This window comes from Monodelphis domestica, chromosome 6, assembly GCF_027887165.1.
Source record: "Monodelphis domestica isolate mMonDom1 chromosome 6, mMonDom1.pri, whole genome shotgun sequence".
Lineage (NCBI taxonomy): Eukaryota > Metazoa > Chordata > Mammalia > Didelphimorphia > Didelphidae > Monodelphis > Monodelphis domestica.
In genome coordinates this window covers 177,383,898-177,455,986 of record NC_077232.1, presented here as the reverse complement: position 1 = coordinate 177,455,986, position 72,089 = coordinate 177,383,898, and the positions used below count along the sequence as shown (strand labels likewise).

Sequence of the window (72,089 nt, the reverse complement as noted above, 5' to 3'; positions counted from 1 at the left end):
AAGGAGAAAGGGCTGTCAGTCAGATGGGGATATAAAGGCAGCTTATCAAAGAAAGACTAAGTCTTTTTTAAGAGGTTTTCTGGCTACAAGTGGGTTGTTGTTTTGTTTTTTAGAAAAACAGGTAGAAAAATCTTGCATGAAGGGGAGGAATAGAGGATCTGTTGCAAAGTGTAAACTGAATAGATTGGCCACACTGATGAAATCACACTTCTGTTAAATACCTTTTCTCTAAGTTCTGCTCTTCAGAGGGAAAACATAAAAGTCACCTTTTCCTCACTCCACAAGATAAATATTGGCCAAGTAATCCCTGCATTAGACAGGGGCTAGAGATCTGGTTTTGCAATTAATAATGTGTAAAGAGACCTTTTGAGATGTTTTTGCTAGGAGTATTACCCCACTAGCTGTGCTGTTGTATGTCAGAGAAATACTCACAGTTCAGCCACTGTGAGCTTTTGGTATTACTCCCCAGAACAATGGAGACATTGGAAGGGGGCTGAAGTGGGGAAGAAACCAGGTCTCTAACACTCCTCTTAGGATTAATTTTTATGAGATTGAAGGACTGAATAAGCATTGACTGAATGACCTGAGGGTGCTATGATACCCTGCCTGTACAAAATCTTTCCCCATCAGTCTACCATAGCATGATGCTTCCCTCCTAAATGAGTTAAAAGTTATACTTTTTGTAAAGCAACAAAAGCATATCGCCAGGAGAGGTCTAGACCTATGGTTATGATGGTAGAAAGCAAATATGCTTGCCATTGGATGCATTGCTGCCCACAGTCCTGAATGTGGCTAGAACCAAATTAAAATAAATTGAAAAATACTTAATAAATTTTTAAAGTATAGTAGGACATAGATAATGTCAATATGTGGTTTTCTAAGTCATTAGGCTATCACAGAGATTAGGATTTAGGGATCCCTTTTCTATTTTGATTTTATACCATTAGTCTAGAAAACCCCTTCTATCACTATAGGGTAACACATTTTTCTCCTATTTATAGTCTTGGGTTTTCATAGAAAAGCTATGTCACATTCACAATCTAGACTGCATCTATTCTATAGGCTTAAACCAGATTAAAATGTAATTAGGAAAATTATTTTTAAATCATTAAGAATGGGGGTAGCTATTGTACTTTAGACCCAAGCATTATGGGAAATATAATTCATTTCACAGCTTAGCCTTGTATGCTCCAAAAGAAAGCCAATCAGCCAAGTCAACTTAAAAACAACTTGGGAGTTGTGGTATTTTTCTAACTTTCATTTTTCTTAGATATCTTTAAGCAAAATGTTTAAAAATAGATGCTTCAAATCTAACTTTCTACATATGTTAATATTACCCTCTAGATTCACTTAGCTACATAGATTCATAAGATTCAGAGCTAGAAGGGACCTTAGAAATGATTTAAACAAAGTTCCATTAAATGAAAGGCTATTGAGGAGGGGAAGGATAGGAGGGGAAAAGGGAGAATAATAAATTACAGTGCTCAAAAAGTGTGAAGTTGCTAAGGAATATTAGAGTGATGGAATTAAAAGAAAAGTCTACAATTAAAGATCCCAACAAATTGATATCATTGCATTGTTAAGCTTCTCACTGAATTATAATACCAGTCAGCTGATCTGAAACATAATATGAGCTCATTTCAGTGCTCAGAAAACATGGAGGAAAGGAAAAATGAAAAGAAAAAACCCTAAAAATCCATGTTATGTTTAAAATGCTTCCTAATATATTAAGTTGGAATAAAGTCACTGTTTTCTAAATCCAGGTAATAGCAGAATTGACTATTTTCAAATTAGCACTATTTAAAGTTATAATTAAAGTACAGTCAACTGATTCTAGTCCAATGGAGATATGCCTGGGAATTTGAATAATGGAGTCACTTCACAGGATTCCTTATTCACACTAATCAGGACCTAGCTGTATTTCATATTATTCCTCTCCACATACTGGCTATTCTAAACTGGCTTATTGAGTCTCCCTCTGTATATGGCCTCTCTTGCCTCCATGCCTTTTTCCAGGCTGTCCCTCAAATTTAAAATGGTCTCCCTCCTTGTCTCTGCCTCAGGGAATCCCTAGTTTCTTTTTTCAAGTCTACTTCATGAGACAATTTGCTACAAAAGGCTTTCCTACTCATTTCCATTTGTTAAGTCTTCTCTATTCCCCCAGATGGTGTTGCTTTAATTTGTATGAAGCAGCACTTCTTATCTCCACACATTGTATATTCTTCCAGTAAAATGTGAGGTTTTGAAGGAATGGAGTATTTTATCTGTCATCTTTGTACACATACCTAGAGCCTAGAACAAAACCTTACACGCAAAGGGGCAATAAATATTTGTTGGACTGCTGTGTTTCCAATGGCACTCTTTAAGAGAGAAGCTTCTTCTACTACCTTCTTCCTTCAGAGTGACACATCCAAAGGTGCTGATGACTAATTTGGGTAAACAGGAGATCAAATATTAGAATTTCTTGTAATGTATTTTTCCCCAGTTGGTTTTATATTAGAGGAACAAATAGGAAACTAAATATTTGCAAGTGAAAGTAGATCTTTCCTCTGACTCCCTTAAGGTCAGTTTTCCTGTCCAGGAAGCTAGCAATGGTAGTGCCATCTTGATCATCTATTATTGTCCATTCCTTTGGACTATCAGTTATGATTTTGCATGTCATCAACTAAGGAGCATTATCCTTTGAAAATCAATATTACAAAAAAGTATTTTCTCGTTACTTCCATGTGGGAATCTGTTTTAATCATTTGGGTCACTGTTGCCAGGAAACAAAGGGAATCCAATTCGACAATGACCATCTATATGCACATAAATTAAATATGAAAGACATGATGATAGGTATTGGAATACAATGATTAAAGACAAAAAAAGAACATCCACATTAATGGGAAAGTCTTCATAATATGACTTCTCTTAAAATTTCTTCTCATAAAATTTAGTTCTTATTTATGAAGGAATTCTCAAGCAAATCACCAGTTTGGGCTTGCTGCAGCTCTACCTAATCAAAGGTTGGAAACTTTTAAAGTCAATTTAGGTCAATCTTATTAATTATAACCATGCCAACATGAACTTGGGCAAATAATAGCACAAAATTAAAGGAAGTGTTTAATAGGAATGGAAATGGACATGGAAAACAATAGATAGATACATTCTCAAATCTATTCATCAAATGAGGGCCATTACTTTCTCTTCTTTCCCATTACAATCCAGGAAAGACATGTTAGTCTTTTCTCCCTCCAGGTTATCACCTGTGAAGTGAGGAAAACAAAGAATCATTTCTATGGCCTTAGGCACTTCTGAATGGAAGCCAACCGCATGCCTTATAAATCAAGATCTGATTGACAGTTTGCTCTCCTGAGCTAGTTCTCATAGATCACAGTTGTCACTCTGCACCTGGCTTGATTTCTTCATAACCTCTACACAGAAGAGCATTTTTCCCATGATTTGTTGGCTTGCATTCTCTTCAGTTAGCAGGCCAATCTTTTAACCTGTCCCAGGTTCCACTCCTGGTTGGCTCCATTGAAGCCATTGTTATGTCTTTGAGATGATTTGACTTCTATTCTCCCCTTCCCCCATCTCCTCGCCATGATGTCTTCTAGAATTTTCAACCCCTGATAGCAAATCTGACTCTTGGGTCTTGGAGTCTCGTGGGAAATGTAGTCTCTAACTAGAAAAGTTAGTGTTTACTGCATAGAATACAATCATATGCTTATACTTTTCCAATCACTGTTTTGGCACATAGAAAAATAAGTGCAGTATATAACAGAGACTGGCCAATAAGTGACCATTCCTTAGAAGAATACACATCAAAATCTGACTGGAATAATCCCTGACACAGAAGCAGTGTGAGCCTGCTTCTGGACATGTGTGACAGGTTCAGAACACCTTCAGGTATTCTATGTCTCTTTCTAGCTTGTTTATTACATGTTGAAGTAGGACTGGCTGCTAAGCCAAAACTAAGAGTACATATAAAAGGTTCTAATGGAGAAATTCTTTCTTTCCTTCCTAATGACCACGAAGTTTAAGTATGACTTTAATCTCCAAAGAGCTTATACAAAGGTGCCCTTCTCCTGAATGGCTAGCCTAGACTTCTAGACAAGGCCTAGATAAACCTTCTCTTTCAGTCTTCTTTCCTTTGATAAAAAAGGCTCATGAACTGGAGTTCATGTCAGAGTTTGCCAGAATCTTAAACTGTTGTGGGTTCAAATAGGGTACCCTATTTATAGGGTACAGCCTGGAAGCAATCAAAGGCAGCTGAGCCTCCATGCTATGGAAGTAAGGGAATGACTCGATCCATTGGCAATACCACATTTGATGAGTGGATGCTCTGTAGCAACTACTTTAAAGGTAGGCTTTTTCTCCTCTGGAACAGAGACACAAAGGAGTGTACCTCTAGTTCATGGGATAGAGGGACATATGTTTGAATTTCTGTTCTTTCTGTATCTTCTCAGTAAATATTCCTTTGTAAAGCTAATTAATAATAATTGCCTATCAAAATATGATATGTAACTGCCTAAAAATTTTATTGGGGCACTAATCACTGATATAAGAAAGATGCCAAAATGGAATTGAAAATTGATATGGGAAGAACACATTGGATGCAGGATCATTCATCTTCTACGTCAGTGATTGCATTAGGCAGAGCATACTGTGCATGTTCCTGAGGACTCGGTTCTTATTAGCCAGTACCCCATTACAGAAAGACATAAGCTGGAATGTGTAAATGCCAAAGAACAACCTCAATAAAGTGATTTAGAATAAACTGAAAAGGGGTAGATTACTTTCAGTTGAAGAATGGAGGGAGATCAAGAATGTCATTGAGAAGAGGTGTCACCTCAGGTGATCCTTGAAGGAAGAGACTTCACAGGGCAGAGATAATGAGTGTGTTTCAGTCATGGGTCTACACTAAAACATGGAGTAAGGACATGGCAGAAAAAGATCAGAGAACCATTTGGCTGGAACATAGACGTCACAAAGAAAACTAGTGTCAAATTAACCTGAAAAGTTAGGTTGTAATCAAGTCTTGTAGGACATTAAATTTCAAGCTAATAGATTAGCAATGTATCCCATAATATTTGGGTCTGGAATAATTGGAAGCTTCCATAGGTTTATATAAGGTTAAATGGCATGTCCAGGAAGATTATTTTTGCAACACAGAAGCATGGTTTGGAGAGGGGAGGGACAAGGTGCAAGCAGACCATTTAGGAGATTATAAAATAATCTAAGTAAGAGGTATTGAATTATTCTAGAAAAAAAATATAGAAATAGTCTAGAGGAAGAATTAAAATGGTAGTTGATCAAATGGGAGAAGTTAGTGAGGAAGAAGAATCGAGAATGAGTTCAAGAATTTTCACCTAGCAGTGATTCTAGCAGAATTTTACTTTATCAATAAGTTCCTTATTCTTCATGAGAATCAAAACTAGAATACATGCTGGATCCATATTTTGGAGGATCACCTCTAGTTGATATGCATTTAATTCTACTATAACTTATATTTTTTTCCATATCAGACTTGCAATTCCCCCCCCAAAATTTCTACTTGTATAACCTTGAACAAGTTCTTTACTATCAATTTTCTCATCTGGGCAATGAAAATATTTAATTAGATTCTCTCACCAGCTCTAAATCCTCTGACACTCTGTTCCTCACATAATAATGGAAATTCATTTACTTAAGATTATCAGTTGATTTTCTTTGCAATTTGTGGTTTTTTAACTTTATAAAAGTTTATAGTTTCACTCATCACTGGGCAAATGAAGGGTTGTAACTTGCCCAGGGTTACAATCTTCATTGGAAGAAGGAGTTTCTCAAAAAGGAGTTCTTTGTGCCAATGAAATCACAGATCTATTTTTAAAAATGAAATGACAGTTCAGAGGTCAGAGTGGAGGGTGAATTGGAATGGGAAGAGATTTGAGGCAGTGAGACCAGTGAAATACATATTGCAATAGTTCAAGTGAGAGGTGATTAGTGAGTGAAATAGAGTGGTGACCAAATGAGTGAAGAGAAAGAGATATACAAAAGAGATGCTGTGAATGCAAATATAGTCAGATTTACAACAGATTGGAAAAGTAAGGTGACCAAAAGAAAGGCGTAAAAGATGAAACAAGGCTGGGAAGCTGGGTGACTGGGGGATAATGATATACAGCAACAGGGAGATTGGGAGGGAGCAATGGGGAGGAAAGTTAATTAGAGTTCTGTTTTTTTTTTTTAATATTGAGTTTGAGAAAATCAAGGGACATTCAGTTTGAGTTTCCAGAAAGCAGTTGAGATCCAGAACTAGATTTAACTCAGGCAAGAAATAAGGGTTAAATCTATTATTCTTGGAAGCATCTGCACAGAAATGATCATTGAGCCCATAAGAACTAATGAGATCACCAAGTAAGATAGGACAGAGGGAGAAGAGAAAGGTAAACCATAAAGAATATTTTCTATATTACTATTGGAATATTAAATTTTTCCAAATAGTATCATAAGAGGCCAATTAGAAAGTTATAGGAATTTAACAGAATATGAAAAGTAAATTTGTGTTCAATATCTTTAAGGCTTTATTCAATTACCTTAATCAAAAGGCAATCCATAATAAATTAGATTTAAACAAGTATACAGTATTTATGAAAACAAGTCATAATCAAATTACTAGTACATAGTTTTTAAATTTTTAAATTCTTTAATTGAATTATTTTTGTTGCAAGAAAAGACCTTTATCTACATGAACCCAATTGTGATATAATGAGAAACTCCTTGGATCTAAAATCAGAAGAATCTGTATTCAAATAACGAAAAACAAATAACCTCTTAAGACACTTCCATCTTCAAGTCCTATTAAGAAAAAAAAATTCCACTGCCTAAATAAGTGGGAAGAACAGGGAAGCATGGACTTTTTCTTTTTCCTACAAAATTCAAGTAACATAAAAGGATGTTGAAAAACTCCCATGGCCAATGACACTTAGAGAGCATCCATTGTGGTTATGGCCTTATATGGTTCTTGGGAAAGAAACCACAAAGGAAAGAAGATAACATTTATTTGCATCATGATTACTATATGTTATGCATTGCTAAGCATGAGATATACAAATATAAGCCAAAAAGAGAATCCCTATTCTCAAGGAGCTTATATTTTAAAGGTGGAAGACCCAAAAGGAGTCTAAAAGGGTTTGAGGTGGGGAGAATGGAAGTAATTAGTTGGAAGAATGGTTTTGAAGTCCAGAAGTGAAGAACAGATATAATAAGAAGATGAAGACTACCTGATTTGGGTCCTTCCACAAAAAGGAGGTCTCAGGAAACATTCAGCAATGATAAAAAGAAGCTGAACTGGCAAAAGGTTATTATGGGGTAAGGGGGCCACAGGGTTGATTATATGTTAAAGAGCAAGGAAGTCACAGGAACTAAGGGAAGTTTTAGATGATATAGCAGCTAAAACATGGTTTTAACGTCAGAAGCAGAGCCAAGAGGGAGATATAGACTAAACTGAAACTATTAAAATGATGGTCTCTTAAGAATATGTGTGTCATATTTCATTCTTAAAACAACATTACCACCAATCTCTCCATGCTTTGGGACAAGAAAATAGGGCAGAACCTTCCAGAATGGTAGGATGTAAAATGAAAGAAGCCATTGGATTGGGAAATTAAAATGTCCTTGGCTCCTGTCCCTTTAGTGAGTTAAATTATGAACACTACAAGCTCTCCCCAAACCCTCATTTCATAGAAAAGGAAATGAAGCTTGAAGAATTTGAATAATTCATCCAGGGAGACATAGCTAGTAAATATCAAAATCCATTGTACCCAGGCTTTCCTGATCATTGAGTGCAAAGCATTACATTTCTAAATAGAACTGAAGGATTTATAACAGAGGAGAGACAGGAACCAATAACATTTTTTAATTTCCCAATCCAATGGCTTTTCTCAGCCTCCATGCTTCTTGATTTTCCAAAACATTTAACAGTATTGATTATCCCTTTGGATACTCCTTCTTCTGCTAAATTCCAAAGCAATGATCTGTCCTTTACTTGACCTACCACTTCTTCTTGGCCTCCTTCATTGGTTCATTGCCTTCTTTTCATCTTTAGAATGTTGTGTCCCCCAATGCTCTTTCTTGGTGCCTCACGTCAATATACTCTGTCTTTCAGAGACCTCATCCATCCCCATGGTTCAAGTCATCTTTTCTCTGAACAGAACACAGGAAGTTGTATAGTAAGTTCTATATCTCTAGTTGTCTATTGGACTCTCCTACCTTGATATCCTGTTGTAATTTCCAACTCTAATTCCTTTTTTTTTTGCCAAATTCCTTTATTCTATAGTTAGCAATACCATCTTCCCATCCATCAAGACTCAAAACTTTATTCAGTTTTGATTCTTTCCTCTTCTTCAATTACCCATCAAAATTGATATTTAATACTCCTCCCTTTTGTTCACACTACCAAAACCCTAGTTTAGAGCTACATCATTTCCCACCTGAAATATTTTAATAGCATCCTAATTGGTCTCCCTGCCATCAGGCTTTCTGATTCTCGAACACACATATCTAAAATGTTTTTCCTAAAATCTGATCAAGTCACTCTTTTGTTCAAAATCCTTTAATGGCTCCCTATTGCTTCTAAGATAAAATACCAATTTCTTAACTTAGCCTTCCACCAATGGTATCAACCTACCTATCCAGGCTTACTTTAGATTTTCCTCTTAATGTGTTCTATGGTTTGACCCAAGAGAAGGGCAAAATGGCACAATAGGAAAAGAAATAAATTGAATGAAATGAAAGAAATGAAAGAAAATGAATTGAAACCAAGCACAAACAAGTTTTGTGTTTGATTACAGACTCTCAGCTTCTGAGTCGATTTCCTCAACTCAGAATTAAAATGGAATAATAATACATGGATTACTTGTCCCACAAGAATATTGTGGAGAAAGAGATTCAGGAATCTATAAGTGCTGTATGACATTATCATTGAACTTGACTCCTGACTGTTCCCAGACTTATCCTGGACTCATTTTCCTGCCACCATGCATTTCCACTGGCTATTCTCCTAAAATTGGATTTCTCTCCTTGACTTAGCTTGTTTAAATCTTTCTTTCTCCCCAAGGGTCAACTAGGATGCCATTAGCTCTATGAAGCTGGTTCTGATTCCCTGCTCACCCCTCCCAGACAACAGTGTCTTTTCCTTCCTCAAGTGTCCTTACAACACTTTGTCTAAATCTATCCTTTGCCCTTATCTGACTCTACCTTAGATCCTACTTTTCTTGTATGGCATATTCCTCCTTGGTATCTGTAATTTCCCCGAAGACAGGGTTTCTGTGCCATTTTTATCGAGGTATCCTAAAGCTCTAACTTCATCATCCTGCTTATATGAGGTACTTGATAAAGGCGTGCTGAATTGAATCCAATCTCGCATGTAGTTAACTAGGTTAAAGCTGGCCAATATCAATTCCATGTATATGTGTGTGCCTTTGAAGGGAGAAGTTAGATTTACAAATGCCTATACTAACATCTCTTCTCTGCTCCTTACAGCCTATGTGACCCTGGGAAGATCGCTATATCTTGATTTCTTTATATCTAAAATGAGAGATTAACCAGTGGGAGATTAGATAGCTTCTAAGGTCCCTTCCAGATATTAATCTATGATCCGATGACAGGCCCCTCTGAAACTCAAATACCTTGTGAGACTTGTTCAATCCAAGGAATTATCAATGGAAGCATATTTAAAAGAAATACAGAGATTAACTAACATAACTGATAGAAGGCCAAACTTGGAATCAGAAAAATCTGGTTTCAAGTATCACTTGCTAGTTTTGTCACTCTGAGTAATTCACCTAACTTCAAGGTACTTTACATAATTATGGATGAATTATCTACTAAGCAAAAAATAGGTTGCAGTCTATGAACTTTTAAGTACTATGTAAATGCAATTTATTTGTGGCTGTGGGAGTTCTCCCACATTGATGAAATCACAGATGTTTGGAAGCAGAAATATAAATCTTATAACAACATGTTTTAATTCCATATTAGTAACATTTTTCTAACTTAAAATTTTATGTAAATCTTTCTATTTCGTTCATTGCAGGAATAATGATGATGATGATGATAATGATAATGATAATCACCCACAATTTCCCGATGGGATACATGGAAAGTTTTTACATAATAGTAATTGCATGTAACTCTCCTCATGTGCCAAAAGAGGTCTCCATTTTCCCTTTGATGAGAGTTGTTTCTCTCTCTGCGGATTCTGCAAAATTTCCTTCCCTTCTTAAAATTGATGTCAGAGATGTTGGAAAATAACAATAGGTCTTAGCGATGTGTTACATCATAATAGGTCATATGTGGTGATTAAACTTTCTTATCTTGACTCCTTGGTATATTCTGTAAATTGAAGAATTTTCAAGTATAGATAAATATTGGAAATGATTATATGCTTATTCCAGTCAAATTACTAATCTGTGTTAGTAGAAGATTAGAGAATGGGAGTTCTTTACACTGATTACATCATAGATCCAAACCCCATTTTATATCCTTCAAAAAACCTACAGGATTATCTTTGGAACTGATAATAAAAATTGAATGTGTGATCATTCCTGCAGAAGTCACTTTTCTTGTTGAAAACCTCAGTTTTTCCATTTCTAAATGAAGAGAGGGTTGGCATTTAAGATCTCATAGGATCAGCAAGGTTAGAGTTAAAAGGAATTTTATCAATCATCTAGTCATATTCCCTCATTTTACAGATGTAAAAAATAAGTTTTTTTAGGTATTTATTAAGTGTTTGTTGAATGGATGAATGGTTTGGTTGAGTTCAGTTGACTATATTTTTTGCTTCCATGTCCAAGAAACTAACCCCACTAAGCAGTGATACTGGAGAACAAGGACAAACAAAGCTTTTGGCTACATGGATTCTGTTGTTACCAACATTATAAAACTTCATATTCCTCTTGCTATGTGGTAATCAAATGAAAGATCACCCAAACAAACTAGGGAAGAAGTGACAACAGTAATGTGAAATCAATTTAAAATACTTGTCCTCACTTAGCTTGACATTAACAAGATTGTATTTGTCAACTATAAGATTACCTATTTAAGATGAGGAAAAAGAATAGTCCATTGCTATATGAAAATGCTCCACAGATGCAGCCCCTTTGGGAAACTAAATTAATTTCTTGAATAAGCCAAGAGCCATGTTCATTTAAATTGAATATTATCACAAGATTTTTAAAAAAAACAAAAAATGTCAACACACCAAGATAAGAATATACCAGCTAAGAATAGTTATTGAGGCTTGTATAGCATTTTAAGATTTGCAGAAAATCTCAGAGCAATGCTGAGAAGTAGTAGTACCCATTATGATGTCCATCTTAAATGAGAAAATTGAAGGAGGTTCTGCACATGTCTAGTAAGCCTTATAACTGGGATTCAAATCCAGGTCTCCCCTGACCCCAAATCCAGCATTCTTTCCACTATACCATGCTAAAAAAGTCATGGAATATCCACAGAGGATATGTTCCAAGGCTCATTTTATATCTATGAAACCACAGATATAAAGGAACACTTGTAACTTTAGGACATTAAATCAGAGGATCATTAAATCAGCAGATCTGGGGGCACAACTGCACTATCACCACCACTACTATTGCACTTTGAGGCTATTATTGCAGTAAATAAGGGCTTTCTTAGACAGAAACACTGCAATAATGATACAACAAAAGCTATCAGCAAGAACCCTAGAGGCAGACAGGAAAGAAATTTTGCATAAGAGTATGGGTAAAGGGACAAAGAGAGATATGTCAGGTTCTGGATTAGTAGACCACCGTATTATAGCCTGTATTTACTTGGCAGACAGTTTAAAACTTATGAATCATTTGTTTTCTTATTTCTAGACTTTTCCATTTTTTACACTTCTCTTTTGGTGGTTAATCACAAGTAACTGAATGAATGGATATCAAATCAGTGGCTACAGGGGCATGACTGGAATGGGCTTGCAGTAATGGGCTACAAGAAGCAACAAATATGATGAAAACAGAGAAACATGGAAAGAAATAGTTGACTTGATCCAAAGTAAATTTAGTAGATCCAGGAAAACATATACAGAATGTCCTTAATAATGTAAATAGAAAGAATGGAACCCAAAACAATTAAAACTGAATGTCATAAATTATAATGACCGAATTCAGACCCAAAGAATAGATATGAAAAGACACCTCCACCCACTATTTTGCGGAAGTTCCATTGGAGTAAAAGACAATATATAACAAACTTTTTTCACTTATTGGGTAATTTTACTGAACTTTATTTCTTCTTTTTATTTTCTCGATTATAAGGGATGGTCCTATGGGAAGTGAGTAGGGGAGGGGTTAAGAGGAAATGTAAATGATATAAAACCAAAAAATACCAGTAAATTTTTTGTTTTAAAAAATCTTCCTTGTTCTATTTTTAAATTTGTCTTCTACTTCCCTACTCTGAATTTCTCCCCACCCCTAGCCCAACCACTTGTCTTATTTTCAACCACTGCATGCAATAGTGAAAGTCATTAGCAGGAACTATGGTTCAATAGACATATATGTTTCTCTTTTGTCATGAGGGATTTCTTCCTTCAATAACTTCTACCATTCTCAGCATCACACTAAACACTTACAGTTGACTGAAGTTTTTAGCAGTGAGTGAACAACAGAAACACACATGATATAAGTAAATAAGTATCTATATATTTTCTCAGTATTCATTCTCATATGTAGACATTCTCAGAACACCTCCAACTGACTGAAGGGAATGAGAACCCCATTTGGTACTCATGGAGCTGGAAGCTTCCCTCAATCATGGCAGGGCTTTAAGAGATACTGTGATGCTCTAGAAAATATGATGAATTTGGAGTCTAGGGATATAGGTTCAAATCTCAATTCATAGAGCATATAAATCATATATGGCTGAGATTTAGAAGTCTTTCTATGATCAGAATTAGGGCTAGGAAAGCACTATCTAGTCCAATTCTCTAATTTTTCAAAGGAGGAAGATAAGGTTTAGAATGCAAGTGACTTATCAAAGATCAAAAAAAAAAAGTAGAAAGTAGCAAGGACCAGGGTTTGAATGGAAGATATTTGACTCCAAATTTGATACTCTTCCCAATACCCTTTTTTGAGTTCAACTTTCTCAGCAAATTTGTAGTTTTTTATCACAAATGAAATTTCTCAGGATTCCATAAATATTCCTTTTTCATGAACTCCTTCAAGACCAAAGAAGAAAACACTGGTAACTTGGTAACTTTTTTCCCTTTGTTGCTATACCTTTGATTGGTGGCATTTTTAGTTTTATTGCCATGGTTTGGACATGTCACCAGAAGTCACCCTATGACTTTCAGCAAATATACCATGTATACAAGATAAGTAAGGTATTCAGAGTAGGTGGGTACAAATTTTCACCATGAGAAACCTGGGCATCAACCTTGAAGGAGACACCAAGGATGTACAATTCCACTTGCTAATGGAAAAACAAATAGTGTTAGGGCATGTGCACTGAAGGTTGTGATTTTCATCAGCAGGCACTGAATAACAATATACGAACAAATTCTGTGTCTACTTTTTGTGGGGTATTAATTATGTCCTTGCTTATTCTTTTAAATCCTTGGAAGAAAACTAGGGAAAGGAGAATGGAGAGGGGCAAGAAGAAGAGGAGGAAAGGACAAAGAAGAGGAGAAGAAAGAGGATGGCATTAATAATGGCATTAATTTAAAAAATAAAACATGAAATCACTAAATATGGGGGAATTGAGATAACCAAAAAAACTACATTTATTTGAGGTGCAAGCAACTTTTATAGAGTTTTACCTTTTGCAAAGCATTTTATGTACATTATATTCTTTGATCCTGGTATCCACACTATAAGGTAAGTGAAATGCCAATTTCACAGATGCATGAATTGAGGATTGGAGGTATGAAGTGAAACAACTAGTTTCATAGCTAATAAGAATCAGAGATAGGATTTAAACTTACCTCTTCCTGAATTCAGTCAGATACTCTATCCTCTATGCCACAAAAAGATGAATTAAAAAAAAAACTAGTGACACCTGCTAAATTCCACATGAAGCAGATTTTAAGATTTGATTGTTACAGATATAATCAGTGTGTTGTATTTGAAAAAGCATAAGATTTGAAGTCAGAAGACATGGGTTTGAATTCCACTTGACATTATCAATCTGAACCAAAAGGAATTGACTTTACTCTGGGCCTCAATGAAATGAAGGATTATGTTCTTCACAGGAGTAATTCCTATGATCCCAGTCATGGGATAATAGATTTGGAGAAAAAAAAGAACCTCAGAGGTCATCTAGCCCAAACCTCTCATTTTATAACCCAAAAAAGTGAAGCAACTCCCCAAGGGCCAAAGAAATACTTGGGCAGAAGGAAAGTTTTGAATTTAGATCTTCTGACTCCCAACAACTAGGACTCTTTGCACTGTGTAATACTGCTTCATTTAGGAGAGGAAGAAGTCCTAGGAAAAACAACATTTTTTCCCTTTATTCTCTCCAAGCTGAACAGGGTACTTGGGGGAAGGTGGAGTAGGTTTCCCCTTCTCTCATTTCCTTTTCAGTGATGAGGTGGAACACCAAGGATATAATGTTTATTCATTTTCAGCTGTCTGACTCTTGGTGACTCCATTTGGAGTTTTCTTGCAAAAGATACTCGAGCAGTTTGCCATTTCCTTCTCCAGCTCACTTCACATATGAGGAAACTGATGCAAACAGAGTTACATAACTTACCTATGTAAGGACCTCCTCATTCTCTATGAGCCATCTACTAAAAGTTCTCTTTTTGCAGAGAAGACAATTAATGTTCTTTCATTTCATGAAATAATGCAGTAAAGAACAAAAAGAAAGGCAGAATTGCAATCAAAGTATTAGCCATAATTCTGTTTATGTCATTTAAAAAACAGAACTTTGAGAGAGAAAAGTTTATGGGCACAATTCTGCCAACCAAGAGAAAGATGATATTTGTGCCATCTGCTACTTGGCCCTGACCCAACCCATGTAGTTTTCTGATATGAGAGAGGGCAAGTCCCTGGGATCCAGCATCCTTCTGTTTATCTGTTTCTCTTCATGTTCCAGATCCTCAGGCAGAGATGTGAGCCCTTTGTCCTGGCCTCACATTCATTCAACTTTGAATTCGCATGGAATTAGGCTTCAGTGTGGGAGGCATTTTATATGAATGAAATTTAATGACATCTGGTTCAAGTCCTTACCTAGTTTCTCAATACCTATTCCCAAATGAATATGTGCTTATTAGCAATATGTGATTAATGCACTCTGACTTGAGTCTCCTCAAGAGTACTAAGATGCATTTCAGACTTCTTGATTCTTGCCAAGATACTACAAGTAATAATAATAAGCATTATTATTTACTTATAAATATTAATAATAACATAAGCATTTATATAGACTTTAAAGTTTGCAAAGAACTATAAATATTTCATTTGATACACATAGTGACCCTGGGCAATAGGTGCTATAATCAACCCCATGTTACAGATGAGGAACTGAAGCTGAGATAATTAATTAGCCTGGGTTCACACATCAAGAAATGTCTGAGGCAGAATTCAAACTTAGGTCTTACTGATTCCAGGCTCAAACACTCTATCTTCCACACCTGAACCACCATTCTACTCCTGATCAGAATGAATCCTGGCAAGAAAATCACACAAAGAAAATTATTTCTTTGAGAGCACCTTTGGTCCTGTGGAAGCCTTCTGGTTTCTGACTATGTAGACTTATATATACCAGGTATAGAAATAAGTATCTTATCTCCTTTAAGAGATAGGAAAACTATATATAACAATTATGAAAACTCGATGTTGCTTTTGCTCTCCAAAAAAATACCAATGACTGTTGTTTTCCTTTTTATAATCACAGGTTTAATTTATACTTGTTATATAAATATATAAAAATGCTTTCTGGGATAGCCAGTAATATTGGTGCTAGTTCATTTCTCCCTTCTCCGCCACCATCTCTCCTAGCTTATTGGGAGTCTCCAAAACTCTTCAATTCCTAGAACTCAACAATGAGGTCTTGAATGACCCATCCTCGCACCTAACACACCCATATCTAGCTTTCTTCCCAGTCTTATTCTCATAGTCTCTCTGTGACATTATCCTGATGGTCACAGGCATACAGTCTCAAGAGAAACAGAGTTCTAAGAACTTTTGCCAAAGAGCAATTGACTTCTGAGCCCAAGAATTATGGGAAATGTAATCTGTTCCCCACCTCAGCTATCTTTGTTACAAAAGCAAATGGTTCTTTAGTGCCTATTTTTTTTTTTGTAAACCAGACAAATCAATTGAGAAATATCTTTTGAATTATGGTCTCATAAAAATTGCCTGTGTTTCCGAGAGATCTTAAAATAAGTCACCTCAGTTCTGCTAATTTTTCATTTATGTCAGTTTTACTCTCCTGGATTCACTTAGGCTCACAAATTTATAAGATTTAAATGTGGAAGTAGGCTTTATATAATTTAGCCAAATCCTCTCAGTTGATAGATTATTAAGAGTGCCAACAAATTTATTCTCGTGGAGCAAAAAAAAATGAAGGTCTGGAATTTTAGCCTAAATGCATCCATGTTCACCTTAACTTTTTTTTATAAATTGTACTTATATAGTCCACATACATTTCCAGAAGATAATGTGGTAGAGGGTGATCAATTATTATGAATACTCTGAGGAACAAGTTAGGTATTTCACATTTTCATTTGCCATATCCAATTTCTACTTTTATCTACTTAAAAATGAAGAAGAAAGTATGTGGATGTGGCTGGTTGTGTAGATGGCAAAGTCTGGGCAGAATCTAAACTATTTGCCTTCATATAAGTTGTAGATTGCTTCCTGAATTCCTTGTTCCATGCCACATTATTGAATTTCTGTTGCTCTCAGGTTATCTTCTCATGAGTCATTCTTTTCATGATCTGTAGCTTAGTCTGTGTTGATGTGAGCTCCTTTTGACTTTCTGCTGAAATATGAGGGGTATCTCTGCCTAGTGTTGCTATTCTGGAGAAAACTGTCCCATAAGCTCTCTTTTTTCTGTTCAGTTCCATTTCATTTCCTTCAGACTAGCTTTAGGTAAGGAGATATTGGAGGTAAGCTGACTCATTAAGCTTCATATATACATATAGATATATTTTGGAGATATATATGTATATATATGGATTCTCTCCCAATTGAGGATAATCAACAAATAACTAACTTATAGATCTTTACAAATTTCCTGATTTGCATAAATTAAGATAGCCCTCTATTTTTTAATCAAATATTCCAAAGTTTGAAAGGGGAAAAAAAGCAAACCCATTTCTTCATACAAACTTCATTCTCTGGGTCACCTTTTATGTTTGAATTTCATAGAGCTTATTCGGGCTTTGGCTCTACCAGTTCTGCTTTGCAGCCTTGAGTAGGTTGAATACAGTCTCTAATCATTAAGAAATGTTTGTGATCTTTGTGTAATGGGCATTTCTTTTTTTTTTTAATTTTATAATATTTTATTTGATCATTTCCATGCATTTTTCATTAAAGACAAAGATCATTTTCTTTTCCTCCCTCCCACCCCCTGTGGCCGACACGTGATTCCACTGGTATCATATGTGTTCTTGACTCGAACCCATTGCCATGTTGTTAGTATTTGCATCAGAGTGTTCACTCAGAGTCTTTCCTCTGTCATGTCCCCTCAGCCATTGTAGTCAGGCAGTTGCTTTTCCTCGGTGTTTCTACTCCCTCAGTTTGTCCTCTGCTTATGGATAGTGTTTTTTTCTCCTGTATCCCTGCAGATTGTGCAGGGGCATTACACTGCCATGTAATGGGCATTTCTTGCTGATGATAAGACCTCAGGAACTTGGGCAGGACAGATAAAAGTTAGCAGGCTGTTGCTGGAGATGGCCACAGCTAAACTTTCTTGGTAATTGTCTCAGTGGGGAGATTTTGTTTTTCTTGCATTGAATTGTGAAAATAAAGTACCATCTGAGGATGTATAAAGAGATGATTCTCTTATTACTTCTTTCAGGTAAGTGAAGAGTTTTATTGTGGGGTTTTTTCCCCAAGTGAATGCTGTGTTTGGTTTGGTGAGTGTGTTTTGGGGTGGGAGAGGCTGATACGACACTTTTAGACAAGTTCTAACTATTGGTGTTGTTGAATTGCATAAATAAAAAGTAAATAATAAGAAAAACAAAATTGTGTTAAGTGGACTGTCATTTGTTTATGCAAGTCAAAATAATACTTTCCAGTAATCACTAAGTTCACAGCAAACCTGCAAAAATGTATCCACTAGAAATAAATAATAAAAAAGTCACTTACTTGAAAGTTCTGATACCACCAACACCCTTACTTGGAATGACTTTATCCTGCTTGCTTAAAATCATCTAAGAAGTACATTCCTTGAGGATAAAGACTATTTTGTTTTTATATTTATATTTTTAATTATTTTATTCTGAATTTAATAAAAAATAAGAATTTTAAAAGAGAAAAAGGGGCTGTCATATGAATCAACAAGTGTCTATTACATATAGCTTTCTTTCCCTTTTAAGTATACATATAATACATTTAACATGAAGCTTTCACCATTCTACTTGAAGTTGTTTCTTCTGGCTTTCCTTCTATTCCCTTCTGTGCTTTTTTAAAAGTGCTTCAATAATCCTCTTTTTTTAAAAAATAATCCTATTGTTAGTTTTCCTCTGTTCCATAGCATTCCCACACTCCAAATGAAAAATATTGCAACAAATAAACATAGACAAGTACAATGTATTCCCACAGTAGATGTGTCTGAGAACGTGTGTTATTTTTGTATGACAAGGTGAGCAGCATGCTTTATCACTGGTACTCTGAAATTGAGATAATTACATTGTTCAGAAACCTCAAATCTTTTAGTCATTTCTCTTTCTTCAGGGAAGAGTAAAAGGAAAGTAGGAGAGAATTTGAAACTCAATGTTTTTTACTTAAAATTTTTGTTGTTTTTTTTTTAAATATCACATGATTCATTTTCTTTCACTCCCCTCTTTCCTCCCCCTCCCAAAGCCAACAAGCATTTCCACTGGTCAAATTTTTTTTAAGTGAATGTTAAAAATTTTTTTTCATGTAATTAAGAAATATTTAATGAAATAAGAGTATAGTGGGAGAAAAGTTGTTTATCTTTACAAAGTTGTCATTATTGAAATTATTCTTTTAGTTCTATTTACTTCACTCCAGGTCAGTTCATGTAAACCTTCTGAAACTAGTATTTTTAAAAAGCAATCATTAAATTCCTTTACATTTTTATAATATTGCATTTATATAACAAATTTTGTTCATCTGGTCCCCAACTAATAATTACTCTTTTAGTGCCTTATTACAACAAAAAGAGCTCCTATAAATATTTGTGCATAAATGAGGTTTTTTTCCTCCTTATTTTATCTCTTTGAGAAGCAGACCATAGTGGAACCCCTGGGTCTAAGAACACATGATCTAATTATAAATTATGTCAGACAGGAGGGGGTGGGAGGTTCCAGTGGAATATCATAAAGCTTTATTAAGCTTCTACCTCTAAAGGTTTTTTCAATATAATCATGAATGTGATTGTGTTCATGTAAATATAATCATGCTATAAGGAACTCTGAGTCAAGAAAACCAGAGTTTGAATCCTGCCTTAGACACGGTGAGTCACTTAGCTTCTCTGTGGCTCAGATTTCTTAACTGTAAAGTGAGGATAATAAATAAAAGTCCTTACCTCCCAGGGTGGTTGGGAGTATCAAATAAGTTCACATGTGTAAAGTAATTGGCCAACATTATGTCAATGCTAGCTATTATTATTATTATGAATAGATATTAGTAAATAATTTGAGTGATCAAACTGAAATGGATAGAGTGAATTTATTGATCATTTACTTAACAAATATTCACTAGGAAAATGAGGCTCCTAGGAATAGTTCTGAAAAATGTATATAAGAAAAAAAGATCAGCAATTTACCCTGTGTGAATATTGCTGTATGTAGTTCTTTGTATATTCTCTCCTTAATTAGACAGTAGGCTCCTTGAAAGCAGGAACTATTTGTTTTGCTTTTTTCTATGTTCTCCTTATCTGTAACAGGTGCTTAATAAATACCTGATGACTTGACTAAATAGAATTTCTCATTATTTATTTGACGGAAGGACTAACATTAAGGATTTCAAAAGTTGCCTTTTTGGAGAGGGCTGTTTTACTTAAGCCTGGAGGGCAAAAATTAGATAAAATAGGTCAAAGTTATAAAGAAGCAAATTTAGGCTTGATCTAAGAAAAGATTCCTAACCACTAGATTTAACCAAAGGTAGAAGGGACTGCCTCAAGAGTTACTGAATTCCCTTCTCTGGACATCTTTATTTATTTTTTCCCCTTTTAAACATTATTTTATTTGGTCATTTTCAAACATTATTCATTAGAAACAAAGATCATTTTCTTCCCCCCCACACTACCCCTCCCAATGGTGATGCAGGCTTCCTCTGGGTATCACATGTGCCCTCGGTCCGAACTCTTTTCCATGTTGTTGGTATTTTCATTAAGGAGTTCATTTAGAGTCTTTCCTCAATCATATCCCCTCCACTCCTGTAGTCAAGCTATTGCCTTTCCTCCATGTTTTTACTCCCACTATTTATACTCTGCTTGAGGGTAGTGTTTTTCTCCTTGATCCCTGCGGATTGGTCAGGGACAATGCATTGTCCCTAAAGGAGAAGTCCATTATGTTCAATTGTACCATAGTGTATCAGTCTCTCTGTACAATGTTCCCCTGCCTCTGCTCCTTTGACTCTGCATCACTTCCTGGAAGTTATTCCAGTCTTCATGGAATTCCTCCACTTTATTATTCCTTTTTGCACAATAGTATTCCATCACCAACATATACCACAATTTGTTCAGCCATTTCCCAATCAAAGGGCATCCTCTCATTTTCCAATTTTTTTGCCACCACAAAGAGCGCAGCTATGAATATTCTTGTACAAGTCTTTATCCTTATTATTTCTTTGGGGTACAAGCCCAGCAGTGCTATGGCTGGATCAAAGGGCAGACAGTCTTTTATCACCCTTTGGGCATAGTTCCAAATTGCCCTCCAGAATGGTTGGATCAGTTCACAACTCCACCAGCAATGAATTAATGTCCCAACTTTGCCACATCCCCTCCAGCATTCATTACTTTCCTTTGCTGTCATGTTAGCCAATCTGCTAGGTGTGAGGTGAAACCTCAGAGTTGTTTTGATTTGCATCTCTCTGATTATCAGAGATTTAGAACACTTTTTCATGTGCTTATTAATAGTTTTGATTTCTTTGGCTGAAAACTGCCTATTCATGTCCCTTGCCCATTTATCAATTAGAGAATGGCTTGATTTTTTTGTACAATTGACTTAGCTCTTTATAAGTTTGAGTAATTAGACCTTTGTCAGAGGTTTTTGTTATGAAGATTGTTTCCCAAATTGTTGCTTCCCTTCTAATTTTGGTTACATTGGTATTGTTTGTACAAAAACTTTTTAATTTGATGTAATCAAAATTGTTTATTTTACATTTTGTGACTCTCTATGTCTTGTTTGGTTTTAAAGTCTTTCCCTTCCCACAGGTCTGACATGTATACTATTCTGTGTTCACCTAGTTTACTTATAGTTTCCTTCTTTATGTTCAAGTCATTCACCCATTCTGAGTTTATCTTGGTGTAGGGTGTGAGGTGTTGATCCAAACCTAATCTCTCCTATACTGTCTTCCAGTTTTCCCAGCAGTTTTTGTCAAATAGTGGATTTTTGTCCCAAAAGCTGGGGTCTTTGGGTTTGTCATAGACTGTCTTGCTGAGGTCACTTACCCCAAGTCTATTACACTGATCCTCCTTTCTGTGTCTTAGCCAGTACCAAATTGTTTTGATGACCACTGCTTTATAATAGAATTTGAGATCTGGGACTGCAAGGCCACCTTCCTTTGTAATTTTTTCATTATTTCCTTGAATATCCTTGATCCTTTGTTCTTCCAAATGAACTTTGTTACGGTTTTTCTAATTGAATAAAAAAAAAAATTGGAAGTTCAATGGTTATGGCACTAAATAGATAGATAAGTTTGGGTAGGATGTTCATTTTTATTATATTGGCTCGTCCTACCCGTGAGCAGTTAATGTTTTTCCAATTGCTCAAGTCTAGTTTTAGTTGTGTGGAGAGTGTTTTATAGTTGTGTTTATACAGTTCCCTTTGTCTCGGGAGATAGATTCCTAAGTATTTTATTTTGTCGGAGGCAATTTTGAATGGGATTTCTGTTTCTAATTCTTGCCGCTGAGCTGTATTGGAAATATATAGAAATGATGATGACTTAGGCGGGTTTATTTTGTATCCTGCAACTTTGCTAAAGTTGTTGATTATTTTGATTAGCTTTTTGGTTGATTCACTAGGATTCTTTAAGTATACCATCATATCATCCACAAAGAGTGATAACTTGGTCTCCTCATTGCCTATTTTAATGTCTTCAATTTCTTTTCCTTCTCTAATTGCTACTGTTAGTGTTTCTAGTACAATGTTAAATAATAGAGGTGATAATGGGCATGTGTGTTTCACTCCTGATCTTATTCAGAATGCATCTAGTTTATCCCCATTGCAGATGATGTTAATCTTTACATACGTTCATTAGGGAGATTGGTCTGTAGTTTTCTTTCTCCATTTTTGCCCTGCCTGGCTTCGGAATCAGTACCATGTTTGTGTCATAAAACGAATTTGGTAGAACTCCCTCTTTGCTTATTATGTCAAATAGTTTGTATAGTATTGGGATTAGCTGTTCTTTGAATGTTTGATAGAATTCACTTGTGAATCCATCTGGCCCTGGGGATTTTCTCTTAGGGAGTTCTTTGATGACCTGTTGGATTTATTTTTCTGATATGGGATTATTTGAGAATTCTATTTCTTCTTCTGTTAGTCTAGGCAATTTGTATTTTTGTAAGTATTCATCCATATCGCTTAGATTGGCATATTTATTGCCATATAATTGGGCAAAGAAGTTTTTAATGATTGCCTTAATTTCCTCTTCATTGGAGGTATGATTCCCCTTTTCATCTATGATACTGTTAATTTGCTTTTCTTCTCTCCTTTTTTTAATTAGATTGACCAGTACTTTGTCTATTTTGTTTGTTTTTTCAAAGTCCAAGCTTATTGTCTTATTTATGAGTTCAATAGTTCTATCACTTTCAATTTTATTAATTTCTCCCTTAATTTTTAGGATTTCTAATTTGGTTTTCTTCTGGGGGTTCTTAATTTGTTTGCTTTCAAATTTTTGATTTGCATGTCCAATTCTTTGATCTCTGCCCTCCCTAATTTGTTAATACATATACTCAGGGATATGAATTTTCCTCTGAGTACTGCTTTGGCTGCATCCAATAAGTTTGGAAAGGATGTCTCATCATTGTCATTTTCTTCAATGGAATTATTTTTTTTATGATTTGTTCTCTAACCGATTTTGGAGCATCATGTTATTTAATTTCCAATTGATTTTTGATTTTGCTCTCCATGTACCCTTACAAATCATTATTTTTATTACCTTATGATCTGAAAGAGTTGCATTAATTAATTCTGCTTTTCTGCATTTGTATGCCATGTTTTTATGACCTAGTGTATGATCAATCTTTGTGAATATGCCATGTGCTGCTGAAAAGAAGGAGTATTCTTTTTATCCCTATTTATTTTTCTCCATATATCTATCAACTCTAATTTTTCTAAGATTTCATTCACCTCTTTTACCTCTTTTTTATTTATTTTCTTATTTGATTTATCTAAATTTGATAGTGGTTGGTCCAGATATCCCACTAGTATAGTTTTATTATCTATTTCCTCCTTCAATTCTCCTAGTTTCTCCATTAGAAATTTGGATGCTATACCATTTGGTGCATACATTTTTATTAGTGATATTTCCTCATTGTCTATACTCCCTTTTATCAGGATGTATTTACCTTCCCCATCCCTTTTAATCAGGTCAATTTTTGCTTTGGCTTTGTCAGATATCATGATTGCTACTCCTGCCTTCTTTCTGTCAGTTGAGGCCTTACTCCAACCTTTAATTCTGACCTTGTGAGTATCTACCCGCCTCATGTGTGTTTCTTGAAGACAACATATGGTAGGGTTTGGGATTCTAATCCATTCTTCTATTTGTCTACATTTTATGGGTGAGTTCATCCCATTCACGTTCAATGTTATGATTGTCATTTGTGAATTCCCCAGCATTTTGATATCCTCCCCTACTTCTAATCTTTCTTCTTTTACTATAACCTTTTTAAACCAGTGATTTACTTTAATTCAGTCCCCCTAGTCCCCTCCCTTGCTATGCTTCCCTTTCTGGCCCCTCTCTTTTTGCTCCCTTCCCCTCCCCTCCTCCTTCCCTCCCTTTTTGTACTCCCTCCCCCTAGGCCCCCTAAGTTTCCCCTCTCCCTTATCCTGTTGGATAAGATAGAATTCAAGATCCCAATAGATCTAGATGCTCTTCCCTCTCAGAGTTGATTTCACTGAGAGTAAGGTTTAAGTAATACCAATTAGCACTCATTTCCTCTCCTTCTTATAAGAGAATTCTTCCCCTCCCCTTCCCATGTGTATCTTTGTGTGACAAAGATTATTCTATTTAATTTATTTCTACTTCTTCAAGTATATCTTAGTATCCTCATTGATTCCCCCCCTCCCTTTATCTTTCTTTTTTCCCCCTCCTAATCATGTTAATGCCCCCATCTTTCCCTATGAGTGATTCTTCTGGTTACTCTATTATGGTATAAAATTTTTGAAAGTTACACATAACATTTCCCCCATATGTTAATATATATAATTTGATCTAATTGTAGCCCTTATAGAAGAGAGTTTGAATAAAAGAAGAAAAAAAACACTTTCTCCTTTTCCCTTTCTTTCATATTTACCTTTTCATGTTTCTCTTGGATGTCAAACTTTCCACTGAGTTCTGGTCTTTTCTTTGCAAATACTTGAAAATCTTCTATTTTGTTGAATGTCCATACTTTCCCCTGGAAGTATATAGTCAGTTTTGATGGGTAGTTGATTCTTGGTTGAAGACTCAGTTCTCTTACCTTTCTGAATATTATGTTCCAGGCTTTGCGGTCTCTTAGCAGGTTCACTGCTAGGTCTTGTGTAATTCTTATTGGTGCTCCTCTGAATCTGAAGTTCCTCTTTTTAGCTTCTTCTAAGATTTTTTTCCTTAGCTTGGTAGCTCTTGAATTTGGTGATTACATTCTTGGGGGTTGTCTTTGGGAGATTTAGTATGGAGGGTGTTCTATGAATCCTTTATATTTTTATTTTGCCCCCTTGATTGAGAATATCAGGGCAATTCTCTTTGATGATTTCTTGTGGTATAGCATTTATGTTTTTGTTAATCTCTGGTTTTTCAGGTAGACCAATGATTCTCAATTTGTCTCTCCTTACTCTGTTTTCCTGGTCTGTCACCTTGTCAGTCAGATATTTTATGTTTTCCTCTAATTCATTATTTTTTTTTACTTTGCTTTATTAATTCTTGCTGTTTTACAAGATTATTGGTTTTCAGTTGCTCAATTCTGGTCCTTAAGGCCTGGTTTTCTGCTTTAATCTTTTGGCATTCAGCTGTAATTTTTTGGTTCTCTAATATAATTTGTTGGTTTTCTTTTCAAACCATTTCCCACTTCTCTTTCCAGAGGGCTTCCATTTTTCTGATGATAAGCTCCGTTTGAGACTCTTCCAGGGCTTGTGGACAATTTTCATTTTTTTTTCGGTTTTGCCTTTGTTTGAGTTTCATCCAGTATTTCCTCTGTAGCCTGGGTTTTTCCTCCATAAAAATTTTCGAGGGTGACAGCTTTCTTTTTTGATCTCCTGGTGGGATTTTGAGGCTCCTGTGCACAGTTAGCCATTTTTTCTGGATATTTTCAGTTCCCTCTTTAGTCAGAAATCAGAGTCTGCTGCTGAGCAGGTTTTTTGTGTATGGAGTTAATGAGCAGGATCTAGGTTTTCCTCAGTTCTTTGAGGCTTTTCTCAGTACTTTCCTCCAGGGGGTGCTCAGTGTCTGCTCTCTCTTGCCAGGTTTTCCAGTTTAGCTAATTTTGGGGGTGAGTCCCCTGCAGACCTAGTCAGTTCCCAAGGACCAAAAAAAAATGCTCCCTGTTCATTCCAGAGGGACTCCTGTCTCACTCCCTGGCTCCAGTGGGCACACTGGCACTGGGCGCCTGAGTTCTGCACTCTCTCACATCTTGAGTTTTCTGCCTAGCTGCCTTCAGGGGGGGTCCCCCTGTTTTCCTAGTCAGATCCCAAGGGCGCAGAAGTGCCCTCTCCTCATTTTAGAGGCTCCCCTTGCTCGTTCGTTTTGGCATGAGCTGGCCCCGGCTCTGGCCCTATAAGTGGGGGTAGGGGAGGGTGGATGCACTCATTTGTGTGGAAGCCCTTTCCCCCTCTTATAGTCTGGTAAAGCCTTGATCCCACATACCTTCATTATGCCCCACTCTACAGCTACTCCGTTCCTCATATTCCAAGCCTTGTGGTCCTTTAGTGTGGAAGCTAACAGATTTTGTGTAATCCTGATTGGTGCTCCTTGGTATCTGAATTGTCCCTTTTTGGCTTCTTGCAAAATTTTCTCCTTAGCTTGGAAGCTCTTGAATTTGGCAATTAAATTCCTGGGAGTTGTCTTTTGAGGATTTAGTGTAGAGGGTGTTCTATAAAATCTTTCAATTTCTACTTTGTCCCCTTGTTCAAGAACATCAGGGAAGTTTTCTTGGATAATTTATTGCATTATGATGTCAAGATCTCTGTTTATTTCTGGGTTTTCAGGTAGACCAATTATCCCCAAATTGTCTCTTTGTCTGTTTTCCTGATCCATCGTCTTTTCAGTGAGATATTTTGTTTTCTTCTATTTTGTGAGTCTTTTGACTTTGTTTTATTAATTCTTGCTGTTTTGCAAGATCATTGGTTTCCAATTGCCTAATTATGGTCTTTAAGGACTAGTTTTTTTTTTCCTTTTCAGTTTGGTCTACCCTGCTTTTTATGACTTCCAGCTATTTCTCCAATTGGGAGTTCTTGTCCTTTAAACTGTTATTTTCTTTTTGAACTATTTCCCACTTTTCTTGCCAGAAGGCTTCCATATTTTTGATAAGCTCCAATTTAAATTCTTCAAGAGTTTGTGGACAATTTCCATTTTTTGGAAGGTTTTAGTACATTTATTTGTATTTCCTCTGTAGCCTGGGTTTTTCCTCTGTAAAAATCATCCAGGGTCAACCCCTTCTCCTTGTTTTTCTTGGTGTTGGAAAGTTGTTGTTCCTGGGCACTGTTTGCCATTATTGTAGTGGCTTTTCCTTCCCTTTCCAGTTAGAAATCTAAGTGAGATGGGAAGGCTCTCTGTGTATGGAGCTAAGGAGCAAGGATTTTGACTGAGGCCAACTCTCAAGTCTGTGCAGCTTCCACTGTTTGCTGTCCCTCTCTGTGCTATCTCCCTGCTGGTGCCCTCGGTCTGTGCTCTTCATCCTGCTGGGGCCTCAGGTCTAGTTGCTCTCAGGGGTAGGTCCCTGATGGTCTCAGTCAGCTGCCAAGGACCTAGAGGTCCTTACTTGCTTCAGAGTTGCCCTTCACTCACTCACTGATTCTAGCACGTGCTGGCTCTGACTCTGGCTCCTTAGGTAAGGTAGGGGAGGGTGGATCAGCTCGCATTTCAGTGGAAGCTTTTTCACCCCTTTAAGGTGTGGAAATGCCCAAATCCCATGTACCTTCAATGCTGCATCCTACTGTAGAGTCTCTTCTTTCATATGAATTTGGGTTTGTTTGGGTTTGTTTGTTTGTTTGTTTTTGGGTTTTGTTTTTTTTTGCTTTTTGAGGTAGTCTGTATCAGTAGGTAGTGAGGAGAGGAAGAGTCCTGCGTCTAGACTGCCACCATGTTTACCCGGAAGTCCTGCTATCTGGTGAACCTTTTAGAGATAGAGTACTGTGCCCCACTCCTACTCCAAACCCCTCCCCAGAAATTTTTGTGCCATGTTCCCCCTTACCCCACACAGGGGACGGAAAAAGTTCTCCCATTGGACTGCTGGGCAGAGGAGTGGTGAGGTAAAGAATGTCCTCAGTGAGTGTAGAGAATGGGAAGGGATTGGAATGAGCTCTGCTCCCCTCCAGCTCTGTTGCCTATGAGTTACCCACCTTACCCCCTGTGTTCTCCCATTGGGCTGCTAGGCAGGGGGGTAAAGTGATGTGAAAAAATGTTGTCAGGAACAGTGGAGTGGAGAAAGGGAGCAGCTCCTCCCAAGTCCTTTTCCCTTTCTAGTAGCAAACTCTCAGGAAATAGGGAGGGTGGCCACATGCCCACAGAGAGCACTCTGTATGCTATCCTTGTTACCCAGGCCATTGGTTCACCATCACTAGATTAGATGGACTTTGATAGACCCTCCAACACTGAGATTTAATTATTAGTCCAAGTGAGATTAACTTCTCTCTAATTTCCAAACCCAAGAATTTCTTCACTCACATTATGAAATTAGGTTTAGTCAGAAATAGTTGTACTGAAACTAAGACATTATCTAGCAGAGAAGAAGCCTGGAAAAAAGTAGTCGAGAAATGAGGGAATTAGTATAAATAAATTAAGGGAACATAGAATAGCTTACCTGTCAAATCCATGGAGAAGGAAAGAAGTTATTACCAAATAAGATACAGAGAGAATTACAAGATGTAAAATGAATAATTTTGATTATGTTAAACTAAAAAGGGTTTGTACAAACAAAACCAATGCAACCAAGTTTAGAAGGGGAACAACAAACTGAGGGAAATTTTTTATAACAAATTTCTCTAATTTAGGTCTCATTTCTCAAACATATAAAGAACTAAGTCAAATTCATAAGGATCCAAGACATTCACTAATTGATAAATGTTCAAAGGATATAAACAGGTAGTTTTCAGATGAAGAAATCAAAGCTAACAATGGTCATATAAAAATGTTCTAAATCACTTTTAATTAGAGAAACACAAATTAAAACAACTTTGAGGTATCACCTTTTAGATTGGCCAATATGAAAACAAAGGAAAGTAATAAATGTTGGGGGAGATTTGGAAAAATTGGGACACTAATACATCGCTGGTGGAGTTATGAACTGATGCAAGCACTCTGGAGGGCAATTTGGAATAATGCCTAAAAGGCTTTAAAACAATATCCTTTGATCTAGTAATACCACTCTGTCTGTATAAAAAGATTAAAAATGGGAAAGGACCTATTTGTACAAAAATATTTATATCTTTGTGGTGGCAAAGAATTGGTAATCAAAGGGATGTCCCTTGACTAGGGAATGGTTGAACAAATTGTGATATAAGATGGTGATGGGATACTATTGTGCCATAAGGAATGATGAAAAGGATGATTTCAGAAAGAGCTGGAAAGATCTACATGAACTGATGCAGAGTGAAATAAATAGAACCAGGAAAAATTATACACAGTAACAGCAATATTATGGAACAATCAAATGTGATAGACGTTGTTACTAACAACAATATAAAGATCCAGATCAATTCTGAGAGACTTATGAAAAAGAATGCTATCCACTTATAGATAAAAAATTGTTGGAGTAAGAATGCTCATGGAAGCATATGATTTATCACTTGTTAATTTGGGCATATGTTTTAGGGGTTTGGTTTTATTAAATTATTCACTTACAGAAATGAATTATCTGGAAATGTGTTTTGTGTGATAATACATATATAACTCAGATTGAACTCCTTGCCAGCTCCAGGAGGGGGTAGGGAAGAAAGGAGGGAGATGTGGAAATTTGTTATTATAATTTAAAATATTTTTAAAAGAGAAATGAAGGAATGGAGAAGAGTATCCCTGAAATTGATTCATCCTTAAAAACTGGAGAAAATCAAACTGATTGTTCTTGTTTGGATGAATTTCCTGTTATGGTTGACTTTAATAATAGGCAGTTAGGTAGTACAGTGGATAGAGAGCCAGGCAGGAAGCCCTGCGGTCAAATCTGGCCTCAGATATTTCCTACTGTATAACCCTGGGCAAGTCATTTAACCTCAGTTGCTTAGTCCTTACAAACTCTTCTGCCTAGGAATCAATACTTAGTATCAATTCTAAGAAAGAATGTAAGGGTTTAAAAATAAGAATAATGCACTGGCTTTTTCTGGAATATACAAAGTTGCATGTCCTTGATTTCTTCAAACTCTGTATTCCACAGAATATAGCTCGACAGAAGAGCCATCTACCCAGAAAACATCCACTTTCCTAAACATAACTTCACCAAAACTGAAAAGGCAACCAAACAAAACAGAGCTGCCTGTTACAGATGTCCCAGGTACTGTGAGAATAAAAGAAAGTTTGATTCATTTCATAAAATAATTATGTTTTAAAATCATATTAAATAATTATGAGTCAAGAGCAACGAGCTATATTTAGTAAAACGGCAGAAAGGTCTAGGAGAGGATCAAAGTCTCAGTGGGATGGAGAGGACAGAATATCATTTAGAGACAAAAGCAACAGCTATTTAACAGAACCTTAGAGGGACCTATAAAAGAACCACTGGTTTTACTTTCTTGAGCTCATAAAAACCTCTCACCTCACATCCCAAAAAGAAATTTATTCCTGGTCACCAAGTACCATCTCTATCTCTCTCAATCTCTGTCTCTGTCTCAGTCTATCTGTCTGTCTCTCTCAACTAGATACAATGGATAGAAGCTGTGAAGAAGGAAATTAAATTGGATGTGATTGTAGCTTCCTAACCATTAGAGCTAACTATTTGAAGGGCGGGGGGGGGGGGGGGGGGGGGCGGCACCTCTCAATGAGTAGTGGATTCCCCTCACTGAAGATCTTTACTCAAAGATTGGTTGTCTATATATACATCACCTCTATGAAAGAGGGAAGTCATGGTCAGGTGTTGGACTAAATGGTCTTTGAGGTTACTGCTAACTCTAAGATTCAGTATTTCCTCCACTTTTATAGTAACTTATACTTCTCTATAATTCCCAAACCGAAGAACTTCTTGTATATTGTCAAAATGGTTTGTCAGAAAGTGTTATACTGTTCTAAGAACTTTACCAAGCAAAGCAGAATCCTGGGGGAAATGGAGAAAATGGGGAAGTAGAGGAAGGTAGCCTTAGAATCAATGCACTGTCCTTTAAAAGAGTAGGAAATCAAGCTGACTGTTCTCATTGGGGAAAAAATTATTTTTATGTTGGTCTTTATATTAGATTGAATATTTTGTGGATTCAATTGGGTAATATGTCCTTGATTTTCCCAAAACTCTGTATCCCATAGGAAATTTTTCCACACAGGAAATATCTACTCAAAAACTATCTACTTTCCTACCTGTAACTTCACAAAAACCTACAAAGAGGCAGAAAGGAAATGAAATGTCATATTAAGATGACCCAGGTACAATACTGTGAAAACAAGAGAATGTGTATACATAAATGACATCATTGTTATCAATTATATTTTATGAGCAGATGATAATGGGGATGGTTTCATGGAATGATTGAAAGCTTTAAAAAAGAATAAAGTAAGGCTCAAGAGGATGGGGAGAGGTAAAGGAAGCAATTCATTTAAACCACTTCTTTTTAAGTTTATCCAGGAAAGGATAGTAGAACCTATGGTCATAATCTTTTTTTCCATCTTTCTCTATACCTTTAGACTCTTCTTTTGGTTCTTTATCCTCACATGCTATTCATATACTCCATGCTTCATTTCTCTTCCAGACCATCACATCTGCACTATCAACCTCAGTCCCTTAGTGAACCAACTCAACCCTATGCTATCCTCTAATCCCTAGCCCCCTTGTCCTATACCCCACCACAGATCGTCAAACCTGAATCTTCAATTACTCCCACCACCTTCCTCCTATTCTATTTATGTGCTCTTGAATGAATCTAGAAAAAATAATGCAATCACATTGATGGATCAACTATGAATTTATATTATCTAATCTCAATTAAGCCCTCACTATAACAAGGTGAATATTATATTTCTCTCTATTCAGTTTGCTATCCCCACATCCAAAGTGAGAGAATGTTCCAAATATTCTCATTAATCCTAAAGTCTCCCACAACACTGCTTTCTATCATCCTGTGATACCAACACTACCTCCAGCATCCCCCATGATCTCCAACTTCACTCTAATCTTACATGAAAAAATGACCTTTCTCTTCATTAAGGTCAATCGCTCTACATACAACCTTTATTCTATCTTCTCTATTCTTTGGCAGATGCCCCCACTATATCCCCACTCTCTTATTTATCTTATATCTCTGCCTTTACATTGAGTTCTTTTTTGTCTACACATTTTCATCTCTGTCATTCTTACAAAATCCTCACCTACTCCTACTATCTATGCTGGTTAAGATTCTATATCTATCCTCCCCTTCTATTCTCAATGCCTCCACTTGCCCTCTTCTCATTCTCTTTTAACCTCTTTGTAATATGGCTTCCAGTCCAACTCATCATTCATTTCATATTCTTCAGTTAATGATTTCTTAGTTACCAAATCTCACAGCCTTTTCTCAGTCCTCAGTCTTCCTAACTTCTCTGAAAACAATCACCCTCTCTCCTACATACTCTTGCCTCTTTAGGTTTTTGTGACAGTGATCTCTCATGATTCTCCTACTTCTTATCCAATTTTTGCTTTTCAGTTGCCATTGCTATTTGTTCTTCTATGTTACACACAGTAGCCATCAGAATCTCTGAAGACTATCTAGATCCCTCTTCTCTTGTTCCTCCAAACTATTTCCTTTGGAAATCTTAATGAGTCTGCATGGATCAAATGCCTTCTTTATGCAGATGATTCCAATTTTATTTTCTTCTCCTCATCTACAGTTATATATCACCACTTGCTTCTTCGATATGCAGATTGGGTGTCCCATTGGCATTTCAATCTCAATATGTCCAAACCAAAAATGCATTATCTTTCCTGTCTTCCAATTGTCTATTCCTTTTGAAAGCACCACCATCATCCAGTCATTTCCAGGCTCACAATTTTGGTGTCATTTTCAGCTCCTCACTGGCATTCACCTCACATATACAATCTGTTGTCAAATTGTGTCATTTCTAATTTTACAACATCTCATGTATATATCCCTTCTCTCCCTTTATACAAGCATAATCTTAAGTTAGGCCCTTATCACCTCATGCTTACATTATTTTAATAGTCTTCTACTTGGTTTCACAGCCTCAAGTCTCTCTCCTCTAATACAACCTCTACTCAATTTGTAATGATGATTTTTCTTAAGATCTTTCCTATGTCTTAATACATATTTCTCCTACTAAATGACCTCCAGTGGATCTTACTTCCAAGAAAAAAAAAACAGAAACTCCAAATATGGTACTTAAAGTTCACCATAAAAATAAATTGAAAAAAAATTAAGTTTTTCATAACCTGGCACCATTCACACACTACCATTTAGCTATTTGGGGCTGCTTGTCATTCTTGGAATATGGTTCTCTATCTCTATTTCTTTTCCTTTACATTATCTGTTCCCCAGATCTGGAATTCTGTCTTTCTAATGCCAGCCTTTCAACCTTTCATCTACCTGAATTCTACAAGACTCCAAAAAAATCCTACTATAAAATATATAGATATAAACATACATACATACACAAGTGTTGCCTAACTATATAGAAACAGCTTTGTGGGAGTATGGACAGGTATGATATGAAGTCTGGACTATCTCTGGGGAAAAGAGAGCCCAGAAGTGTGCCTACACTATCTCTGACATGCTATTTAATGTTAAAGGATGTGGGGCAGGTAGGTTCCAGGAGTGCTGTGGGATTCTTTTCACCAGTCTTTGAAATAGGTATTATACTAGAATCATATCTATTTTGCTCCTGAAATATTGCTAGTCTGGCAGTATGACTTTGCAGAGGTTAAAGCAAAGGTCTACTTTCAGAGACAATCTGAAGGGAGAGAATACCCTAACTTTATATTCCCTAAATTTGTTCCTTCTCACTAAATACTAAATGCTACATTCACCACAAATAATGAATAACAAGTAACCCATTTCCCCAAGCAAATACCAAACAAAATTCAAAGCAGTTATAGAAATTAGAATAAATAAGAAAATGTACGATAATGAATGAACTTTTTAGCTGGGAGTAAAATGAGATCCCAGTTCAATCAAAATAGGGAACCTGATCTCACCCAAGGGAAAGTTTTTCAAGTCTATAGGGAGGAAATCTGGACATCAGAGCCTACCCCTCCTATACATCTGCATCTTCCAAAGCCCTTCTCCTTGAAGTATCTTCTCCCAAAGAGTGTCTGGAACTATGTTTGCCTCCCTTTCCCAGAAACTTTGACACCAACTCTACTCAGGTCCACAGTGTTAGCTCTTCCTTCTCTCCACCAATTAAGAGTCATGTCTCCTTTCATATGCAGCAAGTAGCATAGGACTACTCCTCCTCACTGGGGTGGAAAATTGGCTCAATACTATACCATATTATATGACTTTCCTAATTCCACAGCTGCTAATACCTTCTTCCTCTCAGACTACTTCCTATTTATTCTTCACTGTAGGTAATTAGTTATTTATGAGTTGTCTCTCATGTTAGAATGTAAGTTCCTTGAGGGTGGGGACTTCTTTACCTTTCTTTAAATCCCCAGTACTCAGTACAGTGCCTGGTGCAAAGTGAGTTCTTAGTAGATACTTGTTGACTGCCTTAAAGGGATGAAGATAAGATCAGTGATGATCTTCCTTCTCCAGTGCTCCTAGGATCAATTCATCCTCTTCAAAACAGTGAGAAATTGATCTTAACATTACTTTTCCATAAATCTCTTTTCCTTCAGTTTCATATAAGCTGCTTTCTGAACCTAAACAAGTAGAATCTTCTTTATTTTCTCAAACTCTCTTCAACATATGACCTATTTCCATATGAAACTATCTGTAATTTAATGTAGCACCAACTCTAGAGCTATTTTACAAAACCTCCATTTACACTATAAATTGAGTCCATAGACTGTAACTTCATCTTTCTTCCAGGTTCCAGGATCTAGGAGACAAATACTGGTGGGGGTTGGGCTATTATTTTTCTAGTATTATAGTTCAAAATCCCCAAAGAGTAGCATTCTTCCTCCATTGATGATTATCAGCTTATATCAATTAACCAGTCACAAATAATTAGATTTTAGTTAGGAGTATTTACAAAGACCGTAAAATAAGAACAGTCAGCACAAAATAGCCTCCTAAATATTTGTAGTGCAGTGTATAGAGTGCCAGGGCTGATGTCAGGAAGACCCAAGTTCAAATCTGGCCTCAGACACTACTGTGTGATCCTGGACAAGTCATATAATACCATCTGCCTCAGGTCCTCATCTATAAAATGAGATGAAGAAGAAAATAGCAAAACGCTCCAGTATCTTTGCCAAGAAAACCTTAAGAGGGGTCATAAAGAGTCAGACACAACTGAAAAATGACAAGCACAATTAAATTTTCTACAGTGATATAGTAAGAATAGTCAAGGCAAAGCACCATCCTAAATCTTTACTGACTCCCCCAAGTGTGTGTGTGTATATATATATAGGTTTCAGAGGAAAGTGGGCTCAAGCTTATAGAGGTCATAAGGTAAATGAGAAAACTCATAGCTTCTAGAAAGATTTTTCTTCCTTTTGGGGGATATTCCAACATTTTCTTTTGTCATGGTGTAGCTCTCTATCAAGTTCCTTATAGAGTCCTGAATCTCTTTCTTCAGTGTGTCTCTTGGATTCAGCTCCCAATGCAGACACTACCTCCAATCACTCCTACACTGTGGACCTTACCTGATGAAAAACCCTCATCTTCCAGAGCTTTGGAAGTTCCCCAGATTTTTAATCAATGTCTAAAAAGAGGGGCAGAGGAGTTCTTCACACACACACACACACACACACACACACACACACACACACACTCACTCACTCACTCACTCACATACATACTGAAACTGCTGGGACCGCTATCTCCTAGTTGTCCACTAGAATTCTTAGGTTGTGAAGTAACCTGTGATTTTGTGCAAAACTCTCATAGTGTGACTGAGTCTCTTCAGCCAGTCTCCATATACCTACTGAGCACCTTTACAAACTTTTAACATACTCTCCTCCTTCCCCATTTAATTAACCAGACTGTTTACACTTATATTAAAACAATTGATCAATTGATCAATTTAATCATCTAGGTATTCTTCAGACCTAATTCCTAACTCAGATGGATTGAATCAATGGAGATGTCTGGGACCTGTGCAATTATGGAGCACCCCACTTATATTTACAATGGTCAAGCCTTTAAGAGGCTTAGGTAATAGTGATAGCTATCAATTATATACTGTTTTAAGGCTTGGAAAGTGTTTTACAAATTTTATCTCTTATTATCCTCACAATAATCTTAGGATGTAGGTGATTTTATTATCCCCACTTTGTAAATGAGGAAACTGAGGCAAATAATAATAGCTAGTATTAATTTAGTGTCTACTATGTGACAAGCACTGTGTTAAGTGCTTTACAAATTTATCGGATTTGGGCCTTATAACAACCCCGGAAGGGGGATGCTATTATCATCCCCATTTTAGACAAACCAAGGTTAAGTGACTTGCTTGGTGTCATTAAGCTAATAAAGTGTCTGAGATCAAATTTGAACTCAAGACCGACTGCAGGTTCAGGGCTCTATCCACTGTCCATCAAGTTGCTTACAAAAATACTGGTTATAGAATGTTCATCTTTTGTGAGGGCAAAAGATCTCTAAAAATATGAAACAATTGACCTTTGAGCATCATTACCATACAGTTTTTTTTTATTTGAGCACTTATGAGTACATGACATTGGTGCCAGCTTCCCGGAACTTGGAACAACCGAGAAAGAAGAGTGATTTTCTTTTTCAGATAATCCCAGAAGAGACCAATTATCCCATTGCTCACTTACATGTTACCTTTCCCTATATTCCGAGTAAGCTGAATTTTCTATTTTCTGTGTCCCCAACCTAGGAATTGCTTTAGGTTTGTCTTGAAATTATAATTGAACAGGAAATGGACTAAAAGCTAGACCTCAGTTGGGAGTAAGAATCATGAGAGATGTAAGAAAAACAATAGGAAGAGAAGTCACCCTCCTTCCAAAAGGAAGAAGATTGTGATACTCTTTTTAAAAGCCCTCACTTTTGTCTTAGAATCAATATTATATTTATATATATATATGTACTAAAGCAGAGGACTGACAAGAGCTAGGCAATAGAAGTTACATGGCTTGCCCAGAGTCACACAATGAAGAAGTATCTGAAGCTGTATTTGAATCCAAAACAGCCCATGTCTGAGCCTGGCTTGCTCTCCACTGATCCACCTAGCTGCTCTCATTTGATGCTCTTTTAATCCATCTCTTTTCATTTCAATCCTGAGAAGCCTTGGAACTCTTCCTGGGTCCAATCAGGAGGCATGTCCTAATACATTCTCGCCTTCTCTTTTGTGCTGTTGATGTTTCCACATAGGGACCAGAGGAGGCTACCAATAGTTTTCCCTGTATATACCACTCTCATAGTCACCAAAGGGAAGCCTCAAGTAATCTACAAAATTTTTTTTTAAATCTTCAACTATGATGTTTCTGGAAACTCAATGAAGAAAAGAGAAATTTTGGTTTCTGATTTATTGAAAATTATTCTTGGACTTGCATGAAAATGAAGTTGCAGCAGTTCTCTACCCACCATGTAAACCTGCCTTTCAGGTAGAATGTCACCTCTGTCAAAGAAGGGAGTTAGATTACTTGGCATATACACTCAGTATAGTTCAAAGAGCACAAGACTAGGAGTGAGGGTTCCTGGGTTTTAATTCTAGCTCTGCTCCTACCAATCTATGTGACTTCGGATAATTCAGTTATCATTTCTGACCTTTAGGTTTTCCAAACTATAAAAGGAAGGATTCAATTACATGAGGTCTAAAATCCTGGGATTTAAAACCTGAAGGATCTTAAAGAACATCTAATACAACCCCTCATTTAAAAGATGAGCAAAATGAGAACACTAAGTCCCCCAGCTATTAAGTGGCTGGCCAGAGATTCAATCCCACACCTGCTACACTAAATCCAGCTGTTTCCTATTACACCTTAAAAGAGACAATCAGCTTACAACAGTACCTGAAAACTGATGCTCTCTTTCTCATAAGTGAAATCTCCATCTTTCCTAAGGATCTAGGACCCTTTAATATCCATATAAATAAAGATAATGAAATGAAAGTGAAAGAAAAAGAGGGATCCAATGAGTCCTTTGTTGTCCCTCAGTGGTTGACTTCTGGGAGGTTGCATCTTCCTTTTTATTTCCTCCTATGTCTATGTCGTCATACCACGAGAGGTTACCCCTATCAATCCATCCACAACTAATTCATTGAACACCTACTATGTGGTAAACACTGGGAATACAAGTACAAAGAGTAAAACAATGTGTAATTGCAATAAGCTTACATTCTAAGGAGAAAATAACACGCATATATAAAAACATGTAATATGTTAAGTAAATATTAAATTTTTGACAAGTAATTGCACATAAATATGAAGTTAATTAATACAAATATATACACAGGAGTTAAATCTAAAGTAGTTCATGTGGGAGTAAATTAGCACTTGGGAGTTCACATAGAAGATAGTGCCTGAGCAAAATCTAGATCAGTATTTCTCAAAATGTGGCCCTTAAGCACTTTTCAAGGAGTCTGCAGGGTCAAAACTATTTTTATGAAGATACAAAGTCATTATTTGCCTATTAAAATGTTTTCTCCATTTTCCAATTATCTAACTGTACAAGGTCAGATTTTCTTAATATTCTTCAACCAAACAAGAGGCTGCAAAAGGATGAATGAAAAAGTAAATATAACAACCCAGCTGCCTTCTATTAAGCCAAACATTAAAGAGATTTGAAAAAAATAGAAAGGAAAACAATATCATTCTTCTTGGGTTTTTTGTACTGGAAAATATTGGGATTTTTAAATTAGAAAATTAGCTATGTAATGGCTTATATTAACTTACTATTTTAAATAAATTAATAAATATTTCAAATTTTATCACTTTTAACTTCTAATATAAAATATTTAATTGCTAAATATCAATAGATAACCCACATAAACAAAAGCTCTTTGGGGTCCTCGATAATTTTTTTAAAAGCCCTTACCTTCAATCTACACTGTGTATTTGTTCCAAAGCAGAAGAATGATAAGGGCAAAGCATTGGGGACTAAGGGAGTTGCCCAGAGTCACACAGCTAGGAAGTGTCTGAGACCAGATTTGAACTAGAACCTCCTGTCTCTATATCCATTGAGCCACCTGACTGCCCCCCCCCCTATAATTTTAGGAGTGTAAAAGGGTCCTGAGATCACGAAATTTGAGAACTTCCATCCTAAAGAAAGATGTGGACATTCTGAGGCAGAAGTAAGTAAGTAAGGAGAGACTCCTTTCCAGACATGTAGGAAAATCAGTGCAAAGGAACAGAGATGGGATACTGGATTTGTCAGGAACAAAAAGAAGGCCAGTTTGTCAGGATCACAGTGTGGAAAAGGGGGAGTAATGTCTAATGACTCTAGAAAGACAAATTGGAGCCAGATTTTGTAGGACTTCAGAAGCTCAGCAGAGAAGTTTATATTTTATCCTAAAGGTAATAGGGAGCTACAGAGTTGAACATGGGAGTCACAAAGTCAGATATTCAAATAAGGGAAATGACTTTAGGGCCAGTGTATACAATGGATCTCCGTGGTGAGAAACTAGGAAGCTGATACAGTAATCTAGGCAAAAGATGATGACTGCCTGAACTAAGATGGTACCCCTATGAATGAAAGAGATGGGTTTGGGTGAGATAGATTATGCAAAGGTAGAGCCAACAAGACTAAACCTAATTTCTAGAAAGGTGCTTACTATCTAGAAGGCTGTGTTTGAAGTACAGATGTCCCCTTTGAAGAACCTCAATTCTCTTTCCTTTGTTCCATCACCACTCTTTAGTGGTAATGATGGCCTGTGGGAACAAGGAGGGCAGCTTGGTTGCTCAATGGATAGAGCACCATGACTAGAGTGAATAAGACTCTTCTTCTGAGGCAACCTCTTTGCCTCAGTTTTCTCATCTGTAAAATGAGCTGGAGATGGAAATAGCTAGCCACTCCAGTACCTTTGCCAAGAAAACCTCAAATGGGCTTATGTATAGAGAGTCAAACACAACAATACACAAACAAATGGAAAGTTGGACACAACAAAAAGGAACAAGGAACTCATGACTAACCAAAGATTAAGCAATATCTTGGAATGGTCAGAAGTGAGGCCTCAGTATTTCTTCTCCAGGTTTCCTAGGAGGCTGGCAATGAAAGATATGAGAAATGGATTTAGATATTTCCCCTTGAAGCAGAAATATGGTTAATAAAAAGATTTATCCATCTAGAAGACTCTATGGGACATAAATTAATTCTGGCTAGGACCATCCTAAAATCTAGGATGCTCCCTGTAAGCCTCAAAGATATAGGGAGAACAATGAGGAAATTTCTGGAAAAAGGGGAGGAGGAAGAGGAGGAGGAGAAACAGAGGAATGTCTAACATGAGAATAAAAGAGTTTGGGAGTGATGGGGTGGAGGTGGAGATCTAAAGAAAATAAAGTCAAATAAGAGAGGGACAAATTTAGGAATTAGAAGGTGCAGTTTCCTGGATACTGATACACTAGACAATCTAAGCAGGAGGAAAAATAGATATGGAAAAAGATAAAGAGTCTCTCCTAAGTGCTTAAAGAGGAAAACTGGGTCAGAGGAAAAAGTACTAGATTTCAGGTCAAGGCATCTGAATTAAATCTATGCTCCTCAACTCACTTCTTATATAAATTTGAGGGTTACCTCAGCTTTCTGGCCCTCAGTTTCTCCATTGGTAATTGAATCGTATGACTTCTAAGGCACACTATAATTCTAAATCCCATGACCATATTCATAAGGGAAAGAAGAGGTCTCAGGATGGAGGAATCATGATTTTCCATTTTTTACTCTGGTCAAGCTAAAAAGAAATGTTGGTTTGGAACAATGAGGATCATCAAACTGTGCAGAATCATCTCCATTTTCATTGAGCTATCTAATGGAAGTTCTTTCTGCTTAGACTGTAATAGTTCATCAGAAACATTATTCTGCGAACCAAGAGAAGGGTGATTTTTGAGCCATTTGCTGGCTGGCATCTACCCCACTCATGCTGTTGTCTGACATGAATAAGAACAGAGTCTTGGGCTCTGGGCTTCCTTTGTCCATCTGTTTATTTGATTGGTCTTTCGGGAGGTCAGTGAAGATCTCACCTAGGGCTCAAGACCACCTTCAACTTTAGACTGAATTCTATAGGTAGTTGGGATGAAACTATATAACATCTACTAGAGAAGTGGCCCAGAACCACAACTATTGTTTTAGAGAAATTGGATCAAATTCTCAGGAGCTTCTTTCTCATAATCATCTCTTTGACTCATGACCAAACAAAGGCTTCTCCTGTGAACAGAATTTGCCTCATGTTTCCCTTAGGACTTCATATTCCCTCTGTAAGGCATTCAACAATGAACAGAGTTATTAAAAGCATGTAACAACTACAGAAAGTAAAGACTAGAGAAATTGTCCCTTTAACAATGCATTTATTATAGCTCTCCTTTGTGGGAGCTCTTCACAGTTCATATGTATGTATATATTATATATGGTACATTGTATATTATAAATAAATTAATGAAACAATATTCATTAAATGATATGCACAAAGCATCTCTTGGTATGGCTCTGTATATACTAATGGGTGCCATAAGGCATCTGCAGTACAGGAGCAACCAATTCCCCCTACCATATGGTGACCAACCTGGAATCCTCTATAATCCTTGTGGTTCTCTTTCTCTTTCCAAAGGGCTTTTCATACACATATTGGGTTCTCTTGCAGTCCTGGGAGAAGGAGAAGCATTGGGTGATTCCTCCTAGATTCTCCCTTCTCTTAAATCTCATCCTTTAAATTTGGATTAACTGTCTATTAGATAATATATTGTTAATATATATTAGTTAATATAATACCATCAAGGTAATTTGTTAATTAGTTAAATTAACTATGTTCTTTCAGAATCTGAATCTTAGAATTCCAAAGTTAGACGACATCTTTGTATAGTACAAATAGCAGCAGTTCTGGAGTCAGAGGTTGTCATTAGTGTTGATCAGTTGTTTTACTCTCATCCAATTCTTAGTGACCTCATTTGGGGTTTTCTTGACAAAAGATGGGGAAGTAGTTTGCCATTTCCTTCTGCTGCTCATTTTACAGATATAGAAACCAAGGTGAACAGGATTAAGTGACTTGTCCAGGGTCAAACAGCTAGTAAGAGCCTGGAGCAAAATTTGAATTCAGGTCTTCCTGACTCCAGACCCACCGTGCCACCTAGCTGCATCTGGATTAGAGGTCTAGGAGTTCAAACCTTGCACTTGTAGTTTACTCCCTGTGTGACCATAGATAAAGCTGTTAATCTTCCCCAGTCTCAATTCCTTCACCTATAAAATGAGGGAGTGAGGTCAGATTATTGTTAACTTCTGGGGTCCCTTCCTGCCCTCAGCTGCCATCTGCCTGAACCCATAGCTAAACAAGAATTCCTTCCATATCATGCCCAATAGGTAGACATACAGCCATTCCTAGAAGAGAACCTCTGTGAAGCAGCCAATTCTATTTTTGTTTAGCTGAAGTTTCTTTCCTGATGCTGTCCACATTTGTTTCTTTTCAACTTTTGCCCATTTCTCTTAGTTTCACTCTCGTAGTCATTCTTCTCCATGTATATATGGCTTCTTTCCCAACTCAGGGACTATCAGCTCATAATGGCAGTCATCTCCCAACTAGTTCACTGGCCTTTCTGCCTCAGAAGATAAGATTCTACGTATACGATTTAAAAATGTTCAAACTGCCCACTCAAACATTCTCCACAACCCTTCTTATGGAATTGGGGTTTCAGAGGTCTTGATTCCAGCAAATCCTTATTTCTGCTTCTTTACAAGTTTTGTTTAGATGAAATTCCAACCTGTAGTCACTCAGAAGCATCTCTCGGTTTTGTGGGATAGAATATTCTAGCCCATGCTTATTAGCTAATTAGAGTCTCCTAAGGCTAGGCTGACCAATAGAAGTTCCTGCTGTTGCTGAGGACTGACAAAGCTGGACATCCTTGGGAATTGACTCAAGTACATTTTCTAATATTGGATTTTGAAGAAAAAATTGCCATCTGAAAATGTATAACACAATAGTTCTTTTGTTGCTTCTTTCAGGTAAGCAAAGAGTTTTTCTAACTTATGCTGCCATTTTAGATATGATGTTATTGTGAAAACCTTTAAATAGCAGAAGCAAGTTTTCTTTAAATGAAGTGTTATTTTATCTAGTAATGACAAAATAAGTGTTATTATTATTATTATTATGTAAGACTGTGGTGCATGCAGAAAGGGTATTAACTACTACAACTAAAATAATTTGAGAGTTTTCATTGGTTGGTACAAAGTATATGGGAAAAAATAAAGAAAAGAAGAATCTCAAAAATAAAACAAAAGATGTTTTGAGAACATATGAAACAAATTTCCAAGTAAAACTATTATTCTAAAGTAATTTTTTTCAAGGATCCTTACTGCAATCCAGATTGGTCTTCCTATTTCCTAAATGTGTTTATTTTACCAAATTCAAGTATTATCTTAAGTGTTACAAATTGAGTTCTGGCTTGGTTCTTAGCTAAGTTCTGCTCACAAAAAGAGAGAGAGAGAGAGAGAGAGAGCAGGTCTGGGGGCATCACTACTTTTGAATTTGGAAAGAGAGCACATTGGTATGTTCTACTGGAGTTCTATTTAAAGAGACGTATAGGAATAACAATTTTGGTTCTATCCAAAACTTGTGTTGTTACTTTCAAGAAGTCATGTGGCCTCTTTCAATTGTAGCTCTTACCTGCCCCCTTGAAATGAATGGTCCATTTTGGAAATATTTTTTCCAAAAAAATTATGATTATTAAAAATTAGCAAATGTGAAAGTCAGAAAATTATATTATCTAGGAAGTATGAAGGTGTTAGAATATGAGAAAGAAGTAGTATGAAAAGAGTGGGGTAGGGAGCAACTAGGTGGCTCAGCTTATAGAATGGCAGGCTTGGAGATGGGAGGTCCTGGGTTCAAATTTGACCTCAGACACTTGTTCGCTGTATAACTCTGGGCAAGTGATTTGAACCCAGTTGTCTAGGTCTCACTGCTCTTCTTCCTTGGAACCAATACTCAATGTGGATTCTAAGACAGAAGGTAAGGGTTTCAAAAAAGAGAGAGGGGTAGAAGGATGTGGAGTTAGCTCCACGAATTCTAACTGTTGCATTACCAATCTCTATGGCAGCATTGTGGTCCTAACTAGCATGAAGCACCATGAAAATTAATTACAAGGTTAAGGGGACTTGGAGGAAGAAGGGAGTTGATACTTTCCTCTAATGGAGAACAGGGATAGAATGGAAAATTTCAGAGCACAGACCTAGTTTAAACCCCTTGTTCCACATCACAATTCATAAACACAAATGATTCCTCCCTTTCCCATCCATCAAGAGAGAAACATCAGCTCTGGCATAGTAGGTGATTAATGAATGTGGTTGCACTGGTATGACCTGGATAAAGCCATGCTGTTTCTGTAATGTCTGTTTCCTTTTCTGGATGCTCATTAGCCATCCCTTTAGTGCATTTAAAAATGTTTCCAGGAACCAAATTCAAGGTCCCTAGCCTATACTTTGCAGATTCTCTTCTCCCTCCCCTATTTTAAAAAAATTAAGTAATTGCCCCTCTTCAGATGTAATAACTCTAGCTTTTTCCATAATTTTGCAAAAATAACAGTGGCTCAGGAATCGTCATTTTTAGTTCCTTTAGCATCAAAGGATAGCTTATGTAATCCAGGTGACTTGAACTCACCAATACCAGTTAGATGCCTTCAGACTATCTCTTTAATTATTGTGGGTATTGACTCACTATTGGCCATTTTCTTTCTGTCCTTTTCAATAGGAAAGTCATTCTTGTGGGAAGAAAAATAAATTTTGAGCATCTTAAGTTATTATTTTAGTAGCATTTTTATCCCTTATCTATTTTATTATTATTCATCTCCATTGAACCTCCTCTTTTCAAAAAAAATTACTTTAAAAGATCCTTTATGTTAGCCTTAGTTTTTCCCAAGCTAGGGGTCTTCTTCTACACATATATCAACATTTGATTTTCCATCAAATAGACTAATTTCCTCATTTTTCAGTCTATGCATTTGCCAAGACTTTTCCCTCTATAATTCCAGACCTACTTCTCATAGATAGTCATACCCTTGTGCTATCACATAGTGTTCTACTTCCATATTTATACATTTTTAGATTCTTTTATCCAATCATAGTCTTTCATTATTCTACCTTTCCCTCTTCCTTACAACCCATATCCCTATTCTCTCTCCTCACTGTGACTGCTTCTCCACCCCTCAGTGCTTTTCCTGGCCACAATCCCTACATTGACTCCAGGCTCCTATTTTCCCTATCTTAACCCTTTGGTGAATCAGTTCAACTCTATATTCAATTCTTTTGCTCCCTTTGTTCCAGCACTGATCATACCTTACCCAGCCTCAACCCTTCAGCTTCCTTCATTCCTATCCCCATGATGCTAACTGAGACTGGAGAAATCATAGAACTGTGGGGATTGAGTCTACTATAAATTTATGCTACATAATCTCAACTGGGCAATCAATTCAGCAAGGCAAATGTTTTATACTTCCCCTATAAATTCACTAAATCACTTACCAGAATCTTTTGATACCTCCTTAAGTCTCTCACAGTTAAGTACTCTGTCCTGCACCACTATGAACTGAAGGCCTTACTTTATACTTTACCCTCAAAAAAGGGAACTTCACTGAGTATTCCCAATTCTCTGACATACATTTCTCAGATCATTCAAACATATTTCCCTGCTATCCCCAAACTAACCTCTAGGTCACGTAAAGAGGTGACCTTCCTCTTTGCCAAGGCAAATCCCTCTACATGCACTGTTTATTTTATCTCCTTGCAACTTCTCTATAATGTTTATTTCATTATTTTCCTTACTTTCTACATTTAAAGCTCTTCCTCTCTACTAGGTCTATTCCTGCTGCCTATTTTTTCAATTGATGATAGTGGTCTCATCAGCTCCCATAAGCTCAATTCTTTCTATGAAGCTCTACCCCAATGAGCATCTAAAACACAACATGTCCAAATAAAATTCATCATCTTTCCCTCAAAATTTTCCCCTCTTCCCAACTTTTTTATGACTGTTGAGAGTATCACCATCCTCCCAAATGCCCAGGCTCACAACTTACTCACAACAATTAAGAAGCTATCATTGAATAGGGCACTTAGGTAGTACAGTAAATAGAGTGCCAGGCCTAAAGTCAGGAAGACTCATCTTCCTGAGTTCTAATTCAGCTTCCAGCACTTACTATCTCTGTGGGCCTGGGCAAGTCACTTAACTCTGTTTGCCTCAGTTTCCTCACCTGTCAAATGGCCTGGAGAATGAAATAACTAGCCTGTCCTGTATCTTTGCCAAGAAAACCTCCAACGGGATCAGGAAGATTCAGCCATGACTGAAAGTGACTAAACAATAATCATTAAATTAAAATAGGCCTCTCTTGAAAGATTTTTAATATTGTGCTATGAAAGGAGCAGAATGGAAGGGAATAGAAGAAAGAAAATAATCACTTAGAGAGACTAAGAGAAGAAGAAGGGTTTGTGGTCCCCTCTGAGGATCCCGAGACATGACTTGAGTTTTTCATTGCTCATCTAGATGGTTTCTACCACCAAGTTCAAAAGGAGTGTTCCATCTAAGACTCATTAATCTCTTCATCTTTGTCATGAAAATGGGTTTTTATCCAAAAATGTTGTCATACTCTGGATTTGCTTGAAAAAATAGAACTATCTGGGAAGGAGAGGAATATGAAGGAAAGAATGAAAGTCCTCAAAGTAGATTCTCTACTGGAGTGGTTTGCCATTTTCTTTTATGAATCATTTTCCTGATGAAGAACTGAAGCAAACAGGATTAAGTGACTTGCCTAGGGCTACACATCTAGTAAGTGTCTGAGCCTGTATTAGAACTCATGTCTTCTTCACTACAGGTCCAACACTATACACTGTACCTCCTATCTGCCTTTTAGAGGCTTATCATGATGGTACTAGAAATATTAAATTTTGAAATTTTACAAAAGCTGTTGTGCTACTGAAAATATTTTGTGGATTAGAAAAAAAGGATGAGGAGGTAGGGGTAAGGGCAGGAGATGTAGGAACTATTATAGTTTGAGTATCTGAACATTTTGAAAAAGATAATTGAAGAACTAATCTCTACTGACCCAAACAAAATGAATGAGATTTGGATGCCGTACTCTTTTTCCTATTGAGCTTAAAAAAAAAAGTCAGGTCCAGTGACCCAATGAAAAAAACAACCAATTTCTCCACAGTAACCATGAACTATAAATTGATTTCCAATCAATGAAGTTCCAAAATTTTTAATAAACTCTTGAGGATGCATATTCTATTACTAATATTCCCAAAACATTAATTCTGTTTATAACAACTTATCTCTTTGAATCAAGATTCTCAGTCCTATTCTCAATCAAAACCAAAGGAAAAAATAGGGTGGAAGCTAAACTTGATATGCAAATATATCTTTCAAAAATCGTATTAATAAGAAAATTGTTGCATAAGAAAAAGAACCAAGGGTCTCATTGATATAATGAACTATGTCCTAAGGGGAGAAAAAGTAAATTTATGATGTAAAAAAGCTATTTTATGTAATGAATAAAATATTCATTATGAGAAAAATAATCATTTCATTTCTTTGGTAACTGTATATGGACAACTCTGAGATTTATGTACATTTATGTTCATAGGGGAGATATTGAAAGCCAGAAAGGCAGTTAGTTGGCACAGGACTAGAGTACTGGGTCTAGAGTCAGGAAACCTCCTTCCTGAGTTCAAAATTGGCCTCACATATTTACTAGCTGTGTAACTCTAAACAAGCCACCCTGTTTGCCTCAGTTCCTCATGAGGAAAATGATCCATAAAAGAAAATGGTAGACCACTCCAATATCTTTACCAAGAAAATCCCAAATGATGTCATGACAAATCAGAATGACTGAATAATAATTGAACAACAAATTGAAAGCTAAGGGAGGGTAAGAAGATCAAGGAACCTACCAAAACAGAATAGGTCTTTTCCCTTCTCCAACAACCAAAAGATAAAGCCAGAGTTTCTTGTTGCTTTCACAAACATAGGAATGGTTTCTTCTTCCTCTTTCAGAGAAAAATGAGCTGTTTTTCTATTTTCCAAACAGAGAATTTTTCAGATTTGTGGAGAAAATTAAGTTTTGGAAAGAAATTCTACATTATTCTAGGTATCTTCTTAGTAAAAGATCAACCTATATAAAACTGATAGGAAGGAAATGATAGATTGAGAGCAGGAAAGAATTTTAGAGCAAATCCATCATCTTATAGATAAGGAAACTGAGGCCCACATAGGTTAAAGGATTTGACCTTCAGTGAAAGCTCAAACATGTCATCCCCCTACTCAGTAATCTTTAGTGGTTTGTTTCTACCTCTGATATAATATATAAGCTTCTCTTTTGAGATTTATAAGCTGCTCCATATCTTGGTCCAAAATTCTCTTTCCAGCCTCATCATATAATATTACCCTTCTTGTACTCTTAGAGTCCAGCCAAATGGGTCTTTTTGTTTTTCAATACATGACATGACATGTCTCCTACTTCATTGTCTCTTTACCATGCCTGTAATCTATTCCCTCTCCAATTCTGCCTCAGAGAATCCCTTTCTCCTTTTAATACTCAATTCAAATGGCACCATCTATTTCCTAATCTGTTGCCTTCCCCCAGTTGCTGGCATCTTCCCTCCCAAAAATGTGTTTATTTTACATTTATTCCATATACAACTAAACAAGCACATGTTGCCTTGCCTAGTAGAACATAAGCTCCTTGAGGGCAAGAAATATTCTATTTCTCTCTTTGTATCCAGATTCAAATATAGTGTCAAGCACATGGTTATTATTGTTCAGTTTTTTCAATCACATCCAACTCCTTTTGACCCCATTTTTAGTTTCCTTGGCACAGACTCTAGAATTGTTCTCCATTTCTTTCCCCAATTCATTTTATAGATGAGAAAACTTAAGGCAAACATGGTTAAACAACTTGCCCAGGATTCCATGACTAGTAAATGTCTAAAGACAGATTTGAATTCATGAAGATTAACTTCTTGACTTTATGTCTAGTACTCTATTCACTGCACCACCTAGCTGCCCTGGCACCTAGTAGATGCTTGACAAATGCTGACTGATTAAATGATTGACCATAGTCACACAGATTCATAAGTAACACTGCTAAGATTTGAGCTCTGTTCCTCTTAGTGGTTCAAGCTGGGGTTGGTTTTTTTTGTTGGTTTTTTATTACCAAACTTTGAATTCATTCATATTTGCTTCAAAACTAATTATTTTAAATAAAAAATTACAGAATTCCATCAACAAAACAGAACTCTGTAGGAAGAGGAGAAAAAAAGGGAAAGAAAGCCTAGGATTTCGAGAAATGACTCATTCTTTTCCAAAACAATGGAAAATTAGGTCAGCTTTTTGGGGGGAAACTTATTTTACTTTAGTCTTTAGCATTCTATTAAATGTTTTGGGGTCTACAAAGACATCAGGGTATTTATTTTCCTGCTAGGCTACTACCTGCGTGAATCTTCCAAGCCAGATACAAATGAATGGAGCAAGTGCCCTATATGGAATCATGTGCCTCATACAATAATATAGAAGGAACTTTGTACAAACCACCTGACAGAAGGAAGAACTAAATGATGAACTTGGGAAACAGACCCAAATATGTAGAATAAACTTAACACATTAGTAATGGTGGGCTTCAGTTATCTATACCTCTGCTGGATCTTTGTCAAATACAGAACAGCCAAAAAGTTCTTTATACTCCTTTTTCCATTAAGTCAACTTTGGGGGGAGGGGCAAAGGGGGGGGGGACTTGTTTTACTTTAGTCTTTAGAATTCTATTAAATGTTTTTGGACATAAGAATTTCATTTCTTAAAATATGAAGGAAGTAATAGCAGGAGTTAATAGTCAGCATAGTTTCAACTGAGAACAGGTCATGAATCTCATCCTGGTTCCAAGAAGGCATTATCAGCTGAATTCGAAATGATGGGAAGAAGAAACTGTCCAGTCAGTGAGTCTAGGATAGAAAAAGAGAAAAGCACTAAGCAGGACTGAATATGCATCCTGAAATTGGGGAAAGTAGATTTCTAAGAGTTAAGAGAAAAGCATTTAGTGGCTGAAAATTTTATAGGAAAAGTTATCCTAGATGGGAAACTCAAGAATGAAATACTAAGTATAAGCAGAAATGATTTAAAGCAGGATGTATTTTTCTCAGGTTTTTTTTTAACTTTTAAATCAGATGTTAAGCCTCAAGAATGCTTGGCATGATGGCATATGCCTACCATCCCTTCCACTGGGTAGATTGAAGCTGGTGGATTGTTTGAGTCTGGGACTTTGGAGCTTTAGTAGGGCTAAAATCAATCAAATGTCTACACCAATATGTCAGGCCCTCAGAAACAGAGGGCCACCAGTCTGCCTAAAGAAAGACAAAGTGGCACAGGTTAAAAATGGAACATGTCAAAGTTTCCATGTGAATTAGCAGTGAAATCAAACCAATGAGTAGCCATTGCCTTTCCAGCCTGGGGAAAATATTGAGTCTAGGCTTCAAAACAAAAGGGAAACTTTAAAAAGTATCATTTTCATCTATTTGTGATGCAAATATAACACTAGAAGTCACTCTAAAACTCTAAATAAGATGCATTCCAGGAATTAAAGTGATGGCATATATATATATATATATATATATATATATATATATATATATATGTGTGTGTGTGTGTGTGTGTGTGTGTGTGTGTGTGTGTTTGTGTGTGTGTGTGTGTGTGTATTTTTATACCTATTTCATTTAATTCATTTGGGGCTAAATATGGAGGCCTATGTGATACAGGAATCACATACCTGACTTAAATTCAGTTTGGTTATACATTGGTAAATTAAGAACTTGTTCATTGCTTCCATACATGGGTAACAGGTACCCATGATAGAATTTTAAGGTCGGAAGTATTTGAGTTTATCAGATAATGGACTTGGGGCTTGGAAAGTCTCTTGTCCAGACAGAAACAGAGGCCACTAAATCATATATAAGGATCCCTACAAGTTGCATATTGATTTAGAAAAAAAAGGCATTAACGCTACTGTTGTTGTTCAATTGTTTCAGTGATGTCCAACTCTTTGGGACCTCATTTGGGATTTTCTTGGCAAAGATTCTAGAGTGGTTTACCATTTCCTTTCCCAGATGATTTTCCTGATGAGAAAAGTGAGGCAAACAGGATTAAGTGACTTGCCCAGGACCACTGAGCTAGTATCTGAGGCCAAATTTGAACTCAGGAGCATGAGACTCCAGGTCAGATGATATATCCAATGCACCACAATTACCTATGTCCTGTGGTATTTTTATTTCTTTTGCTAGGTATTTCCCAATTACACTTTATTCAAGTCTTCAGCTGTCCCATATCTAACAGCACTGCTCTAGTCTACTTCCTCTCCACCCATTTTACAAACAAATAAACAGAGGGACAGAGAGATGAAGTCACTTGTTCAAGGTCATACAGCTAGGTAATGGCAGACCCAGGACTAGAGTCTAAGTCTGACTTAGTTGGGCTAATTCTCAGTTCTCTACTTCTTTTCCTATGATAATGGTTTGGGGAATGAAGAAGTCAACTGGTAAGACTGTCAGGGGATGGGGGAAGAAGGGGTCATAGCCCTCGAGCCTTCTGTTTCTCTTTCTCCAAGCTAAGATGTGGGTTTCTGGCCTCAAGTTAATGGCTGGTTTCTCCCTCTAGCCCTTACTTTCCAGCATGGTCTTTCTGAGAAAATAATCCCAAACCAGGTGGAGCAAGATGCACCTCATTCTCTGGGAACTGTCCAATCAATGGAAGACCCTTTCTTCCCGGGCCATACAGCACTGCTGCAAGAGAGATATGTTTGTGACCAGTATTCTGCCAATCTCAAGAAGGGTATCATTTGGGACATCTGCTCACTGGCATTGGCACTGGTCCCAGTTATGCTGTTTTCTGACATGAGTGAGAGAGAATGACCTTCTCATGTATGGAAGTGCATCTGATCCTGGTCTGGACCATCAGCCACAGAACTAAGACTTGAAAAAAATCCCACAAGGCACATTTTAAATACTAGGACTGAATCCTAGATCATAGGCTCAAAGAACTCAACCAGGAAGGAATCTAAGAGGTCATTCACTCCAATCCCACCATTTTAGAGATGAGGAAATGGAAACCTTGAAAGATAAAGGGATTTACCCAAGGTCAAATAAGAAATAAAAGCTACTTGACTTACCACAAAAAGAAATCCTTACATACTGCAGAACGTCATAGTGCTTAACCATACATAAGGATCCCTACAAGTTGCATATTGATTTAGTGACTTACATTTCAATAAAAAGCATGTCTGCCTATTAAAATAATTTTAAACATTTTATTTAAATTATTAAATAATTTTTAATTTTTTAAATAAAATTAATTTTCCTTTTTAAAACATATGTCATAATCCCTCTTCCTTCTTCTCTCCCTCCTCCCAACCTCCAGAAAACCTCTAGTCTTAGCTCTGTATCAAGGTGATAACATTTCTTGGAAAGTCTGTAAAAACAAGATAGAGTCAACTGTCATCTAGGTGTGGTCCTGCCAAAAACATGGTAGAAGTTTCAAGGTTCACTCCAGTCTTCTGATTCTCTGAATACCAATTTACCAACAAGAAGCTTGTTAAAAGCTCTATTAGTCCCATGGAATTCCTGCAGCTCAATTGGAAGCATGATTCACAGAATTGGACTTCTTCTAAGACAATTGACCTTCTAGGCTAATGTCTGGGCACCAAGAAGCCTAGAGAGAAAGGCTAAGTGGTTTAGGTAGTCAGCCTCAATGTCAGGAACCAAACAGATAATTACAAAGATCATAGTGAAAAATCCAGATGTTAGGATGCCTGCTAGCTTCAGGCAAATTAGTTTCCTCTTTAAAAAAATAAAAAAGATGTACACCTGATTTTTATTTTAGGCTTCTAGAAAGACAAAAAAACAAGCAAACCACAAGCTATGTTGTTGGACAATTTTGTTTTGTTGTTGTTGCTTTTATAGTGCAGCAAGAACAGTAATGTAAGGCAAGAGAAAATCTGCCCAAATAAAAATTGCCAGACATGGATTTTGGTCTCTGCTTTTCCACTAAGTAGGAGCACTAACTTCTCTTCAACCTTCAGTTTTCTGATATGCAAAATGAAGTGACTGGAAAAAGAAGCTATTGTAATAATCAAATATGATTAGGGGGGAATAGACTATTTTAGGGAAATGGGCTATACAGTAGAAAAAGCCCTAGTTCTGTCATCAGAGGACCTAGGTTCAAATCCCACCATTGACCCTTACTGTGTGACATTGAGCAAGCTATTGAACCTCCATTTCCTCTTCTATAAAATGAGGGAGTTGAATTAGATGGCCTCTAAGATTCTCTCCAGAACTGAATCTATAAGGTTATCCCAGGGGGTGTCCCTAAGTTCTTTCTGAAGAGAAATTAGTGACCATGAGCAAAACTCATTGAAATCATTTTTAGGAAAAATAGCTATAGACTGGATTGTCCAGGGGTAGATCATCAAGATGGTGAGAAGGTTGAAAACCAAAGGGTATAGGGAGACACACGGAATTTACTTCATTTTTCAGTTCTTTTCAGTTCAGGAGGTTATACAAATGAAGTTTGATTTTCAAGGCCAACCCATATTGGGAAGATGCCTTTTCCAGTTCATTGAACAGAAAGTTCCATTTGTCAAAGATGGGGTAGTCATCAGACAGAGTTTCTCAGCCTTTCATGATTGGACATTTTTGCTGATACCTTGAAACTGATTAGAACCTCCGAAAGCTGGACTGGATAGATAGGAGGGCAGGCTGTTGCTGGGGACTGACATGACCAGTCGATCTCAAGGGTTATTAGGAGCACACATTGTGGGCTTTGGGATTGCTTGCATTGGATTTTGAAGACAAAATCACCAGCCAGAGATGTATAAAGAGATAATGCTTTTGTTTCTTTTGTTAAGTAAGTGAAACCTTGGTATTTTGGCAGGGGTGGGGGTGGGGGTGGGGAGAGGGGGGCTTCCAATTTGATTACTGGAGCAATTGATATGTTGTTACTGCTAGAATATTAAGCTTTGCCCTAATATTTTACTGAAAGTCAATTCTTAACTTTAATGGAATAAGATGATGTAATATAAAAATTCAAGGTGTGTTCATTGGACTGTCTTTGTTCCCCTGAATCTAAGATTTTTGTAATCAAAAGGCAGTCTCTATTGAATCAACTAGATTTAAATAAAGATATTTATGTATATCAGTCAGCCAAGTGACAGGTATGTAGTTTTTTTAAGTTTTAAAAAACTGAATCATTTAATTTAATCATTTCTGTTACAATAAAAGGTCTGTGTCAACAAAGATCTGTGTATAACAGAAAGCATCTTGGATATGGAATCAGAATATCTGATTTCAAATTCTGCCATTTTTACTTATTAACAATGTGACTTTGGGAAAGTTAATTTCCCTCTCAATTTAAATTTCTGCACCTATAAAATGAAGGGGTGAGAATAGTAATTTCTAAGATCCCACCCAGCTCCAGGTCTTATAAAGAAAAAGATATCCGCTGCCTAAAAAGGTCAAAGGAAAGGATTTGTCAATGTATGGTTTCTTTAGGTTTCTCCCTACACTCCAGGATTTTTGAATGTTTAAAAATTCTCATGGCCCGTGATGCTTAGGAACATCTACCATCATGCTGGATTTAGAAAGCAATGGTAGAAAGAAGCCAAATTGACTAAACTGGTTTATCTTCCATGATATATAGTTAGTAACTACCCAACCCTAATTGTCTGCATAAGGTCATCCATTCTGGAATCCTCATTCTAAAGTGGAAGCTGAGGTTGAGAGAGATCAGAAGGCTGGATGGCCCCCAATGTCTCTTTCAGCCCCAAATCTTTGATCCTATAATACCATAGAAACCTGCAGACAAACTCATTGTCTTACTGGCCTCTTCCTATGCAATTAAGTTAGTCAAGCCTCTGCCTGCCTTGTAAGATTGGGAACTCTCACTGGTATACTCCTCTTATCAAATATAACTTCTCTTGGGAACAAGAATTTTCAAAAATATTTATTGTTGCTGTAATTGGTATTATTATTACTAACCCTTTATGACTCTGAACAATTGTTGAATCTCCATGGACCTCAGACAATTCTCTTAGACTAATCTACTCATTTATATGTGGCTGTTGAGCCTCACCGGTAGAAAGAGTTCCCCCATGCCAATGAAATCAAAATCCTTATTATGGATAATATTATTATATATTATGCTATTATATAATAGCATTATATATGTTATTCCATTTGAGCTTATAAAATAATGCTTTTATACTTTAAAAATCTATGTGCTCCAGTTCAAATGACAGCATACTCATGCTTTGCCTTGCAAAAAAAATTAATCTTATCATTTATGAACTTGGCATGTGGGAACAAGATACTCTCCAGACTTAGGGAGGCTGATCAGGGTGAAACTCAAAGTGTTTTCACTTTGGTAAGAGCTGCTAGATTGGGCTCCTTGTGTACACAACATTGAAATGACACGTCACCTACAGACTTTTGAGTAGACTATCAATAAGAAAAAATAATAACCAAAATTTACATAAATGATTTGAACTTTACAAATATTTTCATCACTGTGATCCCATGACGTAGATAGTATACATGTTATGCCCATTTTATAGATGAGGAAATTGAGGCTTAGAAAGCTAAATTGATTCAGATATGGTCACAATCTATAAATATTAAAACTGGAAATATACCATGGAAAAAGTTATAGAATGAATTATCTCCAGAAGACAGAAGTATTTTATAAATTAAGAAATTGAGGTCCATAGAAATAAAACAATTTCCTTAAGTCCATAGAAATAGACAAGATGAAAGAGTCAGATCTAGAACCTTGGTACTAGAAAACTTTTTTAAACCCTCCCTACTCCCAGCTCTAGACATACACGAGTCTCCAGAGCCTGAGTCTTGCCATCTTTCCACTAATTCATGCTACCTTTATCTAGGTTCATTAAAGCTAGAGTTTGTTGTATAAGGCACCCTGGAGATGGAATAGAATGAGCACAGGCTCTAGAATCAAAGGAACTGAATTCAAATCCTGCCTCTGACTTACTACTAATGCCATCTCAGGCAACTTATAACTTATCTGGGACTTACTTTCATCATCTGTACAATGAGAGATTGAACTAAATGGCCTCTTAGATTCTTTGAAGCACTTGATCATTGATCCTTGAGCTATGGTCCATATGCATATATCCCAATAGGACCACTTCTTAGAAGAGTTGAAAGGACTGAAAAGGGGGAGAGGACAGAAAATGGCTAGAAAGATCACTTCAAAGGGGTTGGATGTCCATCACTTAGGAAATGACTAAAAAAAATATTAGGAATATAAAGATATATTTTGAGTAAGTAAGAACAGATCAAAGAAGAATTCAGAGAAACGTGAGAAGATCTAGATGAACATATTCACAGTAAATCAGTAGAACCAAGAAGGCAATGTTGAAATGAATATAAGAAAAATAGATCACTTAAAAAGGAATTTGAGGAGAAAAGGGAAGTTATTTTCCAAAATGATTGTGAAGTAAAAATAGTTTCTCAAATATTACTAACAGTAAAATGCAGCATAGTGTAATAGATAGGGTAGCTAAGTGAACCAGTGGATAAAGCTTGGAGTGAGGAAGACCTGAGTCCAAAACTGGCTTCACATATTTAGTAGCTGTATGATCCTGGACAAGTCACGTAAACCCTGTTTGCTTTTCTCATCTGTAAAACAAGCTGGAGAAGGAAATGGCAAACCACTCCAGTATCCTTGCCAAGGAAACCCCAAATGAGATTATGAAGACTTCAACACGACTGAAATGACTGAACAACAAAAACATATATTAGATTTAGAATCAAAGGAACTGGGTTTCAAATTTTGATTCTGTGTGAACAAGTCACTTAAAACATTCTGGGTCTTATCATCATCACTCAAATATATATCTTTATACACCTAGTCATTTTTTAGCCATTTTCTAAGTGATGGACATGCATCCACCTTGAAGCCATCTTTCTAACCATTTTCTGTCCCCTCTCCCTTTACATTCTTTTCAACTCTTCCAAGAAATGGTCCTATTGGGATATGTCCATGTGGACCATAGCTCAAAGCTAATAAAATTATGAGATACCTTGATCCCATCTGGCTCTCTATCCTATCCGTCTTTAATTATATCTATACTTCCTTTTGATATTCTAAGGAATCCTCTGTCTTGAAAGGCAGAGCAGACAGAGCTCACAATGTGGAATAAGGAAATAATGGGTTTGACTTCTTTTAGGATCACCTATTAGTTAGTTATCTGACTCTGGGAAAATTGCTGTAGCTGAATGGATCTCTTCTGAGATTTATTTTTCATATCCATAAAATAGTGATAATAATAATAAGATGAAGAACTACTTCCCAGGACTGTTTTGAGAGTCCAGTGAGATAATGTGAGATAATGTAGGCAAAGCATTTTGTATACCTTAAATGTCATCCCTCTTCTTTATAAAATCAAGTAGGAGGTTTAAGGGAAAAGAAACAATTTTTGTTCCTCCTCCATTATCTTTAGTCTCACAACCCATGAGTGTTTCTCATTGTTTCTTCCTCCAAGTTCAGAGCCAAACTATTTTCTGACATCTGAATCTCATACATTTGTTGTGAAGTGGGATTTTAACCAGAGAAATGCTGGTCTGAACTCAAAATGCTCCTTAACAGAATGCTAGAGTAATGAGACAAGAACTAAAAGAAAATGTGGAGAAAAACTCCAGAACTGACTTCGAAACAAAATGCTTATAGATATACTCCAGAGACACTTTTGGATAATCTATCTAACCTCTGTTTTGTACAGGCCATGCTTCAACGCAAACTGAAACATATCCCTCAGAATCACCAGACCCAACTGAGCATAAAATTGATGAATTGGAATATGACAGCACTAGTACAAACGTGCAAAGTAATGGACACCAATCCACACCGAAACCAGAACTTAAAGGTTTGACTTCTCCTTCATTATGATTGCTCCCCAGCCCTCATGACCCTGGAAATGTATTAACTGAATGAATACATGACTCTATACTGAGAATATGCAGAGTGAGAAAGGCAAAACTCTCTACTCTTCCTAAATTGATCCTCAGATAGTGGTGAAAGACAAGATAATGCTTGTATCACCACTGAAAAAGAACTCTCCTGCTTAAAAGTATTCCATGGCTCCCTACTCCCTCCAGGATAAAATGTAAATTCTTTCGCCTGACCCTCCACAAGTAGTGCCAACATACCATTCCAGGATTATTTCAGATTCTCCTCTTCATATATTTCTACAATCTGTCCAAATGGAAAAGCAGTATGATATAGAGATAGAGATCTGGATTCAGTGTTAAAGAAAGCCCAAGGATTTTAAATGTCACTGAGTCTTAGTTGCCTCATCTTGAAATTAAAATAGAACAATAATATGCATATTACTGATTCCAAAAGAGTTTTGTGGAGAGGGATTTGTGAATCATAAAGTATTAGATAAATGAGTACTGTTATTATTGAACTTTCAGGTTGAATATGGATTAATGGGGTCTCACAAGTCATTTGAATTTCCAAGAGAGAGGGCTTAGACCTAGAAGAGACATGGGAGGATATTTAAACCCTCTCCCCCAGCTTCTTCATTTTATTGAGATAGAATATGAAGCATTGGAGTTAGAGCTGAGGACCCCAAGATTAAAAAATGGCACAGAGTCTTGGCTTGTTTAAATTGTTCTTTTCCCACACAAGACTCAGCTAGTATACCATCAGCTCCATGAAGCCGCTCCTGATTCTCTTCCCAGTCCTCCAAGATACCAGTGCCCTTTCCCTCCTTAAATTGTCTTAGAACCCTTAATCCAGATGTATCCTTATCTAACTCAGCTTTGGATCCTACTTTTCTCTATGTGTGGCATATTCCTCTTAGTTATCTGTCATTTCCCCAAGGACAAGGACTCTGTGCCATTTTTTTAATCTTGGGGTCCTCAGCTCTAACTCCAGTGCCCTGCCATTTAGCAGGTTTACTGAATTAAATCCAATCTTGTTCTTAGTAACAAACTGTTGCCTACCCATATTGTCCCAGACATTTAGTCTATAAATATTGCTATTTACCTCTCACTTCTGCTACTTCCAAGCTGTGTGACTGCAGGCAGGTCACTTTCTGGGCTCCAAATTCCATCTCTATAAAATGAAGGAGCTGGGGGAGAGAGTTTAAATATCCTCTGATGTCTCTTCTAGGTCTAAGCCCTCTCTCTTGGAAATTCAAATGACTTGTGAGACCCCATTAATCCAAATTCAACATGAAATTGGGCAAGGAAGTGCAATTACAAGAAATATAGGAGCTGAATGGCATAACAGATAGAGAGACAGCTGAGCTTAGCGGCATGGAGACCTGGATTTATAGCTCACCTTTGGCACTTATTAGATGTGTGATTTGGGACAAATTACTAACTTCTCAGTATGTTAAGGAATTATCTTGTAGGTCATTGGGGAGTTCCCCCACACTGATAGAATTACATGTGATTAAAAGGAGAAATATGTACATCTAATACTAAAATATTTACCCCAGTTGATAGATTCATAATAATTTTAAATCTTACGTAGACCTCTCTCTGTTTAATTTCCAGAAGGATCAGGAAATCGCTTGACCCACGCTATCTCTGGACCAGGTATGCTGAAAACTTTATCTGGCAACAAAAATTGCATGCAACTTTCTTTATTTGCCAACAGAGGTCCCCATTTTTCTTCTTATGAGGAGGTTGCTTTAAATGACCCCAGTTTGCAACATGTCTCTTCCTGTCTTAAAACTGATGTTTCCCTTCTGAGATGTTAGAAAATAGCTAACATATTACTTGATAAATAAACATTCTTGCCCTGATACTTGAATAAGTTTGGTGTGTTAAAAAAATCCTAAAATCCTGGGAAAGATCATGGAGATTAGTATTTGCAGTAATAGAACCAAATTGTCTATCTGGAGTTCTCACTGATCACATCACAAGACTAACACCACTCCATCCCAAATCAGTCTACTTCCAACCACTTTGGAATTGATCATAAATATTGAATGGAACAAATTCCAGTATTGTGGAAAAATGGCAGAGTGGGGTCATTTTAGATCCCTGGAAGGGAGAGAACTGGGGCTTTGTTTCCAGTTCTCCCATTTGTTCTACTATTTGACAGCTAAGTAGCAAAGGGGATAGAGCTTGGAATCAGGAAGGCTTACCTTCATGAATTCAAATCCAGCCTAAGACACTGACTGTGTGACCTTGGGCAAGTCATTTAACCCTATTTGCCTCAGTTTCCTCATCTGTAAAATGAGCCAAGAAAACCCCAAAGTGTCACAAAGAGACAGCAACAGCTGAAACTGAACAACATTACATTTAACCTTCATGAAATTCTTTCATCTGCCTTGCTCTAAATTATCACATCAATGAGAAGCAGAATGGTTTAGTTAATGAAGATCTGGGCTTGAACCTAAGAGAACCCAGGTTCAATTCTTGCCTCTGACATATATTCAATGTATTGTGACAAGTAAAAATTACAAGGGACTGGGTTCCAAATGAGAAAAATTAATTTATTGACTAGGCTAACAATAACCAATAAATTAATTGGTCTCTCTTGGTCATCAAAGACAATTCATTTGGAGTCGATTCATTTAAATACAATATTAAAAGTTCATTACTGAGTCCTCTCCTAGCTAACCCAAGATAATTCTAATTGGTGGTTACCTACTGAGGAGGGAGGCTAATATTTCTAGTCATTCCCTTACCTCCTCATGATGATGGGAAAAGTCACATGCCTGGTTACAGGATTCTATTATCCTTGCTGTTCTAGATGGAGAAATCAGATTTGGCTTAGCCATGCTTGACTTTCATCTATTTATCCCAAAGAGAAAAAAAAACAAGTATTTTCCTAGCTTGCCCCCCAGATACAGTTGGCCAAAAGTAGCTTTTCTTTACTAGACAGGATGGAGCTTATATTCTTAATCATCCCAGTGTTAGAAGCAGTTCTGGGTCAAGGAATATGAGGGCATTCCTAGGATTGTCAGGATAAAGAATGAGGAAAAAGGCTTGAAAAATACAATGTTATAGAACAGTATTAGTCATCAAAATGGTATAGTATTCAGAATAAGTCTTCTCATTGTTGCCATGAATGAATCGCTTAACTTCTCAAGATCCCCAGGCAACTTTAAGGATATAGGATATAGAGGAGTTGTCCATCAACATGGATAAGAGTTTTCATATTGGTATTTCCTTACAACAATGAAATCACAAATGCATATCTATTTAAAATAAATGTGAGTTTTAGGGGGAAATTCAGGGTAGAGGGGGTAGGGATCTGGGTATGAGTCAGATATGAAAATAATTAGTTGGTCATTTTTAAAGAGAGGGCTATTGAACTAGATGGTAGCTAACATTCCTTACCCCTTTGACATTTATTAGGAGGCAGCACAATATACTGACTGGCTTGCTGGAACTAAAATCATAAAAGACTTAGACCCAAATCCTCTCCCTGACTCTTAGTTCTGAGACCATAAACAAGTCTCTTAACTTCTTTGAATCTCACTTTCCACATTTATAAAACAGGGATGAAAATATATACCTCATGTAGTATTAATAATAAATCCCATGTGCCCAATGCTTTAAAAGTTAGAGAGGCGGCATGGAATGATTACTAAAGGATTGGGCTTGGAATCAGAAGGATCTGAGTTTGAATTCTGTCTCTAACATTTCCTGACTGCATGACTGTAAGCAGGTCACTTAACCTCTAGATGATGATGAAATGAATTTTCCACGTGAAAAATTCCCCAAACTATATGGAAACAGAGTTCATTCACCTATTTGAATTTGGATTTACAAAGCAATTAACTATATTGTTACATGTATCAAATCTGATTTCTCATGACTATTGCATAGCTAGGTATTTTCCTCCTTTTCCATTAATTGACATCTCCCTTTTTCTAAGTGGTCACCATCATAGTTTTTGCTGTAATGGCTGTCATCGTTGGAGTCATCATCCTTGTGTCACTCTTGGTTCGTCGACTGACAAGGGTAAAACTAGAACTTCTAAACTTTTATGAAATAATAATTGGAACAAATTTACATGAAGTATTATTTTCTCCCCCATTGATATGGCTAGATGAACTAAAGTAACTCATAGAAATAGGCTAACATGCCACAGTGGATTTGGACTATGTTAGACACTTACTAGCTGTGAGACCCTGGGAAAGTCAATCTCTTTGACCTTCAATTTTCTCATCTGAAAAATTAGACAGGCAGAATTGATGGTCTCAGAAATTCTTTACAATCTTGGATCTGTGATTTCATGAAAAAAAATGGCACAAAGACCCTTTCACCCTTATGTACTCCTTCCCAATTTTTTTCTTTTCAATTATTTTGGCATCCTAAATTTCAGAAACTAAATTAAGGTTTTGAAAGATAGTGGCAAAATCTTATATTTAGAGCTGGGAGACCCTTGGCAGTCAGTTAGTCTAACCCTTTCCCTTTATAGATAAGAAAACTAAGACTTATTCAGGGGAAATAACTTGCCCAAGGTGACACAAGCAAGAATAGTACTCAAATTTAGGTCCTCCTAATGCTGATTCTATCAATCAAGAACATTAGGTCAAACCTTAGTGTCTAGGGCTTCCCGTTCTGGGTCAGAACTTTTTCAAAATGAGGATAAAATTAAAAGGATAGATTAACAGCAATTATTCCCCCTCTTAGAGAGTTTTGAGATCTAAAAAACACTTTCTTCATAACAACACTATGCAAATATTTTTCTCCAGAAAATCAGCTCTTTTAAGATGAACCTAGAAAGTATTCAATAGTTTTGGTATGAACTGGGTCTTCCCAAATGGGTCACCTCCCACATGTGGTTCTTAGTACCCTCCTATTCAATAGTAGATCCCTATTGAGTTGGATACTAAGAGAATTTTTTCAGTCTCACAATTCCCAGTAAAAGACTAACTAGGTCAACAGAATCAAGAATTGAGTTTCTATGTATATGGAAGTTCTCTTACTAAAAAAGAAATTGCCACTCAACCAGAAAAAATAAAACCATTCCTACGCTTTCCTTTCCATTTCAGAAAAAGGAAAAATAATAATATTTAATTGGAAGTGGGTATGAGCTGAGGAGAAGGAGAGGGGCACCACTTCATCTATTCAGTGTCCCTTGAATATCCAAGTGCCAAAGAACAATTAATATGGTGCTAATGCTCTAAGGCAACCTAGTAGTCATCACCACTATTTTGAGTAGAGGAGAAACTTCATAAAAAGAAGCCTACAAATTTAATGGTAACTGATCAATGAAGGAAAATAATCTTCTACCCCAAGATTCATTTCATTTTAGTCCATTTTCTGACTTATTAAGAGTCATAACATTAATATTTTTCTGTTTTCATTTACAGAAAAATTCATTCAACCTGAAGAACAAGGACACAGTCTCCCCTTAAGATTCTAATGAGAGAAAAAGCAGGTTGAGCATAGCCCCCTTTATTTGCCATGTGCCCTCCAAAAAGAGCAATAAATGTGTTATCTGACTTCCAGTTGATCTTGATGACAGACATAAAAAGCATCTGATCTTGATGACAGACATAAAAAGAGCCACATTATCTATAGAAAACACCCATCATCTTTGTCCTGTGCTTTTAACACCAGTTGACTTAGGAAATATTTAGATCTAGGAACTGAACAAAATACTACAATAACACATGAAGTTTGGGATGCATTTTGTGTTATGCCAAAATATTTCATGAGATCTGCACAATTTGCAGGGTGCTGGCTGGAATTTTAGTATTGCCCCCTCCCTTCTGTGGCTCCTCTATTACATTGTGTATCATGTATTAAAATTTTTAGAAATCATGAGCATCTGCATCCAAAAAGTACACATGCTCCTATTCCCTCTAAACCCTGATTGCTCTGATGATCAGACCCAAAGAAAGAGAACATAAAGAAGGGGAAGTATGTCCAAAGTTGCCATGTACATCATTTTCATTAACCTCACAGTTTGATTCTTCTTTGTTTTTGTTGTTGTCATTTTCCAATTATGTCCAACTTTTTGTGACCCCATACTGGAGTGACTTACAGTTTCCTTCTCTATCTCATTTCACAGATGAGGAAATTGAGGCAAGGAGGATTAAATGACTTAGCCTGGGTCACCCAATTAGTAAGTGTTAGAGGCCAGATATGGAGTCAGAAGAAGAGTCTTCCATACTCCTGACCCAGTACTCTATCCATTAGACTACCTAGCTGCCCCTTTGGTTCTTATTAGGTCTTTCCAGATTCATCTTGGTTTTGTGGACTAGAGCTTATCTTCATGGGCACAATCTCAGTCATATAGATTCTATTCTAGACCTAAATGACTGATACTCCCTAAGTCTCAGTTTGCCAATCAATTAATTGAGCACCAAGATGCCTTATTGACTTGGGGTGGGGGCATCCAGTTCAGAGTGATTTAAACTTTACTGAAACATTCATGAAAATGAAGTCTATTGGGGAACACATCCAGAAAACAGGGCTGAGCAGTTGAATGAAACAATTAGGAAGTCTACCCTCCGTGAACATTCTGTAGGGATGAAGGTAGCCCAGGGATTTGTTATTCCTTTGTTAATAATTAACTCTTCTCTTTCAAACCAATTATGTCATCCTGTTGTTATTTTGAGCTCTTATTTTATGTCTGCTTTTATCTCCCCTTCCCCAACTCTGCTACAGAATAGTAACATGTAAAAACATCCTCCCAAAATGACTGGAAAAGATCCCGAGAAGACGACTGTATAAATGATTCTGTGGAAAAGTGGGAAGCATTGTTCTGTCACAATAATAGAAGGCATCGCTCTGGACTGGAGACAACATTTCATCCAGAAGCCCCTACTCTAGGGACTCAATGATGGACAAATGGCCCTGCTGACCCAACGTTTTTGATATTGTTAAAAGTTGTTTTATTCATACTCTTGCTTAAGTTTTGTATTTGCTTAATCGCCGAGTTAAGAGTTTAGGAACTAACCTGTGATCTCCCATCACATCTTTGGAAAGGTGTTCTACTGGCCTGATAATCACTTTAGACTGGGTACCTAAAGACATTGCAATGCCATCATCTTCAGATTTGTTTAAACCTTCAGTTCTCCCTACTACTTCTACTAACCTTTTGACCTGGGCAACAAAGGTGCTAGCATGCCTATACATGGAAATGTTTCACATGCCAATGTAAATTCTGCTCACAAAGGCAATTAGCCCAGTACATACAGTATCATGGTATCAGAATCATTTAAGGATTCTGTAATGGTGTAACAAAGCATACCATTTAATGCAGAAAAGAGACTGTGAAATATAAAAGGAAAGAAAAATGAGTCAGAAGTCAGAGAACCTTAATTCTCATCCTAGTTCTGCTACTTAAATCTATTTGATCTTGGGTAAGCCATTTAACATGCTTGGGCTTCAGTTTCTCATCTATAATATTCAACTTGTCTTATCTAATAATTTTTAACCAGACTGATGATTACACTTGATTTTGGAAAGTGCCACTGAAGAACTGTCCTCTCCTAATTCAGATCATCACCTGCTCTGAAATTTTTTCAATAACTCTTACCTTCCAAAGCCGAAGAGTGATAAGAGTTAGGCGATGAGGGTTAAGTGACTTTCCCAGGGTCACACAGTTAGGAAGTGTCTGGGGTTCGATTTGAACCCAGAAGCTCGCATCTGTAAGTCTAGCTCTCATCTGGCCAAGGATGCATAGTATATGTTCACAATGAGTTGTGACTCAGAAACTAGAGTCCTATCCATTAGCCCCAAGCTACCTCATTGCATCCATGAATCATCAATCATGTACAAAGTTCTGTGCTAGGGATACAAAGACAAAAACAAAACCATCCCTATGCACAAGCAGCTTACATTCTAGTGAGGGATGGGTAATAAGGAGCTCAACAAAAATGGTCTAATATCTCTCCTGGTTGTAAAATCATTATAAATAAATGAGAAAAAGCCCATAGGAAATGACTTGCTTTCTTGGGGCCAGGTATGAACTCTTTTAGGGCACTAATACCATGTGATATAGAATCATTTATATAAATGGTGCCACAGAATCTGCCTCCCCACAAAAAAGCTAATTCCCCTAGCCAGAAAAAAAAAAAAAACATTTACTCCCCTTGCCTATATCCAGGTGGCGGCAATATGTGCCAGACAAACACTGAGAACTTTTACTTGTTACTGTGTGACCCTGTGTAAGTCATTTTACCCATAAGATCCTCGATTTGTCTGTGTCTAAACAAAGAGGAGGTTAGGCTATATGACCTTATAGAGACAAAAGTTCTAGAGCTAGAAGGAATTTTATCAATTGTCTAATCCACCCTCTCCATTTTTCCAGATGAGGAAACTCAGATACAGTACCTTGTCCATAGTGAACCATTGAAAAATGTTTTTTGAATGAATTCATGAATGGCCCCACCAAGGTCATAACTAACAGAGCAAGAATTTGAACCAAGGCCTGTTGGACCCAATTCCATCGTTTCTATGACCAGGAACCTGGTCTGGGCTCATTGTGGTATAGGAAAAGGTGCAAGAGGATAAAAGTAGTAGCTTTTTATTATTTATATCCTGTTATTGGCAACTTTCTGAAAACTTGATATTCCTATTGCTATGTGAAAAATCAAATAAAAACCATACAAGTTAGGAGAAATAATAGGATAAATTTAAAGTATCCACCTTCCCCCATTTAGTTATTAATAAGGTTTTATTTTCTTTTGGATTCCCTTTTTAAAATGAAGTAAAGCATGAGGTATGAAAAGTCCACTTCCCTAAGAATATGCTACATAGATATACCTGTATTGTGAGATTCAATTAACCCCATGAATAGTCCAAGAGTTGTTTTCATTTAATTTTTTCTCAGGTATTTAAAAAAAAAGGAACAAGTTAAAAATGGCACCCAAAATAGGGAAATAGCAGGGAAGAATAGTTACTGTTGGTTCGCAAAGTACTTTCTACACTTTTTTCTTGGCAAAGCTAGCAAGGTCCAAAGGCAGGATTCAACCCTCTATATCCTCTAATTCCAGCATTCTTTCCACCATACCAAACTGGACAGATCCAAAGGAAGGGAAATTCTGAGGAGGGAGAGATCACATCAGCTAGGGGAGAGAGAAGAAGGCTCACTGAAAGAAGGATACCTAATCTAGGCCTTGAAAGAAGAAAAAGTTTCCAAAAGCCAGAGATTGCTAACCAGGCATGGAAGGGTGGCCAAGAAGTCAAGAGAGGACACCAAGGTACTGGAGATTCTCCCAGTTTCTTCTATCTGTCTCCTCACTTTCTCCTGTTTAAGGACTCAGTGACTTACCCATATATGTCCTGTCATTATTTACTGATAAATGCTATGATAACTATTGTTTCCAAGTCACCTAAGTATGAATTTAACTTTGTAAATACTAAAGTAACAATAGATTGTTCAGAATTTTAAGTGGTGGGCACAAGCTAATTTTTCATAAATGAGAACTATGTGTTAGACATGTTCTGGCATGCTTTATATGTTACGCATAAGTTTTTTAAAATAATAAATCTTTTTTAAAAATGGATCCCAAATTGGTAAAGTGTGTTCTCTGTTATCATAACATGTCTCTCTCATCTCTCCTTCACTCAGGCTCAATTTCACCACAATAACTCTTCTTAAACTCCCAATTCACAAACATTTTTGATAGAGGGGATCAGGAGAAGATTCTATAGTTATTTATAAATAATTTACAATTTGATGTTGCTTTCTGATAATAAGTGTAGATGTTAATGTGTTCAAGAAGAGAAATGGTTATAAGGCAAGCCAAGAGAAGAACCTGAATCTTCTTTATATATTCATCTGCATACATATCAACGTACATATCATTCCATATCATAATTACATATATATCATTATCATAATCAGCTTACTTCTTCACCAACTTTCTAAATACATTCCTTCTATATTCTCTACTTCTAAGGATAATTTTTGAGAATTACAGAAATCCTCTTGCATGTAGACATAAATATTTTTACCTTCATGAATCCCTTAAATTTTCTTTTTTTTTTCTATTTAACTTTTGGGGCTTCTCTTGTGTCTCATGTTTGGAATTCATATTTTTGTTTAGGTCTGGCTTATTCCTCAGGAATGCTTGGAAATCTATCTTATTGAATGTCCACTTTTTTCCCCTGAAAGAATATACTCAATTTTGCTGGTGAAATAGAATAGTAAACTGAAAGAAATTATTTCTTGTTGAAATAGAGAGATAAACTGAGGGGAACTATTTCTCTTTGCAATCACTGCTGTTCTCTCTGGCTTGTGACTAGAGAGGGCTGCTAAGGGAACCTGGGGCGGCTTCTTTGTAATGGAAGTAGAAATGAGAAATGCTAAGGAATGCTGCCACACAGGGAAGCTGCTCTAGATAGATACCAGGGAATACTCTGGAGTTTGCCTATTGATCCCTCCTGATGACTGATGGATCAATCTATTTCCTAACCTCTTTCCTCCCTCACTCCCTTCCTTAACCAACTCTCTCCTCCCAGTTCTTCTTGAAGCCTTTGACTTCTCCCCACCCCCACCCCGAGAGAATTATAAAGATATTCTTTTCTTTTCCTTTTCAAGACAGGGGTTTATTGTGATAACAGGATGGGAAACTGAGGTAAGAGGGATGAGGATTTCCCTAAACTATGGGGATAATTTTAGGAAGGTTTGAGGAAGTAGTCCAGTCACAAACTGTGACTCTAAGACAGTTAGGGAGATGGAGGACAACAGCAATTCAAAATCTTCTTTCTTCTTCACAAAATCAGCCTGGCTTGTCTCCTTTCTCAGCTTCAACCCCAGAGAGAAACAAAGTTCAAAGTCTCTCAGTTTCTCCTGGCCAGCTCAACTCTCATGTAGACCAACTCAAAAGCCAAGGCTTTCCTTCTTGTCAACTTCAACTGTCCAAAACCAGAGAACCCCAAAAACCAAGTCAGCCCCACAAGGGTCTTTGAGCCAGCTTTTTAACCTCTAGAGGGAGTGAGACTCCAAGTCCAGACCCCTCCCTCTGGTCAGCACAACTGCTCAGAGCCAGAGACAAAGTCCAAAGTCTTTTAGATCCTGCTTCTTCTCTCAGCGTGGCCAGAAAACTCACAAATGCCCCTCCTGGGAACATTCCGTTGGAACCTTCTCTTGATTGACATCTAGGTCTCCAGCAAGTTCTTGCAAGTTCTCTCTCTCCCCAGGTCTCTACTACACTGGATAGGTGACTCTGTGTTGTAAATCCAAATCTTTTGCCTTCCTGTATAAAAGAGAAGTGGTTTGGGGGCTGTTGTAGGATGAATTGTTCTCCTAGTTTCTCCATTAGAAATTTGGGTGCTATATTATTTGGTGCATACATATTGATTAATGATATTTCCTCATTGTCTATAGTCCCTTTTAACAAAATATAATTACCTTCCCTATCCCTTTTGATCAGGTCTATTTTTGCATTGGCTTTATCAGATATCATGATTACCACTCCTGCCTTCTTTCTATCAGTTGAAGCCCAGAAGGTCTTACTCCATCCTTTAATTCTGACCTTGTGGGTGTCAACCCGCCTCATGTGTGTTTCTTGAAGACAACATATGGTAGGGTTTTGGATTCTAATCCATTCTGCTATTCATCTACGTTTTATGGGTGAGTTCATCCCATTCACGTTCAAAGTTATGATTGTCATTTGTGGACTCCCTGGCATTTTGATTGCCTTCCCTAATTCTAACCTTTTCTTCTTCGGCTCTACCTTTTAGTCCAGTGATTTACTTTGAAACAGTCCCCCTTGTCCCCTCCCTTGATGTTTCCCTTTTTAGTCCCTCCCTTTTTGTTCCTTCCCCCTCCCCCCTCTCTTTCCCTCCCTTTTTGTTCTCCCTCTCCCCCTCCCCCCCTTGGTTTCCCCTTCTCCTTACCCTTGTTGGGTAAGATAGAATTCAAGATCCCAATGGATCTGGATGTTTTTCCCTCTCAGAGCTGATTTCCCTGAGATTGAGGTTTAAGTAACCCCCCCCCCTCTCTTCCTCTCCTTCTTATAGGAGTTTTCTTCCCCTCCCCTTCCCATGTGAATCTTTGTGTGAGAATGATTATTCTATTTGGTCTTTCTTTACCCCCTATTTATACATTACATTTTCCCCACATGTTAGTATACATAGGTTGATATAAATGTAGTCCTTATAGAAGAGAGTTTGAGTTAAAGAAGAAGATAACATTTTCCCCTTTCCTTAATATTTACCTTTTCAGGTATTCCTTGCTCTTTGATTTTCGGTATCAAACTTTCCACAGAGCTCTGGTCTTTTCTTTGCAAAAAGTTGGAAGTCTTCTATTTTGTTGAATGCCCATACTTTCCCTTGGAAGTATATAGTCAGTTTTGCTGGGTAGCTGATTCTTGGTTGGAGACCCAGCTCTCTTGCCTTTCTGAAGATCATGTTCCATGCCTTACGATCATTCAGAGTAGAACTTGCAAGGTCTTGGGTGACCCTGATTGGCATTCCTTTATATCTAAATTGTCTTTTTCTGGCTTCCTGTAGGATTTTTTCTTTTGTTTGATAGCTTTGGAATTTGGCAATTACATTCCTGGGAGTTGTCTTTTGGGGGTTTAGTGTAGAAGGTGTTCTGTGAGCTCTGTCAGTGGCTGTATTGCCCCCTTGTTCTAGAATCTCTGGGCAATTTTCTTTGATTATATCTTGTATCACCATGTCCAGTTTGGTGTTTATTTCTGGCTTTTCTGGGAGTCCAATTATTCTTAAATTATCCCTTCTCCCCCTATTTTCCAGATCTATCACCTTGTCGGTGAGATATTTTATGTTCTCTTCTAATTTCTTGGTATTTTGGCTTTGCTTTATTGATTCTTGCTCTTTTACACGATCGTTGTCTTCCAGCTGCCTGATTCTGGCCTTTAAAGCCTGGTTTTCTTTTACAGTTTGGTCAAACTGGTTTTGTAGATGCGTGAATTTCTTTTGCATTATTTCCAACTTTTCCTCCCAGAAGGCTTCCATCTTTTTGGTCATTTCTGATTCAAATTCTTCATAGGTTTGTGGAGAGTTTCCATTTCCTTTGGAAGGTTTTGGAGCATTTTCTTTTATATTATCTTCTGTCTGCTCTGTATTTTGTATTTTGGCTCCATAGAATGTGTCCAAAGTCGCCCCTTTCTTCTTATTTTTCTTGGTATTTTGGGGCTTCTGTGGTTCTGTGGAGTTTGCCATTTCTGAGTGTGGAGGATTAGTTTTTCTTGTCTCTGTCTGGTGTTCAGAGGCAGTCCTGGGCAGATGGTTCTATGAGCTTTCCCTGGGTTAAACTGAATATGCCTCACTGGAACTGGAATGGAAGGGTCGGACCACGAGGCCACACTCTCCCCCCGGCTCGCTTTCCGGAAGTTGCCTTCAGAATCGCTGGCCGTGAGGCTGTTTCGTCAGCCTGCGGGGGGATGGGCTGCAGCTAGCCCAAGCTCTGAGGGCAAGGACTTTCACTGAGACTTGGATAGCAGGATCCAGCCTGTGAGGCTGTCTTGCCCGCCCTGAGGGTTGCTGTTGTTTCCTGCAGCGGAAGCCCCAGGCAGTAACTTTCACCGGGACTATAGAAGGCCCTGAGGGTTCTGCTCTCTGAGCCCGGCCGGGCTGCGGCTTCCGGGAGCCTTGGACTCTGCGCTCCTACCCCTGAGGTCCGAGTGATCTCGGGTTCTGGCTTTTAAGGGGAGCCGTACCTTTTGAACCGGGTCCAGGTCCAGGAGGAGGGTTCCCAGGGTCTGTGCTGTTGATCGTTTTGAATTTCGGCACCTTAGGAGCTTATCATTTGAGATCGGTCGGGAAGGGTTTTCCGGAGATCTGAGCTTTAGCTTTCTCTAAGCCGCCATCTTAACCGGAAGAGCTGTAGGATGAATTGTAATGGGCCAGTATCAGACTGTTAACTGTGGGTTGAAAAGCCCACAGAAACTCAAACCAGGACAGAGCCTGGTCTGACATGAACACACTCAATACCAAGGAAAGTATTTAA

At 37.0% G+C, this 72,089-nt stretch overlaps 1 protein-coding gene across 3 annotated transcripts; it reads left to right on the top strand.

The window, feature by feature from the left end:
- The first annotated feature begins 17,858 nt into the window (after positions 1-17,858).
- Positions 17,859-67,674, top strand: GYPA (glycophorin A (MNS blood group)). 3 transcript variants are annotated; one of them, XM_007496278.2, is made up of 7 exons: positions 17,859-18,009; positions 30,124-30,240; positions 57,958-58,101; positions 59,744-59,785; positions 62,082-62,167; positions 63,526-63,593; positions 64,829-67,674. In XM_007496278.2, exons 1-6 carry the CDS (start codon positions 17,973-17,975, stop codon positions 63,568-63,570), a joined length of 471 nt encoding a protein of 156 aa, XP_007496340.2. In that variant the 5' UTR covers positions 17,859-17,972; the 3' UTR covers positions 63,571-63,593; positions 64,829-67,674. The 3 variants fall into 3 exon arrangements, with proteins under 3 accessions (XP_007496340.2, XP_007496341.2, XP_007496342.2); XM_007496279.2 differs by lacking the exon at positions 63,526-63,593 and having other exon boundaries at positions 17,861-18,009; XM_007496280.3 differs by lacking the exons at positions 30,124-30,240; positions 64,829-67,674 and having other exon boundaries at positions 17,865-18,009; positions 63,526-64,822.
- Positions 67,675-72,089: the final 4,415 nt, after the last annotated feature.

What these genes read in the sequence shown, in the direction of transcription:
- GYPA (XM_007496278.2), top strand. Translation starts at nt 17,973, where the DNA reads ATGTATAAAGAGATGATTCTCTTATTACTTCTTTCAG. An exon ending in GCCTGTTACAGATGTCCCAG is followed by an intron (nt 30,241 to 57,957) that starts GTACTGTGAGAA and finishes TGTTTTGTACAG; the next exon opens with GCCATGCTTCAACGCAAACT. An exon ending in CCACGCTATCTCTGGACCAG is followed by an intron (nt 59,786 to 62,081) that starts GTATGCTGAAAA and finishes CCTTTTTCTAAG; the next exon opens with TGGTCACCATCATAGTTTTT.